The following is a 60948-nucleotide window of genomic DNA, read 5'->3' as shown; positions in this document are numbered from 1 at the left end:
ACAGCATGCCATAAATCAGGAATCAGCTGTCAGCAGTATAGTGCGTCACCTACATTAAGGGATTTCCAAGATGTAAGAAGAATGTAACTACTTGAACCGAAAAGATAAATAATATAAAAGAACATAACACAATGCAAGGAACAGCACAGATACTTAAAAAAGGAACAAGTTTCTCAAATGTGAATTCCAAGGTCAGGTAGCAGCTTTCAGATACTTTTAACCACGCATGAGAAGCCCATCGTCATCACAGTTACATGCATTTGACCCCAGTTAGGTTGAACAAAAGCAGTAAGGACTGGATGAACTAACAAGTGTTTCCACCCTCAGAAAACTCCCTTTTATCATTAGGTTTCCATTCACAGCAGTTGTGAAGTCTTTTTCAATAAAGCAGCATGTAATAGAGATTACCACATGATCCTTATGCAAATATCAGACGTATTCATTATAGTAACAACTACATGATCTTGTCTCTCAGCCATGTGCAATATTTGTCTCTGGTGTGCAAGGACAGCAGCCCTAAGACGTGAGCTTCGAATAGCTGGGGGGAGAAAACCTTCGTCTCAGGTACTTGAGGACGTAGAGGGGAAGACAGCTCACCAGAGTGATGACTGTGACTTTCCACAGGAACGACAAAGTCGCAATGAAGTAAACATCTGTATAAAGAGAAGAGCACAGAGTCAATGAAGATGGGAAGTACATCCTGGGAATAGGTTATAATACCTCAGAATCTTTGCAAAGATAGTTGAAGCATTATTCAAAATAAAGCTGGTATACCCATATGCAAGGGATGCAGAACTAGCCCACTGCAAAGTTATCCTCATTGTGTTCAGTGTTAGCAAAGAGCTTTATGGAAGACGCAGTGACATCTTGTGGTTCCTGCATGAATACTGGAAGAAACCCTATGGATCTGATATTTGTAACTAGACAGCTACTGGGGGAAGCTGGAATTTGTCACCCTTTTCCTTTAGCCAGGGAAAAGGATTAGCTCTATTTCAGGCAACTAAAAAACTCCACCAAGCAACAACTGAAGCCACAGGAGAGAGGCCCCAATGAGGAAGGGCAGCTCCTTCACCCAGTTAAAAGATGAGATCTTTCAAACCAAAAGAGGTTTCAATCTGTAGTCCTAAGTTCAGTTTCCTTATGGAACTAAAGAACACAGCTGATATGTGGTGGAGCTTTGAAAGTACAGGTGACATCCACTGGGCAGCACACACTCTACCGACCAGCTTTACCTCCTCTAGCATTTTGCTGTGAGAAGAAACCATAAAATGCCTGTAAGGAGCATTCAAATAACGCAGCTCACTCAGGTCTGAAATACTGTCATTGTAATTATTTTGGCTTCATAATCAGCCTTTGAGCTCACTCAGCTGCTTACAGTCCTGTTACTATTCAGGTTATAAACTAACTGATTAGAGAAAAGGCATTTAAGCTTACCGATAAACTCATGTAGGAAGACCAGAGAAGCTATGTAGCAGGAGAGACTAAGCAGCTCAGCCACTATCATGAGCCAGTGCCACGTTTGGATCGTCAACGCCACCATCAATAACTCGGTGAGAATCAAGGAAGTGAAGGAAATGGCAACAATATGGACAAATTCAGATTCAAAGAGGAGGAGTGCTCCATACATGATGATGCTGCCTGCAAGGGAATGGAACATTTGGGTATTTTATTCAAACACCAGTTTAAGCTCTAAAGCCCTCTGTAAAACCCTTAGGTCTTGGAAAGGCTGAAACATAGACATGTCTTGAGACTGTTTTTCATGAAACCTGATTAATGTAATGACAACAAATCAGTTACTATTTAGGAGACAGAACTGATGAGAAGACAGGGAAAAGTTACAGCAGAGGTGCTCAGACTTTTATAACAGTCTATCATATTCACAGACACATGGAGATAGGAAATTAATACACGCTTATTTTGGCAGCTGCAGATTTCTAACATCCCAAAACTCTATCTTTCTCGCAGAAAAGCAGTTGGTCACTACTCAGAAGCTAAAAGATATTAAATACTTCTAAAATACTTCTATTGCATTGCCTCAGTGCCCAGATGGAAGCAAGGTGTTGAAAAGCTCAGTGGATACAAGTTAGCCTCTCTTTGCACTACTTTGGCCAAGATTTCTCCCCTTTACACTTCCCCCTAAAAGGAGTACATATTAAAGCACTGTTAATGATGCATTGTTTCGTGCTCCTATTCTGGCTGGCCAGGGAATGCTCACAACGCTCCGCAGAGCCACCTGCGCAAATAACTCATGTTAGCAGCATGAGTAATCCGCACCAACATCCATCACACCAGGCTTGCTTCGGAAGGGAAAACCTGCAAGTGACCAGAGCCTGAGCCACAAAGTTCAAATCCAGCTGTGAACTTTCCAAAGTTTAGGACTGCTCAAGTTTTCGGTCAGGCTCATCTCTGCTAGCAACTAGCCCAATTGTTTGGCCTGCTGTTTTCTAGTTATTTAGCACATCAGAAATGAAGTCACTTTAACCAAATATCGTAACCAGATAGTGGTCTTAGCTCTAGAAGAAATCTTTCCCCTCAATGCATCACCCTCTGGCTTTAGCTTTCCACCGCTTGTGAGTTTTCTATAAATGCCTTGGCTTTGCCATCATATTTATACAGCACCAGAAGACCATTATCCCTGTGTTGCAGGCTTCTACCACATTAGGTTTCAGAAAATACTGCTAACAGAGGTTTCATATTCTTGGATTCACTCCCTACTGAGCATGGTTGTATCCATTAAATCAGTAAGAATTATCTGCTTATTTTGGCACATTTATTCTGACTCTTCTTCATAAAGAAGTTTTGGAAAACAAGAAATATTGTCACAGAATCATATCACCATTTTAGCTTTATAGCTCCATGTTATTCACATGTTTTCCGTAATTCCCTGATTAATACTTATAGGAAGTATTTGGCTTTGACATTACTTGATATAAAAAATGATAAAAGAAATGACCTGCTAGAGCTCTTGCCACTTCTATTACACAGGGTTTAGATAAAAATACACAAAGCTACAGATCCTGTACTTTGCATGCTGACTTGCATGACTTGCTGGTCACAGGCTCTACTCTACCAATGGAGCAATTAAAGCACCCAAAGGAACATGCACAGAATTACAAAGGATGGTCCTAATGGGAGGAGGCACAATGCTTTGAACGTCTACATCGCTGCCTACGATAGGGTTGTCCAGTTGCTGCCAATATTTAGTTTTAGATAATTCCTTCCTTTGGTAATGCTACCAAGATTTTCTGAGACAAAAATATATATTCATTAACCCAAGGATGAATTGCTAAATTCACTTCATGCTTTACTTCACTTCCTGCAATACAAAGAAATCAGATATTCTGTACTCATTAAAACATCTGAAGGCACAAGCAGAAGTTGATTTCTTACCTTGATAGATGCTTATTAAGACCCATATTAAAAAAGTTTTGTATGATAATGGTCGTCCCTGGGGGGGAAAGAAGAAAAAAAAGACAAAGCTCCATTGGGGTTTTCTCTTATGAACATTCATTTACAGATTAACTCAGCAACTGACAAAAGAGAACCAACCAGCCCTGAGGTACTGTGTCTTTACTCTCATTTTTCACAATGGATGAAGGAGGCCTGGGACTATGGAAACTCACTGCTTGCATAGCACAGTACAATCTCGCCCTTACTGCACACACAATTAATTCAATGCCAAGAGTCTCGTGAGTTTAGTCATTGTACTATGAAATATAGGATGTGTGTATACACATATATATGAATATATTAATATTATATTTCTAGACACACACAAATCATCATCATCTTGAAGGCAGATAGGTTTTTTTCTTTAAAAAAAAGCATCTCCAGCCAACACAGCTATACCAGCACAAAACCCCCCTATGTTTAGACCAGGCCTAAGGATGGTTGGAGAATTAGTGGTTTATGACATAAGAGACAACACACAAGTGAAACCAGATGGAGACTTATTCAGGCTGTTGGAAAAACAGGCTTTGCTTTTGAGAGTATCTGTTTAACAAAAATCCTTGAGGGAAAGGATCTGTTGAAGACTCAGTCCACCCCTTCCTTCTGTTAAGAAGGATGTTGCCAGTCTGCATACCCCAGTTATTCACAATGTTTTCCAGGAGAGAAAAGAACAATTAAAGATAACAAAAGGAACCTAAGACAGGATTTACCTTCCTGATATTTCCATGGTAAATATCAAATTAAGTTTTCTTTCTTTAATGAGAAGGACCCAACTTTCACAATAAAGCTACAAAAATGCCACAGCAACCAAACCTTCAGGTCCCTTTAGATCATCCACAAGACAAACTTCTATTCAAAAAACTATGTGATAACCTCCTCCCTCCAAGTGTGCATATCCCTCCTCCCCACCTCCTTTTCTGGCTTCAGGATAGTGCCAAATCCCCAACAATTTCTCTTTCCCCTTTATTTTGGAACAAATCAGTAATATTAAATCCTTAGAATTTCCCACAGAATGGAAATTCTATTTCCCCAGCCGTTTTTAATAAATTGCATTTCATGTAGCATTCAATAACAAACTGCCAGGAAATCTGGTTGTATCTCTTGATTCAAATTTGCCTTTAAAACAATTTTGCTTGAAAACACATGATAAGGTTCCGTATCTATTGGTAATATATTTGACTTTACACATTCAAAGAGTTTCAAATCAAGGTGAAGATCTTGCCTTAAACTGAAACAGACAAACAGAAGTCTCCCGCACCTTAAGAAGATCCTTGTAGAGCTCTGGGTACAACATTGCAACTTCAGATTTAACATCCTTGTCCAGGACTAGAGAAAACACTGGAAACATGGTGTAAATTGTGGAGTACCTGGCAAGAAGGTAGAAGACCAGTAAATTATCTAAGGCGTAGATGCGCAAACAGAAATACAAGCATTCAGAAAGGAAATACAATATTCTTGAAGTGCCAAATGACATACATGTTATAAAAACTTGCAAATGGAGTTTTGCATGTAGGCAAAACCTGCAGGATTTACTTTTTGAATGGCTTTTGATTAGAAACCCTCATACACAGACGATTGGTTCAAGTATTACAACTGGTGTTGATAGAGCCAAGGACAGGCCTGTCCAAACCCCAAAGTTTGCTCTACACTTCAGGCTTGATCCTGTTTGCATCAGGGGAAATGGAGATGAATTTGATGTTTGTTTTTTTAATTATGTACTCAAAAATGTAAAGCCATAGGATTACAAGCGTAATCCCAGTATATCTTAGACAGGAACTCATTCCTCCTCTTGAAAAGTTTGGGTTGTTCTCTGCTTCTGACACTGTGAGGAGTTGGGCACTGGCTCTTATTGCTGTGCAGGCACCAAAGCACAATGACTGCCCCTCTGCTTTTTAGTAGGATCAAGGGAACAGCTCCAGAAGGATGGCTTGCTTCTCACGTTCTGAATGTGACCAACTGTCCTTGCGGAAAGCTTTCTAGAACTGCCGCAGTGGCTTTGCTCAGTGCAGAGGAGTGTTAGGGGGACACGGATCATCTAAATAAATGCATCATCTAAAGCAGTGCTGTGAAACATGCACAGTGGAGATGTGCATGCTCTGCATATTAATTAGCCCAAATCTATTCATTATGCACAGGTTTTCCACACTAGTAGTAAAAAGTGAGCTCTTACCCAATGATGAGAAAGCCTTGATAGAGAGGAACTGAAGCAAAGTAAAATACTGATGAGAAAACAGCCTAGAAAATAAAAGAAATAAGGTTTTCAGGCATTAAGATATTGCAGTAACAGCTTAAAAATATACTCTGTTCAAACTGGAACACACTTGCAGCAGACTCTCCAAATTCCTGAAATGAAGACAGAAGAATGTAATATCAACCCTTTTTATACCTACACAAACCTTGCATGAAAGTGATGTTTAATAGCAAACACTGGAGTGCTGGACTTGGAAAACTTCTTGTAATGTAAGAGTTTCCTCCACAGACCACTGGTTTGATCCAGATGTTGTGAAGAACAGGTGTGTACTTATTTATGCTTGGATAATGCCTTCACAACATAAGAAGAGTGAACACTCACCAATACAAACTACAAGGAGTTCAAGATGACTTCTTTTTTGACAGAAGTTATGGGTTTGTTTTCTGTTCTTGCTTTCAGCTGCAGAGTAAGCTACACTGCCACTTGAGCCTGAACCTTTTGTCTCCATGCATCCCTCTCCAACATGTTTACTCCAGAGAGGGGAGTGGGCAGAATTGGCCTTCTCAAAAATATGAAGTATTTTACTCAAAAAGTATGTAGTATTTTTCAGGAATGTATCAGTACTTTCTGGCATGAAAATGTAACTCCCAAAGAGTAATCTCTGTCCTTCACTGTAACTTTCACTCAAGTCACACAGCTAAGAGCGGAATGTGGCTCATAAACTCTTAGAATCTTTCAACTCTCCCTGCCAACTGGCAAATATGTATTTGTTACACTGAGGCTCTGCACACGAGCAATGTAAATTTTGCTAACAACAAATCTGTTTCTAAGGTTCCCTTTGAAATAGAGAGGAAAAGAATGCTTCCATGCTGCTGCAGTGAACTGCTGAGTACTTGGGAAGGTTAATAAGAGCTTCAGCAGCCTTTGGAGCACAGCTCCCATGAACACTCCACAGCCCACGAGATTGAGCTGTTGGTAACCTCATCAGGGTCTGAGCCAGGTCCTCCTCAGTTGCTTAAATAAGGGCTTCAAATAGTGCAACTGAAGTGAAACCACACCTGAAAATAAGTGCACTTACTCAGCAGAGACCTTGAGAGTATTGCCCTGCTTCACATTTTCAGCATTACTAAACAACAGTGATGACATGCTGTGTGAAAGCCATGCTTTCTAAGGTAGAATACTGTTTTCCCAATACCAGTAACTTTCTTGCATGTTTTCAATCAAACTAATATCCTTAAGTTCTAATCCATGAAAATTTGCAGGAAAATAAATAGTTGCATCCAGAACGAAACACTTTTACACTTTATGAAAGGGTAAAAGGAAAAATCTTTACTTTTTGATTTGGCTTTTTCACCTCTCCACTGGAAAAGTCCTCATGACAGTCCATTTACCTGCATTGTACTGATGCACAGGCTCCTGTGGATGACAAACTGACTGAGAGCTGCAGACCGCTTGTAACTGTTCCTTCCATGCACCATTAGTAAACGACCCAGATGTTTAAACTGAGTGATAGAGAAATCAGCTGCAAGTGATGCCTGTTTTCCTTCCTGTGTACAACAGCAAGTAAAAGCAGAGGGAGATCATTTCATTATTGGAAACAAAGAAATATCATATTGTTTAGTTATTGCTGACACAATTTCCAAGAAAATTTGCAATACATTAGGTGGAGGAGAGTATTATCTCAGCACTTCTGCTTTCCACCATGGCTTATAAGCAGAGAGCAAAAATGAGAATTCCCATTTGAACCCTGGGCTCCAACTCTAAGCAGTCCTCTGGATTATGATTCACAATGTGCATGCTAACGTGACACTCATATCAAGTCAGTACTGAAGGCGAATTTTCAGTCTCAAAAGTTTAATCAATTTTAATGTTTTGGCTCACTCCAAGCAGAGTCTTCCCACTGCCTCCAATCCAGCCTTGTCACTCCAAGCAGCTCTACATGCAGGAACCAGAGCTCTAACCTAGAGTTTGCCTTCTAAACAAACATAAATAGCTTTTAATTGTAAATGTGGAGTAGATGTTATCAGGGTAAATACAACTCTACCATCTGGAGCACCTATGTGTGATTAAGAGCTTCAAAACTAATTATGATGGGCAGACTCCCTGAATTTGGACAAGAATCAAATAACAAACTTGAACTCTGTCAAGCAGTAGTCTCCTTTGCAGCCGAGTTATTTTTCACGATAAGGGTATGGGTCTGATGATTATTCTTGTGGAAACTTCTCATGTTCTTGCACAAATTTCCAAGGATTCATTTAAGAGTTACTTGTGAACTAGCTCCTGAATTGCCATGGGAAGTCTTATTAAACACGAGGTAATCTCACCTTTCCTTCAACTCCAACACCACAGTCAGCCTCCTGAATCATGCTAACATCATTCCCTCCATCACCTGCAGGTCAGACAAATGACATCAGTAGTTAAGCAACAAGGGCAATTTGCAAATCCACTGAAGAGATCTGCACCAGACTGTCATATTAGAAGAAACATTTAACCCTATCAACATAAGCAGGATTTTAAACAACAAAAGCAGGATTGCAAATAGAAATAATAAATTTTGAATTTGACATTTCTTATCTTTGCTGGATGCCTTAGCAGTGCAAGGGTAGCTAGATGACAGCCCCCAGCCCTTATTGGCTGAAAATCAGACTCTTGGTTGCCTATCACCAAGCACTTGCATTGATTTAATTTTTAGGAAGTTTAGTTTTGTTCTTAATAGATCCAGAGGTCTGATCACTTTATCTGTCGTGTAAGTGCACCTACAAGTAAGCACTTACTGTAAGTACCTACAGTGCTGAAATAAAGCTCACACATTAACAATGGTACTTCACCTGGTCAAGTTCAAGCTCTGTTTTGCAAAGGTATCACCCTAAATATTTAGAAGTATTTTCTCATTGAAGTTCTCATATGCAAAACTCCTCTCAACCATCCCACAAAAAACTGTTTCCTAACTCAGCACTTCAGGGTATTATAAGATAACATGGGTCTGTTCACTCAAAAGCAGTAGTAGTAGTAGTAAAGACACCACCCTACATGGTTTCTCCTCCCTAACTAGCCCCTTACCTACTGCACAGGTGAGCTTTCCAGTCCTTTCCTGGAGCAATCGCACAATCTGGGCCTTCTGTGTTGGAGCACATCTGCAGCACACGACAGCAGGGCACTGGCAAGCCAGCTCCATGAACTCATACTCATAGTATTTCAGACACACCTAATTTACAGAGATCAGAAGCGTCACCGATGTTTGTACGAGGAAAGTTTCTTTAAAATAACATAACCCAAATTCAGCCACAGCGATCTGGGGCTGCTCCTGAGCAACCCGAGGTGTTTGGAGCCTACCTCCAAGGAGTCACCAGAAATAACAAGAGCACAGTCGTGCTTCCGGCGGAAGGCATTCAGCTCGAGATGGGCTTCTCCACGGTTAGTCACCTGGGGAAAAAGATGGCAACTGAGGAAGGGTTTGCTTCATTGGGGTGAAAAACCAAACAAACAAGTCTCAGAGGCAGCCAAAGCAATATGGATGGGCAGCACAGGGAATTATTCAGAGCACACAGTCAGGTAAACAGAAAGCTGTGTCAAAAGGATAATAATATTCTGAGTCTACTGCTGGAAAACAGTTGTGATCTCAGCACCCCTCCTGTCCCAGAATTTGGGGTCACAAATAAGTCCTGAGGGGTACGTGGGTGTTACTCACTAGCCTGAATATATGGATGTCCTGTGCCCGTGTCACCAAATGTGCGTTCTTGGCCGTACATGTGGCTGTCTCCAACTTATCCCCTGTCAGCATCCACACCTAAAATGCAAATATTTAATGTCTTAAATACAAAACTTAACAACCACATCTGCAGAACACCTAGAAGTACCACCTGCCAGCTCAGGCATACGAAAGGATTGCTAGAATACATGTAGAATGCATACTATTCTACTAAACACAAAGCCCTATTTTGATACATACAAGAAAAGTCTCACAGATGAAGGAAAGCAAAGCTTTTAAAGAGGTTGAAATGCAGAAGAAGTTACAAACGATGTATAACATTTTTTCCCACCTGCCATATTTCAAGATTCTGCTGATAAACCCACAAAACTCAAGCTAAAGAATGTGTATGCGTGCACTAATGTGTCCCACCCCAGCTATTTCTCATACGCTGAAACAAACGGGCCCTGCTGCAGAAAGATCCCTCGTGGCCCTGCCTGAAATATGGATGATGCAACTGGGGTTAGCTCACTGCTGATGTGTGCGTCTGGAACACACTCAGTTGGTTGGTGCCTTTCTATTTTTTTTTTTTGTTAAATATACACTGCTCCTTTTATTTTGTGCTGGTGAGGGGGGGTGTTAGAAAGCAATGTCAGCAGCTATACCCAGCAGCAGTACCCAGTTATAATCTGACAGGAAATTCTCTCAATAGTGTAAATATACCAGAGTTTTGGGGTTGGATTTTTGTTTTTCCACTGATGTTTTATTCTTTCAAGACACCACCCAAGAATATTTCTCGAATCTTTTAAAAATACATATATTTATACCTAGCACAAAGAGAAAAACAAACCAAACCACACAAAGACTCACTTATTTGTTTAATAATCTGAGGTTGGAAAGAGATTTGATCTTAACAAGATGGTCCCTGTAATGAATTACAAGACCGCCTTCCCTCTTGATTTACTTCTTGCATGCAATACCCTAATGAACATACCATTGCAAGGAGTGCTCTGAAGCGCCGGCCTGGCTGTGTGATGACACAGTCCACACCCTGACACTGACTCCAGCCAAGGTGGAGAGAAAAAAAGCGAAAACAGCTTTGGAATAACTGGCCAGGGCTACGCTGCAGGGGGAAAAAGCCACGGTGCTGCTAAGGAGCTGTCTGATTCCACTCGTCTTACTTCTCTGCTCAAGTCCTTGCTGTTTAGAGGAATGGTTCCAAACAGAAAACACTTTTGGAAGCTTGTCCCAAGCCTTGAATTCCACTTCCTACCTAAATCTCTAACACACAGCTCTGCTTTGGATTCACAGCACGGCTCAAGGTTTTTGCTCCCACTGCTGCTTACAGCAGAGAAACCACAACCAGAACCTTTTACCCACTTTTTTTCACCCAAATCTGAATATTTACTCTATTTATATATTTTTTTAACTGCTTTTTGCAAGTTTGGGCTCTGACTGACAGGTCTTCCTAGATGGGAACTAAGCAGCACCGCCGGTTCCCGCACCGCTGAGCACAGCTCAGGCCATAGCTGCGGGAATCTTACGGACCCAAGACCAGAAAACTAGCAGTCAGCCCGGCCCCCGATTCTCTTGGCTCACACCCCCTCTAGTGGCTACTGAAAAGCTGTAGAGGCACAGCTTCAACCCCCGCACAGGAGCTGGTGCACCAGGGACCCAGCACACCCAAACCAGGCCTGTTTCATACAACATCTGAAACAAACAATTGCCCGAAAGTCTCTGCCTACACACTCAGCTTCTCTGCAGATGGAGCCAGAGCATGTTACGGGAAGATATCCTGTTTTCAGCTGGAACAGAGTTAGTTTTCTTCCTAGTAGCTGGTGCAGTGCTATGTTTTGGCTTTAGTCTAGAATAGTGGTGATAACACATCAATGTTTTAGTTGTTGCTATGTAGCACCTGCCTTGATCAAGGACTTTTCAGTTTCCCATGCTCTGCCAGCGCGGAGCACAAGAAGCCAGAGGGAGCACAGCCAGGACCTGAACTAGCCAAAGGGGTATTCCATACCACAGAACATTATGCACAGCATATAAAGTGGGGGGAGTTAGCCAGGAGGGGCGGATCACTGCTCAGGGACTGGCTGGGCACCGGTCAATGTGTGGTGAGCACATTGCTTGTGTTTTCTCAATTTTCATTTCTCTTTTTTTGTTGTTCCCTATGATTATAATCAGGATTGCTATTGTTATTATTTCTGTTATCACTATATTTTACTTTATTTCAACTATTAAACTGTTCTTATCTCAACCTGTGGGTTTTACATTCCTTTGATTCTCCTCCCCATCCTATCCAGGGAGGGGAAAAGGGGAGAGTGAGCAAGTGGCTGTGTGGTCCTTAGTTACCAGCAGACTTTAAACAACATCAGAAGAAAAGCACAAAAGGTGACATGCTTTCATGTGTTCAGTTAACATTTACCGTTTCCAGCATGTTCTGTTCCCAAAGTGATGCTTAAAATGCATTGGCCAGCCCTACTGCTTCCACTTAGAAATGACACCTGGTGAAACATGCAGCTTGACAGGGCCTCCGCATTGCCATGACTCACTGGCTGTAGGACAGTGCCACATACTCCAGAGGGTCTAAGTGTTCCAGCTAGGAATAACACTATGTTGGACAGACCTTAATGCCAGCGTTCCTCAGTGTCTCCAGAGTGGGTCTGACATCCGTCTGGAGCTGATCCTCCACACCGGTGAGACACAGCAGCTCCATCTCCATTTCCAGGCTCTCGATGACTGTGGCTACCTTCAAGGAGCGGTCATGCACGCTTAGCTTCGCCTGGACGTAGCGTGCCTGAGGACAGAGGAGACACAACCACCCACTCATACAGACAGCTTGCAGGTTACCCAGTTAAGCTCCTGCTGTTAACTCTCATTCAGGGATGGCACCTGTAATGGCTGGTGGACACGAGGCGTGTGTTACAGGATAAGATGGAAATTATTTCAGGAAGTTTCTGTCATTTTGTCCCTGTCCTGGTACAGCAGGGCAGCACAGTGCACATCACATCTGTGTGCACACCAAGGCACAGCAGCTGCTGAAGTGGCATCTACAGAAACCCCGGAAGCAACTCCCTTGTACCACAGGTCTAACCATGGTTTTCACAACTGACACATCTACAAACCATAGCAATGGAGAATCCTAAGCATTTCCACTATCTCCTCTCTGCATTTAACTTAACAGTTCTGCTTCACATTTTGCCTGCCTGGGGTAAGCAACATAGTGCTGTGTGTAGAGACCCACCTAATAAACCTCACGTGTGAAGCCTGTGTTTCCATGAAGCTCGGCTGGGCTATATTGTGGTTGTTTGTAGTTTCCATGGATGTCAGAAGGCAACAATGAAAACTGAAAGCCAACACGTTTCCCCACACAAACACAACTTGTCTAACAAATGATGAAGATTTGCAGAATTTATTACTGCAAAAGATTATAAGGCAGGATTCAGGAACTGTTTTGGAGGGTCCTGGCTGGGATCCAGTTTCATACGTATCACTTAAAAAGCAACTTTGACATTGAAGGATGACAATGTTAGCAGGAGGAGGGAGATGAGAGGCGGCATTATCACCAGAGCTCCGTCAGAATCACTGCAGTGATTGTTTGTTTAAAACCAAAGAAAAGGAAACAAACAAAAACTTACTTCAAAGTCTTGATACTGCTCTTCCGTCAGAGACTTCTTGGCTACAACAAGAACCCTCAGGCCTTCCCGAGCCATGTTACCACACTGGAAAAGAAACATCCCATTGTAGACCGTAAACTCCATCACAAGTAAGATGATTTATGCACAGCATTGCAGAGATGGCAACGTAAGATAGCAAGTTAAGAAAATAACCATCCTATCTGAGCAACCCTAGTGAGTCTCTAGCATCTGATAAAGTGCATGATAAACCTGAGAGGAAAAAAGGAGACCTGCCACAGTTTGCAATCTATCCCAGTGATCCGAAACAAAAAATGTTCTCTCTGCTATACCAGTGTGACAAAACCAACCCCACTGATTTCATTTCCTCCATATGTAAGTAAGTGGACACAAGCCCTTGATTTGTAGACTTCACATCTTTGGCCATCAACTCTTTAAAATAAGACCAAGGTAATACTATTCCTTCAAACACCAGGGTTTGGAGGTGGGGGAGAATCAGTAGTGGAAGGTACTGCTATGAACTCTGCATCAGCATTACTACTAACCTGACAGACGTATCCCAGTATAAAGCTGCCCAGTGTAGTTTTGAAACGAGACTTTTCAGTCTACAATAAATACAAACACAGGATCAAGCCCCGGACAAATGTGGTAACCTTGAGTGGCAATCCGTTCTGAGCAAAATCCATTTTATTTACAGGACTTTCTGCACCAAGTATGTTGAACTTGCCACCTGACTTTTTTCGTTCCTACATATATATTTGGCTGAAGTCTAATTCAATGAACAGCCAAGACATCAGTGACCTTCTGACTCACAGATGTTTTAGCAGTTATGAACACCCTGCCACGCTGACAAACTTTGTCATGCATTGCCCTGGAAGGAGAAAAGCACTCGCATGAGAAACCCTGCATACATCGGGGAGACAGCCCCATACCTCCTCCTCCAGCCAGTCGTTGTACTGCACGATCCCAGCCATCACTACATCAGCTCCCTTCATATAGAATGTGATCTCTCCTGTTGATTCATCCTGCAGATAAGAAACAGAGGAGTCTAAGTTGGGCCACTATTAGCATATTTGGAGTGGCCTCCGCAAGCTAAGTGATGAATTTTTTGCACACCAGTCACAAAAATGCCTGCACTGATTCAGGCTGAAGGTCCATCTGTCTGGGGGCCAAAAGCAGATGCCTATTCAACTGCAGTGTGGTTAATTTAGAGTAGAAATTAATGGTTTAGACAAGGATGATGAGCTTTTTAATCTGCAACGTGACATTTCCACGCAGACACCTCTCAATCCTGATTGTGCGTGCCTTTGGAATAACCTCTGGTCCTCACCTTGAAAATTCATTTCATACTTACCTGAAGCAATAAAACAGATGCATGAAGCTTAACAGAGTAAAACCCACTCTAATTTACCCCCTCTGTTACATTATACAGCATAAGCATAATTAAAGTTTACACTTGCCACAGAAAGGTTAGACTGCTGCCTGCCTTACTCGATACAAGTAATTTGTAGGCTGCAAGCAAAGCATATTTACATTACCACAAATTAAAAAATCCCTTCTAACCAGGCAGATATCTAAGGAGGTCACAGCTATTAGTATTACAAGCTAATGGAAACCTGGCAATTTCCTCAAAGGAGACAAAACAATGAGTAAGGCACAAACTGCTCTGTAAACCAAGACAGCCACCAGGGATAAGAAGAAAATAAACTTAACACAGGAAAAACAAAGAGCCCAGGAAGGTCTGGTAACACACAGCTGCAAATGAAGGGGGGAAAATACTTCAGGAAAAAAAGGTATTAAAGAAAAGCACAGTGGACACTTCTTCTTTCTTACACTATTAATATTCATGGCAATCTCTTCCACTACTAGAGAAAATAGCGGTGAAGGTTCTCATACACCAATAGTTTGAGTTGGTAGGTAAAAGTCTAACACCCTGCGGCAATGGCAAAACAGTTTATAACCATAGCTTAAAAGAAACGCAGCAGCTAATGTGGATAAAAAAGCAAAGATGAGAAGCAAGTGTCTTTGCTAGGGAAATTAGGAGTAGCCAAAGATAACGAAGCTCCTTTCTGAACATTTTTGCCAAGCTCGTAGAGATATTCACAAGGAAGATTCTTATAATTCAGCTTAAGCACAGTTTTCAGTGTCCTCAAACATCCAACAAGAAACCTCCGTATACTGATACCCCCACATCCCCAAAGCAAAATGCGTGTCAGCCTACCAAAACAACCAGAATCCGCTTAAATAAAACAACACTTTTGGCAGTAGCTAAAGGTAAAGGTTTATCTATTAAATTATTTGATTAAAAAGTGTCTACCAACATCTCTGTAGGAAACTGAATAAAGACCCCACTTCCCGTGCTGCAGAACTGGCTTAAGATAGTTTAGATTTTTTGTCCAATATAAATACTGTATCAGCTATCTCCTTGCATTAGTCATTTCCTCTCACCGAGTTCAATAGGAGGTTACTGCGTTCTCATATTATGGTAAAATCACACTATAAATCTACACAGAGATTTGCCAGTTATATTGTTTTGGAGAGGCATCTTTTTCCACCGTGGTCTGACTCTGGCCACGGTTCAAAGGCTTCTTTCAATTCCAGATATGACAATAGCACTATCTTCGCTTTACAACAAAGATCATTCCACATGGGTAAGGGGAAAAAAATGCAAAGAAAAAGAATGGAAAATATTGTGGTCAAAAAAAACCAGGCTTTCTTTCAAGAAGATAAGTCAGTAAACAGGACGGCGAAGAGTGGCTGCTTTGGTAGAAACAAGACTTCTCAGAACTAAAATAATCAGCCACAGAAATGACAGTTGATAACTAGCAAACACAGAGATATTACAAAAATATCCCAAACAAGGCAACATCTGCTACTTGTTTCCAGCATTAACTATGACTTTATTTACTAAAAGTTATACGTTGAAGGAGATCTTTTCATAGGAGCCAGAGCGGACAGGACCAGCAGGAAGATGGATGTCTCTGCCAAGGGTTCAGTAACAGCACTGTAAGGGTGGGCACATGAGTCACTCACTGAAATTCCATACCCAGACTGTACAGGAAGCCTGGCAGGATGATCCCACTGGCTCCTGCCAGCTGAAAAAGATGCAGTTTACAAGAACGAGCAATATCCGTATGGCTGAACAGAAAATACTGCCATGTGAATTCTACTCACTACAGTTCTGAGCGCAGTCTCAGTCAGCAGCTCTCCCTCCCTCTCCTTCCTGGTTGCTCACTTTGCCTGTTGTCTTCTGGATACTTCAAGCTACTTTCCCTCCTTTTATTTCTGTTTTTCAAGTAAGTTTTAAAAGATACAAATTTTTAACCAAGTTTTAAACTGTTTTTTACAGGGTTCTAGAAAATACGCTTTAGAGGTAAACATCTTGCAAGTTGTGGATCAAAACCAAACGGCATGCCTACACATGCATACATGTATACTTAATCAAAGAAAAATTTAACTTGACAACTACCTGTTTGCAAACCCTTTTTTTTTCCTTTTTCTTTTTAATAGAAATGAAAACCCTGCTTAACATAGTGTTTTGGGAGCACACGGGAACATAGCAAAGCCCTAGGCACCCAACATCTGCTACTCACACCCTACTTCTGCATAGGGTACATAGGGAGCTGATCTTAGCGGCTTAGCAGCAACTCAATGGCTGCAAAATAGACACTCAATTAACAAGCACAACAGAGAGGGGCCAGGGCTTCTATTAACAGTATTTACAGTCAAGATCTATGCCTGATGTTGCTCCCACTGACCACAAGTGGGAGTTTTGCCAGTTTTGGTAGCATTAATATTCTAGATACACAAATGCAAAATAGAAATCTTTTTCTTCGTAATGGGGAAGCATGTAGATAATGGATAACTTAAAATGAATAAGCTTCAAATCAAAGGGGGGGTGGAGGAGAAAGTCTCTCTTCCATTTAGATGGGAAATTTCAGAGCATGCACTTCTCTCTTGAGCATATGAACACAACCTAATGACATGCACCCCGGCTTTGATGGTCAGCCCACTTCTTACAACTTTGATAAAACAGCGCCTCATCTGAAGTTTGCACTTTTAATAAGCAGTGTGGAGGGAGACGGTTTAATCCTTCATCTTTTATTGCTAAAGTTTTTATTCTAGGTCTTGAAAAGGTTACCTGAAGCGTCCACATAATTTCCACTATAAAAATAAATAACCTGAAAGATCGACACTTGCTGTATTTAAATGGATACGCACTAGACTTGCTGCAGCTGTCCCACACAGCACGAGACATTTGTGAGAACACTAACACTGCTGGCTATGTACTTTCAAAGGCATTCGGTTGAACTCTAGATTCACAGATTTAACACACTGATTACTTTGCACAAGCTCAGCCTATCAGCCCACTTCAACTAACATTCCTGCCCTTGGGCATGTTTTAATATTCCAAAGCCTGGAACAACTTGAAATACAAATTTGTGCCCCATGCACTGCAGTGTGTTGTGTGATCCAGAACTCAAAAACAGTTCCTTGAACAACAGCAGTTTCACATCCAAAACACTCAGACAGGATAATACAAATACAGCCACTTGCATGAGCTTTAACAATGTTCAATCCACATTAAACGTATCTTGTTCTTCATGGGTTTGTGTAAATAATTGTATACACCTATTACAGTTCCATCTTTATCACCAGATCTCTTGGTAGCAGCAATACTGAAGTTCTCTCGTATTTGTTGCTGAATACAGCCACTGCATTGCTCCATTGGACGTCATCCCTTCAAGATGCTCTTCATTTCTGACAGTGGCTGTGCTCTCCCAGGCCTCCAGAGAAGCTGAGATTTGTGAAGCTACCAAACATCAGCCGATAAAGCAGACTACATTAATCTGCTGTCGATGAGAGCCATGCACGCAATGCTGATCCTGACTACTTCTAACTAAAAGCAAAGGCAAGTCCTCCTCTTATAACTTAAAATACATGAGGCAGAAGATATTTTTACACCCTATTTCTAGACATCCCAAAACAATCATCCGGTTTTACCACAGAGTAAATGAAGGGGGGGAAGGGGGGAAATGGTTACAAACCCACCAATCTTACCTGTTCTTTCCACCCTAACAAACATATAAGAAACTTGCACTTCCCAAGAAATGATACAACAAATTATATCTTGCCCTGGATTACAGGTTTCATATTCATGTTTTAGATTCCTGGTACCACTTAACTACCTGTACTCCCAGTAGAAAATAACAGGGACGTTTTAATTATCTCTAAAAGAAATATCCAGACTGCTTCACCTTATTTGCTTCACAGGCAAATGGAAGTGTCTTACCATAGCTGGGCTTGTTTACCTTGCTAACACAGACTCTCTAGCACTATCTTGAAAACTAATGATGATAACGGACAACTGATCTCAACTGGTTTTAACATCCAGACTTTCTTCTTTCTTTTAAAGCATTTTTTTTCCTGAAAGTCCAACCTTTTATTGTATTTGGATATAGAACCATAAAGTTAACACGTGCAACTTCAACTGGGCACGTATTTAGCGTGCGCATTCCCTGTGGCTGCTGATAAAGGTACTTGCACAAATGCACCCTTTTACCTTTACTCAGCTATTTTCAAACCCTGCTCATGACACTACATTCTCAGCATGGTTGCAAGCTCTGGTATATAGCTCAGAAAACGTTCCCTGCAGCTATAAGTGCTTCCCGCTGCCATGCTGTACTTCCATGGGATTTGAAAGGACTTTCAATGCCTGGCAGAGATCTGGGGAGCACTTCCAAAAAAACCACTAACAATAACTGAAAGTCATTTGTTGTGGCATCAGTCATGATCACCCCCTGATGTACCACCACAACTGCTCTGGAGATGCAGTGTAAGCTGGATCTGTGAACCTGTTCGAGTTCCTGCTCCTGGCTGACCCTGAGGAAGGGAAAGCACTTGTGACCTGGGTCACCTCGCAGCCCCAGTCCATCATATAGTCCCCCCAGCTCTGCCAGCACAACTGTGGCATGGATAGGACAGGTAGGAGCTTTTGGACAGATGAAAAGACAACCCCAGGACACAGACTGAGGCTTCAAAGCCATTCCCGCTTGTCCTCTCCCTACCTGCCCTTTTAAAAAGGCCTTCTCCAGCTTTCTTCTAGGCCCCTTCAGGTACTGGATGGCTGCTATAAGGCCTGGAAGGCTGATGCAAGATCAATACACTAAAGATATTCCAGGGCATTACAGCACTTACTACCCATACGGACAAGGAAAAGGATGTATCACCCAGCAGTGAGATGTCATTAGTTCAAAATAGAGAACTAACCTAGAACCTGAGCTAGAAAAGACTGCAAAGAAGACAGCACAGCTGAGAACAAGTGGTTTACAAGTTTCACACTGTGTTAGCAGGAGATTCAGAGACACGAGAGCTTACCCGAAACCACTTACCCGAACGATGATCCCCATGCGCTTGCTCTCGTAAGTGAAGGGGAAGATCTGGAGGATGGTGAAGTTCAGGATGTGGCCACCCGGTGTCCTCAGCTGCACGGAGGACTGGTCTCTACCCACCAGTGTTAAGCCCACACTCTCCGTCCACTGTACCAGAGCCACCTGAAAGGAGAAGGCCACAGAGAGGGGAGCCAGGCCAAGCCATACCTCCCCTGAGGAGCACCAGAGGGGAAGGGATAGCGGATGGGGGCTGCAGAGAAGCTCATTAGTCATTAATGGCACTACAGAACAGATCAGTTCATACATGCTCCTATATGGCTCTTTCTAGCAGGCTCTTCCTGAGGTTAGAAGCTTACTACCAGTGTTTTTGGGGTTTGGGCAGCCCAGATCCTGCCTGATTCAGCTGACGGACTATCAGCAGGAGGTGGACAGATCCCTGCCTTCGACTACCACATCCCAAAGGACAACCCTTCAACCATGGCAGGAACCACCACCCTTAGCCCAGACCTGGGGTGCTTGGGCACATCATGCACATCTTACAAACACTTCTTGAACTTGCTATTTCCCAGCTTGTTGTCTATGAAATCGAGAATTCAAAACAGTGCATTCATCCTGGATTTACAGCATCAAAGCCAGAAACACTGATGCAGAGCACGTTAACAATTCATATTAAAGAAAAGGCAAACAAAATGAGTTCTGTGTCATACTCTGGTAGTAAAGGTTCATCAACAGCTTTCAACCTCTGCACTGCAAGACAGCTGAAGGCTGGTTCAGACACCTATTGGCAGAGAATCACTTCACCCCAAACATTAAAAACACCCCACCAAAATAAAAACCCCCAAACAGACCCCACAGTGTTCAAGGCACACACCAGAACTAATTGAAATGAACTTATGTGGGTATCATTTTGATTGCAGCTCCTAGAATTTAAGGACCTACAACAATAAATCCATCATAAGCTTTCACTTAGATTACAACCAGTCATGACAGACGACCCAAGCCTTTATTTTGCTTCCCTGACAATTCCACCAGGATCCTCACCTCAGCTGACACATCCATTTAAGATCCAGCCTGCTGAGATATGGGGGTTTAACTCTGGAAGCTGTCTTGGCAGTAACAGATGGGAGCAGCAGCTGACATGAGCCCATATATCACTGGCCTCCAGAAAGGATCAAGGGATACTTTCTCCAAACAGACATGAAATACTGGAAGTATTTTACAGAGACATTTTCAAAAGCATGAGAGTGCTGGGCACATGGTTGCTGCTCACTTGAAGATTTATTATCCCTTGTGCCTTTCAGGTTCTGCCTTTAATGCCTTAAGTGACCACAAATGCCACAGACAAAACCAGAATTTATTTTGGGAAATTATACGTAAAGATACAGATAAAAATGGCAGTATTTATAACAAAGACCTTTAAATCAATTTGAATCAATATTTGGTTTAACATTAGCAAGTTTTTGCAAGCTTATTCACAAAGATTACAACAAATCAAAGGCTCTTTCAAGCTTAGCTTCTCCAAAAGTTTCTTCAAGCCATCCTTGGTGCATTAAGGTGTGCAGACAGATAATCCTCTTAACAGTATCCCAGAGCAGATGGCGCTTGGGTCTCTAATACTCTGGTTAAGAAATAATTATCAGGAATTTTTCACAGCATGAAGTTATGTGATGCGCCGTGTGCGCAGCACTGTTGATTTGCCCATGGTGATAAGCTGCAAATCTCCGGAGACACAAATCTCTGCTCCAGCTCAGCCCGTTAAGGCATCTCCTTTGCTACTTTCTTTCACAGGCACCTCCTCCACTGACAGAGTCTCATTTAAATCCTGTGTCAGGAAGCATTAAAGCCTTGGCAAAAGAACAAATGGATGAGCAGCACGTCAGAGGTGCTACGTCACGGCCACGACATGCTTCAGACTGTGCTGCACTGAAAAACACCAGCCACTACCAATGGCCCTGAGACCACAAAAAGATACATCAGTGGAAAGGGATGAATAATGAAAGACATCCCCCTTTTCCATTCTGCTCCTGAGAAGGCATGGGTCCTGTCAACCTTTAATGGCCCTCCAGGTGAACTGCATTCAGCATCAGAGGAAAAGTGAGGCTGACCCCTTTGAAGATGCCACTTCCCAGCCTCTATAGTGCTTAATGATTAATTACTGGGAGAGAAAGTGATATAATTTTGAAGTGTTCCTATCAGATGTACTAAAAGCATTGAAATTACCATCCCCATTCAACAGGCAGCACAATGGGTCCAGGCTCTGGGAAGTGCTGATGACTCTTCCGCAGGGTCTGGGCACCCCAAGCCAGGGAGCACATTCCAGCTCAGTTGTGAGACAGGAGAGTTTTACTCTGTGCCGTGCAAACAGAACCAGAGGTGCTCTCAGTCACGGCAAAAAGAAACATTCAAAACGCAAAAACACGTTTACAGCTTAAACCAGGGAGATTTAAAAGCAGGCCTGAAACCCCTCAAACACCTTCAAGAGAGCCCACACTCACTGATGAGGGAAAATGAATAAAAGCCCTAACCATACTCCAGGATTCTGCAGCTCCATCCAGGCCAAGTCAGAGATAGATCTGAGCACTACAAAGCAGAGCAGCTACACACTATCCCCCAAACTTTGCTCTTTCTGACAACTGAATTACCCAAGCCACCGCTGGAGTGGATATTGACTAATAAATTTCATTCTAAAGAGACAAATTGATCCTTCTGTGCCATGAGTTGCTCTACAAACGTCCCATTTAGGGTTGCCTAGGCAGACAGACAGCAAGCAGAATCCAATTGATCGGTGCACCCTTTCATGTCCTGGCAGCTGCAGCGGGTTGTCAGGGTTATAGACTGTTTGCCCAGGAATCCCAGGCACTCTTATCTCTGATCAGATTATATCTATTTCATTTCCCCTGTTAGTTACTGTATGGCTACAACTGACAACTGGCTTGCAGAGCCCCAAGGCTGTAACTGATATCTGAATAAAGATACTTCAAGACTTCTAAATGGCAGCGTGCACAGGAAACAAATTTAGGAAATCCTGCTTTCTGTTACAGGAAATGAATCCTATGCCAACTGGTAGAAATTACCCTTGCTGTTAAAGTAAAGAGAATACAAGTTTTTGTACTCATTTCATAAACTGACCTTCCCTGCCATGGCAATATTTTATTGATATAGGATTTCAAAGGCTGGCTTTAACAGGAGTCCAAAGCCATTCCTCTACAGGGAATGCTATTTAACAGCATTGCCCTCTTCTAAAGGACTCAACTTGTGCTGATCCTGCATTTTGTACCATCTAGTATGACATACACAGAGCATGTCTAAACAATATTTGTATATCTAAGACCTACAGACAAGATTTCCTCAGTGCGGCAAAACGTATCTGATTTCTGAACCCACTGTAATTCACCACTTAAGACACCACAAGAAAGGAAAAAAGAATTTAAACAATAAACATGGGTTAGTTATCAAACTATAGTAAAACAAACAAACAATAATCCCTCGGGTATCGGAGACAAATTGCTGCATAAATATTTTAAAGACAGAACAGTATAAAGCAAAAAAGGAAAAGAAAAATAACTGACTTCACTATATACCACTGCATACGTGTAAATAAACAGAGGATCTGGGCAAAAACAGCCAGTAAATGCTTTGGGAAAAAAAAAAAACCAAACCAAAAAGCCCCACTTAAATGGAGATCACAAAAAAATACCATCTGGAAATCATTCAGGACTCATTTCAATCCAAAGGCAGTTGTTTTCTGTAAGCTGTACAGGGGACAGCAACACATTAGAGGAGAAAAGCAGGTAAGCAAAATACTGTCCCAGATTATGTGGTGGGAAAGGACGTACATGCACGCTGCTCACCAGCTCCAAAGCCAGGGAGGAGTAAGCGCTTGTCACTATAGGCACACCAATAGAGGTGTGAAATAATAAAGCAAGGGTGCAGCTTTGTATAGTACACACTGTGTGAAATGAATGAATTGTCTACTTTGGAAGAAACACTACAGGGAGTATTTTGAACGCACGTGAAATGCGGAAGCTAACTCTGTGTGCCAGTCCTTCAGTAATACAGGCGACAACCTCTAAATCCTCACACAGCTGGGCTTCTAATGAATAAATTTATTTCTATGCAAACAATTTCTCACCTCTAAGAATGAGGAAAGCCAGCTTCCTTTCTGATGTCAAAGGTGAAAAGGTTATTACAGGGGGCAAACCTGTTTTATCTGGGGCAACAGACGGAAGAACCCTCCGAATGTAGTCAAATGGATGATAAGATCTCATGCTGCCACTAGGATTCTTATGGGAAGTTTCAAGCTTCAGTCTTTCAAATGGCACAGAGAAAGTGTAATTGTACATATTAACAGAAAACAAATTGTTTTACCTTGGTTGCACTAAAGATGTATCCAAGAAGTACAACCAATACAGGAAACCCTATTTGATTCCTCCTGTCTTCATCACAGAAGGAAACTACACACTAATTAGATTTTCCAAACTTCGCAGAGGGTGGCAAAGAATACTTTAGCCTTAAATCCTGTAGTGAATTTGATCTCTCAAGTATTCAGTAAGAGTCTCCAGTGAGTCTCTGGAGAGCGGTAAAGTCCATCCCTACTGTACATCCCTGCATAGCCCTGCCTGGACTGGGTGCCAGCAGAGAACTGGCAGGGCCCAGCTTTGCCCTGAGACAAACTCATGCACTTTAGCTCACTGTGCACAGTTAACCAGGGCCCTAGGTCTGTCCCATCTGCATGGGAAGGGATGTGTCCTGGATTAGCAGTGCTACCCAGTGTGATTTACAACTCTTCACTTGGTCCAGAAATTTGAACCTCGAAGGTCAGGAACAAGCTGACTTGTGGAAGTGCTCTAACCCCCTTCCACAAGTCATTACCCCCAAATAAGACAAGATTACCTACAATCTAACAAACATCGTCAAAGGGATTCACAGCATTGAACTGCAAAATATAGCCTGGACAAAACGTGCAGAAACACGAGCAAAATTGTGATGCAGAACAGCCAGATCATAGTCATTATGTAGCTCTCTAGCTTCAGGCAGAGGGGCAGATTTGGCTTAAGTGTATCAGCTGAGAGGGCACTCATGGTCTATCAGTTATCAGTGCAATAAATGCATTAAAATATTATCCCCTTCACTAGACAGGAATACTTTCACCAAATAGTTTTTTTTCCCAGCGGCAAGCAAGGTCATATTTATATTTTTATACAGGCAAATGGATACTGACCTCATCAGGACTGGAGGCCTGGTACACCCTGCAGGAGTCCTCATAGTGTCTCTCAGCTTCAGCCTGGTCTGTCACCCCATTGGACTCGTACACTGGCGTCACGTTGTGGCACAGCGCAATTGCCTTCACTGCCTCGTGTACTCGGCTGCTCATGGTTTTACGCACTTTGGTGGCCAAGGTAAGCCCCTTCACGGCAGGTGGGTCCTGAGATTGCTTATAAAAAAGGAAGGTGGAATAAAGTCTTATTGCAGGAAGAAAAGAAGATAATTTAAATTGAGTTTTCACTTCAGTGAAGATCATATATGTATCAGCTGCACAGACTCATGTCTCCAGCAATGAGATGCACTCTTCATACACCTTAACTCAGATAATTGCTGGGAACACAGCCCAGTGTAATGTAACCACTGCTACTGTGTGCCCCAAAAGATGTACCTAAGGTTTTGGAACTGTACCCTGTGGAGATGACCCCTTGCTGCAGATCCAAACACCAACTGGCAAGAGACCAGTCAGAAGACTCGGTGAAACCACGTTTAGCTCCATAAAAGACTGGTGACTCTGAAAATTCAGAGTCAATTGCATTTCATGCACAAGAGAATATAATTGCCAAAACCAGAAAACAGATGACTCGTACGCACCAAAATTAATTACATTCATTTAATTCTTAATACTATTTTTAGTATCAGAATGGGAGTCTTCAGATAATTACACAATTACTAAATTATCCTGGTTGAAGAAGGGACACACAGTGATCTAGTTTCCTGCTCTGTTAACCTTTAGTGTCAAAAGGACAAAAGTTTCACTTCCAGGTCAAAGGCCACAACATGGTAAAAATAAGAGCAAAGAAGAAGAACTACAGTTCAAAATGAATCACCGCCAGCAAATGCCTCTCATTATAGGGAATCTCACTTGGTAATTATAAACGTTTTATGAGACATAACCTTTACCAGTGTAATTCCACATGCTATTTTCCATGCTCTAGTGATTACAACACGTAAGAGCTTAAAATACAATATTGCTGCTTATCAGCACTTTTGCAACAGGCTTTGACCAAATCAAACAACAGCAAACCTTCAGCTGAGGTGCCTTTAAACTGATATAAAGCACTGGCCACATACTGGACTTGTCAGTCACCCAAACGTTCTTGACAAATATTGAATACTTTGGCAAATAATTAACAAGTAGTCAAGTTTCCTCTGGAGATTGAGAGTAAAAAATGAGAGTAAATAGATCTGAAATCTGGTTTTTGTTGTTAAGTACAGTTCAGTCTTTTAAGGATCTCAACACCAAGAGAAGAACCAGATACTAAGGCGGCTGTGAAAACAGAGGGGGAGGGAGAGAGGAATAGCAAGAGGAGTTACAAGTTACCTGAGACACATGACAGTGAAGAAGATAATTACTCAAAGTACCAGGTATTTTATCAACTATCAAATGCTTAGTTAAAAGCACACTGCAGCCCGACAGCCTGCCCAGGGAAGAGGTAAACCACCAAACAGATCACTGAGGTCAAGGAAACCTGCTGTGCATCTTTGCCACCATGAATAAAAGCCAAAAATAAGAATCCCATTTACAGTACATGGTGCCTTTTTCCAGGCAAGAATGCTGGCTTCATGTTTCACTTCGTGGGGGGTACAGAAAGTGTACTTGAGTCTAAAATCTCTAAAGCAAAGCAAAATCAATGTGATGTGAAAAACCCAGTTCACTGCATCGGGTGTGCATCACCAAGGCACAGGCACTTCAAGAACTACTTCTGCAGTTTCTATAGGAATGAAGCTATTCCACAACTCTTGAGAAATCCAAATGCTTCACATATGACATGGGAATAGTAATTCATCACTAATATCTGCAGACTGCATCTCCGGAATCACATTTTACAACAGGAAAAAAAAAATCTAAGAGTAAGTCACAAGATAAATGTTTCTATCTGAAGTTGAGAGAATGGTTATTAACAGAACATGGAAAAAAATGCTTCCATGATTACATCACTAGTGATAATTCTTGCATGTTTTGTAAGTACCACACAGAGAGGCAGCTGGAACATCAGTCACTGACAGTTGAATAGTTTTTTCCTCAAGGTAGTAATATTCTTAAGTAAAACCTCATCCCTTGTTTTACAAAGGAAGTACATGCATCTATATGAAGTTTTGATTGTCCATTGTAACATGCTAACGAATACTATTTGCAGACCCAGACAAGCCACATGGCATTACCTGGTTATCATAAACTGAAATTGAGAACAGAGATGAAGGCTTTGTAGATGCTGGCTCATCTGTGATACTGGAAGAGGAATGCTAGGGAGAGACTTCCCAAAACAGGATTTTCCTGTTCTGTGCTTTACATGTTGACTTTGCTGCCTTCTTTAGACACAGATAGTTCTCAAAGCAGATGTCAGTTATGCACCACAGAAGATCATTAGAGTATTAGTGAAAGAATTCCACTTCTACCATTCTCTTTTTTAACCACTGGGCCTAAAGCAGTGATACTGATACACTGTTCTACTGTTCTCTGTTACTGCTTACCGAGTCCTTCAGACTTTTCCAAAAAGCGTTAGCTAATAAGCAGATCCATGCCATATTAACTCACCATTAGACCAGTGACCTGGAAAACTTGTGAACAATGATTTAAGTAATGCAATTTAATTCTACCTGTGTGTATATACTGAATATGTGGCTCTGCACTTCATCCATGGAGTCCAGGCCGTAAGCTACTGTTCCCAGGTGAAGTCGCTTGAAGACCATCTCGTTCTGTGTAAGAGTTCCTGTAACAGAAACAGCACCAGGTACGGAGTGAGAACCAACACGTCTATTCCACAACAGATGTTCTCATCTTTGCTGCACCCCAAATTCAAGAGAAACTAGGCCAGAAGCTGAATCAGTCACTGCACCAGGCTTTCAGCAAAGGCTGAAGCCACCAAGACAGACAACATTAACAAGCCTGAGGGCTGATTCTCCCTACAAGTAGTGGTGCGCATCACTGGGCCAGTAAATAAGAATGAGATTCACCCCAAAGTTGATGTCAGCAAAGGCTGAAGGCACAATTATGGTTCTGTTGGAACCAAAGACAACTAGAAACAGCTTCAATGGACCAGGATTTTATGTCAGACCAAGCTTTTCATTACAGCTTAGGTCTTGCAGCAGATAGATGGATGGTATGTTTCTGCCTACATGTGTAAACTGTCTTCATCTGGCTTTGAAAGCTAACTCCAAAAAGTTGCTTTTATTCATACCCTGAGCTTTTGGTTTAATAGCATACTTCAAGTGATCTTTGAAGTAGCATAATATTTCTGCCCTATCCTACTTATAATGCATTCAGAACACAAAAAAGTGAATTTTTTTTCAAAGACCGATTAAATCACACTGTCGAAGTGACAGGAAACGCGTATTTCTTCTAGTCCAAAGAAATCTTATATTGTACTCTCTGGCTGACCAAACTCATAACAAAATCCAAACAACAACATGCCATGACTCTAAACCTCAGATGAAATACCTGTTTTGTCTGTAAGCAAATAGGATATCCTCCCCAGCTGCTCAGGAATAGTGCTGGACCTAACCACAGTCCCAGGGATTTTGGAATCTCTGCGGATCACCCAGCTGTAGACAATCTTCCCCATGTCCAGATTCACACGTAAACTATGCAGGAGGAAGAGGGGGAAAAGAAAAAGGAAATGTATTGCTAGTTAAACTTTGGGAAAAGTCATGGTGAACTGCCGCAGGAAAATGAAAGGACACTTTCCCCACGATGAACTTGAACCTAGTGCCAAAGAGGGTGTCTGGAGAATTATACTCAAAGTCAGTGATTGGGTGGCAAATGGGGAGGAGGACTGTGCATTGCTGCAGTGATACTGTAATTCAAAAACAGATGACAGAATTGAGAAGAACAGGTATCATTTGAGTGGAAGATGGACACAGACAAGTAAGGACACCGTGACTGATACACAGACAGCAGGTTAAAAACGGAACTGGAAATGAATTCCCAGACCTACAGTGAAAGTAACAGTCTACTTGTTAATATTGTACAATTGAACACTAAAGTTTTAATCTCCTCTAAAAGGCAATTGGGTCTTATTATGCTACGTGCTGTGTAAATAACACTTTTCCACTTTTTGCTCTGCCCTTATCAAAGTACCAGGTAGCCCAAACACTGAAAGAAGGGGCCTTAAATGACTAATCCACAGACTGAGTCAGTCAGTGAACGGGTGAATATGCTGAAGACATTCAGCAGAAACAACAAAGCAATTCTTATGTTTGATTTCTATTTTTAGGTTTGCTTAGTTGTCAAACACCCCCGGATGGGTTCCTGAGCATCAACTGGTACCCACCCCTGACATTTATGTGCTTGTTCACACCAGAAACATGGAGGAGGACACAAAGCAGGAAGTATTTTGCTGGGTAGAATTAGAGAACGCCTTACCTAATGGGAATGATGTTTGAGAACAGAAGGAGAAATCTTATGATCTGAAGATACCAGCGGCCAGCAAAGTGCTGAAGGGCCACCATGACAAGTGAGACAACCACAAGGGCCCCAAATAGGATCTTGGTAAGACAGTTCACTTCCAAATCAAAAAGACCAATCTAAAGAAATGAGAGAGACATTTCAAGCACACAAATGAGGATGGCAGCTCAATGCAATATTCACAAAGGGAATCAACTACCAAAGAGCCATTCCCCACCGGCCAATGTCTCTTTTAAAACACTACAAACATTTAAATTTACAAGCAATACTGTTGCCAGCTTCTTAAACAGGACTTCCAGCCTTTGAAAGCAAAGCAATGCATAAAGAGGTGCGAGAGGACTCCTGCTGCCAAAACCTGCTGTCTATATAAACATCCCTGCACCTTGTCTTAGCTTTGCTATAATAGAAGAATGCAGCAAAATAAGCTTTCCTATTCTAACTGGGACTATTTCATTATAACCGTATAAAACAATGGTTTCACCAATCTTGAAGTGGTAAGACACATGTATAACAGACCAAAAAAATAAGAAATAGGTTCTGCTATGGTGACTACCTTAAATCACAAACCGGAAGATATGAATCACTATTCCTGTGAAGTTGTCCCTATAGCATGTACATACAGCATTTGGAAAGCTTTCCTTTAAAATATTACAAGTTTCTGCCTCTTTTTATGTATTATAAGACTCTTTTTCCTCACCATACCTTACTTCTTGGGTTTGAAGTATTCATCACACTGCGCAGTTCCCTTCCAGTGTAGAGGACAACTCCTACAACGGTACCTAAACAAAACAGAGCATGCATCAGCACAAGAAAAACAACCTCCATTAGTTTTCACTATAAAAATACTTGTTGGATCCAAAGGCTTGACAGTTAGGAAGGATTTTTAGCAGGTTAATTTCAGAAGCAATAGCAACCAGAAATTAAAAATGGTACCTAAAATATAAAACCTATGAAAACACAGACTTTGAACAGAAGATACCCTACAAGCAGTCAGTTAAGTCTTCAACCACGCTGCCCATGTGGCTGGACTCGATGCAGCATCACAGACTGCACGGAGACAGAAGTCAACTGCTTTGCTCTTTCCACTTTCCCTGACTCTCTTTTGATGTCACTTGTCCTGCTATAAATAGAAGTTGCTAAGGGTGGAGGATTTCTTGGTTTTCCTCCCACCAGCAAGAATCCCACTCAGGTGTGGGTAAGTTTGCCTTACACCAGATAGTGGTTCTTCAAAGTTAAATCAGTGCTCTGGGCTACAGTTCTTTACTGGTGAAGGTTGCCACAATCACAGTAAAATCAATTAATTCCAACAGCTTTCAAAGACAGAATTACCTTATTTAAAAATCTACAATTTACTTAGTATTTGTTTAATTGCTGCTCATACTGAAAGGCGAATCATATCAACTCCTACCTTACTGTAACAGATGGAGCTGCTGGGAGCTTACCAGTGTATTTTAATGCTATGTCCCACAGCTCCTAACCAGCTGAGAGCAACAAAGTTCTTCCTTTTCTCTAAGAAACATAATACAGTTTAGCACCGTAAGTTCTGGGTTTCTACCGACTTCTCTTACGGACTTTGCAAAAAGCCATAAAGAAAAAGCTATCTACCATCAAGAGTTTAAAAGCTGCTATTGTCAAAGTCTGATTCTAGTGTTTTGCTAGAAAATTTTAGGAGTCATTAAAAATGGAGAAAAACACCACCAAAAAAGCATTCCTGCAAATACAGTGCTATTTTATGCTCTGCTATTCCCCTGCTCCCAAAGTTTGAACAAGCTTCAAGTGAATTATTTTTAAATAAGACTGATTCAAAAGAGGTGGTTTCTAATAATACACTGGGAAACATTCCTTTAGAAAAACAAAACAAATCACCGGAGCCAGATGGCAGCTGGTGGTAAGATCATCACAATTCAAATCAGCAGATGGCACGGCTACTCCAAACCAACTGCAAACAGTCAGAGTCAGACCCATTCCTACTAGAGCAGATGGAGAAAGCCACACACCTCTGCTACGTCTTACTAGCAAAGGCTGACCCAGCGAGATGGCACCACCACAAGTTGACAGCTTTCACTTAAAGAAAAATAATATCCATGTTTTCTTCCTAACTGGAATAACCTACAACATGCTATTTATTATTACCATAGGAGAAACAAAACTGAGTATTGTATTGATCAAGTCAGTCAAAATGAGAGGAAAAACCTGCCAGGGCTAGAAAACAGCTTGAAGGCAGACTGGTATGTATATAAAGAATGTTTCTAGTTGTTTTATGGCCACTCAGAACAGACTCAACTGCAGAAAGCATTTGAAATTACGAAAATATTTGCAAGCATTATTCCTATTAACTGAACTCAAAGATGTCTATCTACAAAGAACATTGTTCCTATTCAGAAGGGAGGACTGGATTCCAACAGGAAGTTCATTTGGGTAAAAAGGAGGTTGTTGCATGCCCTTATACAGACACAAAGACCACCCAGGACTTCTACACAGCACTGAAGTAGTGACCAGGTGAGGCAGAGTGTGCACTGTGCCCTCCTTTGGGGACAATTGCCTGCACCCACTTGTATAATACACTCAGCTGAGTGTAAAGTAGAGGAACAGCTTTGACAGCATTTCCCTCTGAATTCAGTTAAGGCTCTTCACTGTAATACGTTCCTATGCTAAACTTGGCCATTGCAGTTTAATATCTGCAACAGTTCAAGAGCTGGTACAAATTAAAGCTTTGATGCAAGAGGCAAGAAAGCACCCCTGGGAAAGGGTGCTGTGGGGAAGGGAGCCATAGAGCACACAGTCACAAGACAAATGGCCTTCCACTTCTCCATCTATTTTGTTCAAAAGCAGGATGAGCTGAGACTCATGCATTAAGCAGCCTGATGGGTATCAAAAACTGCCAGGCTCACTACATGTGTCTGCACTCACAGGGGAGCAAGGTAAGGTACCTAGTGCATGGCAATTATTAATCTATAAATGGAATTTACTTGGTTAAATTTTATTTGGACCTTGATTAAATTGTATTTGGACAACTAGCTTTTCTTACAATCCCTTGCTTACAGCACTGTGACAACACTGTAATACACTTCAAAGAAGAGTCAAAGCAGGATTAGATAGAAACATACAGGAATAAAATTTATTCCCTGTTTTCTGCTTTTAAGAGAGCAAATCAAAACCTTTTCGGTGCATCAGAAACATCTTCTGAAGTTCAAATTCCTTCCTATTATTATTAATCCTATGTACACCCTGGTACTGCTCTGTCAAGTCTCTCTATCCAACAACTTTAATTCCAGAACCATACCACAGAATTTCACTCTCCTCCAGCCACTGCTCTGCAAACTCTGCAACACGCTGGACAGGAGAGGAACAAGGCTTTTACTTTGACAAGTCTCTAACAAAAGGGCATTGATTAATCTCACGCCTTGGGAGCTTACCGTATATATAGGCCAAAATCTGTCAAAGAATTTATTTTTTTTCCCCTTTTTTAAAGTATATAAGACAAACTCAAGTGAAGCACTTACCTGGAAATCTTTCATGTTAGCTTCTGTTACCAGAATCTATTTGACACCAGTTCTGTTACAGATTAGGATGTCAATGTGGAGAGCAATTAAGTGCTATTCTGGTCCTAGATGCTAAAGTGCCCAAAGGCCACTCCAATTCTTTCTCATCTAGGAATGTCCAAGAGGCAATTAGATGTCAGCTCAGCTCCCCAGAGGTGTTAGGACAAGTGGGAAACCTCATTCCAACTGCTAATTTCTCCAACTGACAGAGATTATTATTCCATTACAAAAAGACTTTTAAAAATTGTTAACATATTCCCTTAAAATAGATTTACACATGCCCCCATCTTACCTGATGCAATCACCGTGCTGGCCCACAGAGTGTTTTCTATGCTTAAACTTTCGTTTACTGAAGGGTCACTGTCTTCCTACTCCAGGATAAAAGGAAAAATAACAGATTTGTCAGCAATGCAGAAGATCAGTGTATGACAGAGTCACACAGAGGTGTTTGGAGAGGGCTACCGGGACAGTTGGTAGAGGGTTTCTTGATAGGATGGAGGACTTTGATAAACCCAGGTAAATCTCTGGTTGGGTTAAACAGGACCACTTTCTTGCAGTGGAACAGAAGTATTGGGAAACCAAACCCAACCAACCAAAAAAAAACCCTCCCTCTATTAAGATACCTCTGCCTGCTGAATGATCCCAGGAATCATAAATGAGAAAAGCATTTGTCAGCAGCGCTCCAGGGACTACAGGAAACCATTCCCGCAAGAAAGCACAACTGCTCTTAGGCACCAAAAGATTAATCCTACACAATTTTACCTTTGCATGAGAAAGGCAATTAATGTCTGTGCAGGCTTTTTTTACAAGAACTGCCTCCCCAAGCCACTCAAACTCCCTTCCATGCCAGCACTATCAAACCAGATAAAACTGTGCCACATAAAGAGGAAAAACCTACAATTTTGAACCAAAATACCAGCAAACAACTTCTCTAAAGCTCCAATTTGTTACAAAACGATTTGTCCTCTGAAAGCTCCCCAGGGGAAATCCTTGAATTGAGATGCATTTTAAAACTTTCATAATCCCATCGAGAGGAAGAAAACCCAACCTTTTGCCCCAGGAAGCCAATGCAACTTCCCAGCAAGACAAGAGAGATGTATACTTCACAGCGGCTCTGAGCTGCTGCCCTCTGAAATAGGGGACAGATACATAACTGAGCTCACATAGCTTGCATGCAATTGAGGGCAAAGACCCAACTGATTCAGAATTAAGACTGCTATTGCCTGACCTAGTTAAGATCCTCTGTCTTTTTACAATTAAAGGATTTTAATCCTACAGAGTTCATGGTGGTCCGGATTTCCTTCTGAACAGGCAGCACTAATACATAACTACCAATCTCTGTCAGAGTGCTCAGGTCTAATACCTTCAGAGTAAGATCCTCAATTCCAAAGAGCCTATGACATTGTTTCCAAGTCAAAGCTTCAGTAATTGTATTTTTCTTTCAGATTTGATGGATTTTATGAAGTAAATAAATAAATAAACAACAGACAAAAAAAACCCCAACAAGGAATGGGAATACAGACTTCACTTTCTCCTAAAAAAGCTGGCATCCTGATGGCATTCAATCAGCTTGCATAGCGAACACTGTAGATATGATTTCAAGCATGCCAACAAGACTCACCCTTGTGAAGGTCCCCACGAAGTTATGTATATCAATATTGGGTTCTTCCGCATACACGTAGGATCGGATTTGCAGTAGTTCCTATAAAAGCCATGTTTCAGCAGACAGTAAGGCAACCACATTTTAATAACGTTCAAATGCTTCTACCAACATACTGTGAGCAAGAGTTATTTATCAAGTTAAGATAATCACTAAATCATGTTACTTACTGGAACCCAGCTGTCTAAGAGAACATACAACTGGTGTACCAGCTTCACTGAAGAGTATTTCTTGAACTGATAGACTCCCGAGAGTTATTTAAATGTCAGTGCCCTCATAACAGAAATTTCAGCCCAAATACTCAAGACAGCCTAGGACACTTGTAACTTCATAGCAAAGAAGGTTTGGACTAGTCTTCTAAAGTAATCAAGGAACAGCTGTCACTAGGAACAGTCCTGTGGTGACAAGAAGACGCACCCATTCTTCACAGTGCTTTTCACTGCTGACTCCTACACATGCACAAATTCCACGGAGAGGATGCCTTGCTTCAAAGCCTTTGTATGAAATAACCTTGCACAGATAGAACACCAGTAATGCAGGTACTCCAATTCCCTCTTTCTCTTGTTTTCTTTTTAAAAAACCCAAACAAAACAGTAACACACATCTACTTTAGCAAGAGATTTTGGGGAACAGCATGATTGATGGAGATGCTTATTTCAGATCATACAGTAGGGCTTCCATGGTGACACTACTCCTTTCATAAAGGCAAGCAATGAAAACTTAACAGCCTCTGAAGCCATTCCATGAACTGTGCCTCTGAACATCTTGCTGTGCAAGGAATGAAATGGAGCATCTGACAAGTACCACCACCAAGGATGCCTATTCTACCTTACCTGCAGTAAGTTACTGCAATGGTCTCTGGAGAGGAAAAAGAAAACAGGAGCATCCTACCATTAGCCACCTTATGCTGCAAGGTCATTCTCTAGCTGCCAACCCTGGTGCCTGTCTGCACAGCTCTGCTGTGACATCCATGCAGCACGGAGACACCCAGCTTCACCTTACCTGAAATCTTGCCTGGAGCTTGGGAAGGGCTTGCTCGGCCTTATGTTTGTTGCCAAAGCTAATGTTTAGTGTAGCATGCACTGAGGCCTGTGCAGAACAATGCTGCACTAACCCATTTCTCAAAACAGCCCATTAAGCGAAACACCCAAACGTTTTTCAGGTCAAACAGATACACTTGTTTACCAAGTACAGTGTTTTGTACGAAGGCAGCTTACAGAAGCAGTTGGCAGCCTCTGCGTACAGGTAACAGGCAGCCGTAGTTTCCAGTCTGTCTCACCATCCAGCTGGTCAGTGCGAAGGAAGCAAGACCCTGTGGATTTTCAACACCAGTCAGTGCTCTTTCCAAATCTGTCTCAGATACGTCTATATTAAATGGCTTTGTATCTATGACATCCTTCTTTCTTTGCCAACAGTACCTGATTTCAAGTAATATCTGTTAACAACATTAAGATGCTCTTGCATCACCACATTCATTTCCTTCCACTGGTCCAGAATCCAGTGAGACTCTGCACAGTATCTTTAAGACATTTCAAGCGTTCTCATTAGTCTTTGTGTTTTCCAGTCCTTCTGATCAAACATTTCCTTACCCCACAATTAACAAAACAAACCTGAAGGGCAAGCAAAAATTATTTACATCTAAAATACAAACTGTTATGCAACAGATTCATTTACCCTGCATTGAACCGCCTACATTCTTTGACAAGCAAACAAAACCAGAGTTTGTGCTTGTTGACAAGCGGTGGCCCATAAAACCACTTGAATTCGGTGTCTCTCTAAAATTTTACTATTATCTATTTCTTTCACGTTTCCAGAAGATAATTTTCTCTAAACAACCAGTGAAAGGTTAATGGCTATTTTGACAATTGGTTCCAGATGTTTACCATTCTTCTCTGATGTCCTCAGGAAGATCATGTCAGCAGGGACTCGCTGGTTCTGTTAGGAGAAGAAAAGCCATTATTGTGTACACAGCCCTCCACGCGTGTGCAGCTGCCTTCCACAGCCCCACTGTGACAAGCAAAGGGGATATGGAAGAGAAAGAGGATTTCTTTGTCAAACTGAAGCTTGGTATTCATTTTGTTTCGAACCCTAAAATCACTTCCCTGCAGAATTCCAAATACAGAATAATAACTGGTGCCAGCTCCCACTGACCAGACCAATCAGCTACTAGGTTTACAAAAGGACTAGTGAGTAATTCTAGAAGTATGAAGGCATTTTAAACTAATGCTGGTTTCCTTTCAAGAAGTCCCATGCTAGAAGAAAGCATGTATCTCAAATCTACAGCTACTATTCTCCTCTTCTTTGTACTGAATATTTTCACATTGATGGTTTTCGAGGTCATAGCTGCTTGCACAGAGTGTGAAAACAAAAATCAGTGGCTAAAAAACCCCACACAAACTTGCAGAAAGGAGGAAATATACCTGTACAAGCCACTGTATCTCCCAATACTTATGTTGTTTACACCCAAAGCAAAATCTGGACCTTGCATTGGTATCAAGTGTTTAACCTGTGTCCCACAATCAGAGATAGAACCAGGGAGGCTTTTTGTCTTGATACAGTGTAAGTGGGAAAATTAGGTTATTGGTGCATATCTACAGGTTTGTACTCATTTGTAAAGATGACAAGGCTGTATTGGTGGGGGAGCAGAAACCCTGGAAAGTTATGAAATATTTTAACAAGTGCTCATTACTTGACGTTCTAAGCCTATATAAAACAAATATGACTTCAAAACGTCTCATTTTCTATGGTCTTGCAAAAAAGTACTTCACACAGAAACAATACACATAAAGGCTAACCTTTTCAACAATGATGAGGTCTCCTACTTGTATATTAGAGCTCTTCACCTTCACAGTACCTGCAAAGGAAAAGTATCAGTGCATTAGAGCAGCAGTAGGACAGGGTTTGTGGGTGTTGTGCAGTGCTCCTTACCTCCCTTCCTTCCACCTCATTATTCTGGAGAAAATGGGTAATGTTTCTATTACAAGAATTAAGCAACACTGCCCTGTAAAGACTCACCAAGCCCATAGCTCCCACTGGGTAAAGCACTGGGTCTCAATCTGTGAAAAGGGCTGAAAGCTCTCATCTATGAGCTCCAGATCTCACCCCTGGCTGCAGGAACCCCCGGTCACCCTCTGCCAACCGCTCTGAAACAAGCCCTCATGTTGTACTGCTTAACCCAAGAATTCAAAACCACTTTCAGTGCCAGGCAGAAAATAGAGCAACCATAGGAAAATTACAGTAGGGAAGCATCAACTCCCAACTTCTTTTCCTTAAGTAGCTGAAAATTTAAAGCTCAACACTCAAGCCAAGACCCAGAAGCCATAAGATACAACGGGCCCATCTTAGAGAACAGGCTCATTTCCTTCCGCACCACAGCTCTTGTATCTGGCTCAGCCCTACCACCTCTCCATCGCCTCTCAATGGACACAGCCTGAACAAGCCCTGGAGAGCACAGGTCCTACAGAAAACACGTAAATATTTATTTCTTTGCAGCCGTCAAACATGTCCCAGTTGCTTTAAAACAGGGGATTAATTTAACAATTGGCTGGTAATTGCAAATCATTAGCCAGCTCGAGATTTGGCTTCTCAGAGTAACTAGTGATTTATAATCAGTTAATTTGAACCCTGCCTCTATGTGTCTGCCTGTTATATTTCAACAAAAGCCTCTTTAATCTGCTGCGATTTGAGTGGAAGTGGGGGAGGCACATGGAGCTCACCCCGGCATGGACAACACCCTTACTGTACCTCGAAATTCATGGGCTAACTGGCCAGATAGCAGCTCAGGGGGAAAGGAGAAGGGGGAAGGGAGGGGGAATAGAAATTAGCACAAAGCACAAAGGTCACTAGGATTTTACTACTGGCAGTCCCTTCATTAGCATCCTTCTCAGGATATGCTTCAGTGTTTCTGCTCCAAATTAACAATGAAAGCCATTCTGGGCTCCCAGCAGCCTGCTGCTTTGGTGACACACTGTGTGCTTAACAACATGCTTCATCACTGCTGCTAATAAATGCAGACTTCCTTACATGCTGTAATTATTCCTACAAATTATAAGCAGTCATGGCCCATTTCACAAATATCTCATAGGTCTTCCATGGATTCTAGGTTTTGCCTTGTGAGATTTTTAGTTAGGAAAAAAAGGTAAACAAAATGAATGCTGGGCTAAAGACATCTCTGCCGGGGCAGGAAGCATACCGGGGATTAAGAGTCCATTACGCAGAGGCTTGAAAAGAAAAGCCGCACTCCAAGAGGATCAAAAAAAGCATCCCTGGCAGTCTTCTGTATGGGCTACACAAAGTTAGGTACTATGACACTAAAAGGGTCTGACAGATAACATCTCTTCCTCCCCTTTTAATACGGTTATTCACAAAACAACAAAAAGTGCTTTTGAATATTCTCCTGTGCAAAGAAGGGAAAAAGCCCCCATGTGCTCTCCCCACACAGGAACAGCAATTCCTAAACCACTGTGCAAAAAAGCTCTTGGAAGGAGAGGTGGATTTGTTTAACCATGTTTTATGTATTTCTCTTAAAGAGAAAGGATTTATTTGGTGACTGTCAGTATAGGAAGCACTATCTGCAGGGTTCAGGAATAGAAACTTATTTTTGTAGTACTTTCCTTAATGATGTAAATTAATGCTGGAAAAGAAAAACTAACACCTGGGCAAAGCTACAACATGATGATTTCCTATCATTACACACATAAAAGGCTTTTTGGATCATTATTCCTAAAGCAATTATCATCTGCTTTTAAATATTTCCAATTTGAGAAAAATCAAAGCAGCTGGAGCAGATTTGTCTTGCTCAATAACCCTCCCAACCTCAGCTGTTTTAAGGCAAAAGAAAGAGAGGACCTTTCTAACCAATGCACATTTTTATAACTCCTGCATAAATGAGATGCCCTATTTGGGTAGCAAAGCTAATTTTGCTTTTCCAGCCATACTCCTGGCCTCTCATGGATGACATCTCTGCAGTGTGTACCACAGGTCCTGCTAAGAAGGCGCGGGACCAGATGTTTCCTTTGACTCAGGACTCCCATAAAGCAACTTACTCGAATTAGTTTTATTTTGATCTTGGGAATTCTGTAATTCCTTGTTCTTTCTGGGGAGAAACTCCCTCCTAAACATTAGATGTTCCCATGCACGTTTAAGAAATTAGCTAATAACACAACTGCTTCATTTCCCACTGCTGCTCTGCTAATTAAGTATTTTTGGAGTAATAAATTACTGCTTTTATAAATGCACCTAAAGAGCTTCCTCTAAATACACACAGGTTTATTTAGCACTTACGATGCTTCCAGTTTATATTTTCTGAAGTTAATCAGAATACAAGTTGGTAATTGAAACAGTTTTAAAAGGCAACTAGTCTTGATCTCTTATTTGGAAAAAACCCTCTGTTCTTCAAATGGGACTGGTATTTGCTTCATTCTTTCCTGTATCCTGACAGTGAAAACAAAAAAAGTAAACATAACAGAACGCAAACAGTTTGTTCCAACTTAAGCCTTTGAAATGATTACAAAATCTGCAGTGTGATGGACGTACCATAAAGCAGATTATTTAAATACAGCTAGAAGAAATGCCTTTTTCCACCATGTGAACACTTAAGATTTCACAAGAGCTCTGCAGAGCTTCACTAAGGTACAGATCAAAACACTAACTGGAATTAAAGATGAAGCCAGAGGTTTGTTAAAACAAATTAAAAGCATCTCTAAGAACAAAAAAGGTTGTTTGGACGTGCTGCACCAAACTTCTGGCTTTTGCAGCCTTATGCTGTATAAACTGTAGAGCAGGACTCAGAGGGTTTGGGAAAATATTGTTTTTATATGGCTGGTAAATGCCAATGATCTGTATCTTAAGTAGCACCCCTCAGTAGGAGGCCTCTTCCCACTTCTTTCTGTGGAGTTCCTTTCTATTATGCAGTGTTACCCGGGGAGGGGGGGCTGCGAGAGAAGAAAAACAAACCAGGAATTTGCAAGCACGGTTCTAGCTTTCTATCAAGCAGAAAGTCAGCACACAGACTTCTGCACACAAGGAGGCTTGTGGGTTTATGAATAGGGGATTGAAATCTGATTATTTTTTATTACAATCCAAACAACTGTCCTGTAAATGGAGAACTTTCCATTTTAAAAAAATGCCTTCCAGAAGTCTGCTGGTTTCATCATTTTGGAACATCAAAGGATCATATCGCTAGAAAAAGAGGCTCAGGGTGGAGGCTTTTTGATGTTACATGAAATAAAGGAACACAAAAAATACAACCGTGTCTACTCAGCCTCATGCTACCTTCCAAAAAGAATAGTCCCCAGAATTTAGCAACTGTATGAGAAGATGTGACCCAAAGAGGATTCTTCCTTTTTCTCTACAAAGCAAGCAGCTTAGTGAATCTTAAAAAGCTTAACCAGAAGAGTGCATGAAAAAAGTTTCATGCACAGGAGCAAAACTGCAAATCCAAACTACCCACCAGAGGTGGGGACCAGGTTGGAGGGAGTGCTGGAGCTGTCGTGCTCCTGATTGGAGGCAGGAGCTGTACCCAGCCACTCCAGCCCTGCCTCTGCTCAGGGCAAGGAATTGCACACAAAGGGGACAAGAGGATCCCGGTTTGGGAAAGCACTTAAATCTCTGCTTACTTCTATCCCTATTCAAAACTGCATATAAGCAAGTGCTTAAGTCTGCCTGACTTCATTCAGACCTAAGTATGTATTTACATCTGTGAGGCTGCACTGGGAGGCCAGGGTTAGAGATGGGAGAAGCTATTCTCCATTCACCTTAACTGCAGCTTAGTGCAAATACTCAGGAGAAAGAAAAAATAGCTTGGAGAAAGTGCTCCATTAGATCCATTATAGCCAATCTTCAAGACACCAGTGCTCAGTGTCAAGCCTCACCTAATCTCCCCCTCCCAAAGCACTGGCTTTAGAGGTGAAACTATTGTGAAGTTTGAAAAAAATACATATAGCAACACTTCAGATGGATTTTGTGCATCTGTAGCCTTCTGCCCCTGCTCAGTACAAGGCTATGCCAATATCCTGAAGCATGAACTGTGCTATTTAACAAACAAAGAAAAAAGCCTGTAAAAGTCCAAGGCAAAACCTGGAGTTTTATCAGTCACACTGAAAACTAATGGTTACGATGAGCTGTTCTCAACTCATTCTGATATTTGCTGCTTTTGCTTCTGACCTGATGAAGGGCTTCCTTCAAAGCTTGCCTACTTTCCCTAACTGTATTAATAGGTACGATGAACCAAAGCCAACACTCTTCCATCCCCCAGCCGTGGTGGCCGCACAAGGTACTTCCCTGCTTCTAGGTTTTAATCAGTGGAAAAGCAGATGCTCAAGTCTCCTGAAAAGTTTGAATACTGAGGTTCAGAGAAAGGCACAAAATTACTTTTCTCCCCAAACCTCAAGACAATGAATCACAAATAATTTTCTGTGGTTTTCCTAATCAAAACTATACTGCTGGGGAGTCTCGCTCCTGTTTCTGCACCAAATTCATATTAAATAAAGTGGCTTAAGATTTTCGGCTAGTGCCCAGCTGCCAATCCTCCTTGGTTTCTTTCAGAAAATTAGAAAAGTTAAAGGACTGGGGGCAGGGAAATCATTCATGGGAAACGTAATAGCAATATGAAAAGAACTAAAGGAGAGGTCAGGCCCCTTATAGATCATTGAATAGAATCCAGAAGGCAACTCTTTTATATCTTTAAATAGATCTAGTACACTCCTCTCGGATGAAGCTTTTGTTGGTTGCCAAGCATTTTAAGTGTTGTCGTAAGAACACGTTATTAAAAGGGGATTTAATATTCAGAAACTCAAACTCCCTAGTTTGGAGTTGCCTCATAATTCCCAGCATGTGAAATACATACAGCCTTAAGCAATTATGTTTTAAAAGCAGCCTTATTCCTAAAAGTGTAAGTGTTGAAAGCAGCATATTTTTACTACACCCAGTTCACTGCATCTTAATTCAGGGCTATAAACTTTCGTAACAAAGAAACTGGAAATGAAAAAAGAAGTTGCTCAACTTCAGTTCATTCCCTTGTTAAAGACAAAGCCCTGGCCTCACCATCATTGTCATGGTATTAGGAATAACTCCATAGCAAGGCAGCATTCTATTTTTCAAATGAGAATTTAAATGTCTTTGTTAGGTACGGCAAAGCTATAAACAATGGCCAGAGCCAGGGATCAGACACAGCTGAGGTGCAGCCTGGGCTCACTCACAAGTGAAGTCTCGAATTCCTCACAGTTTGAAGAAGGGGCAATATTGAGGAACTCACTAATATTGAGGAACTACACCAACTGCTGCTAACAGAAGCATGAAAGATGTGGTAACATATCACACAGTCTCTTTTAGCAAAGGACTTGCATGATGTAAGTCCCTGTCTGGTTCAACACAGAAAAAAACTATGAAACTCAACAGGTACTGCACGTTCAATAAGCGATGGAACATGTCCCTACATCAAGCGATTCACTTTAACACATGCACTCACAAGCTCCTTCAGTACACAGAGTACTTAATTATGACTTGCGGTACCTGTGCTCAAAGGGTCCCCAGTCTTAAGACACTAGAACACAGGCTACCTTCACCCTCATTACTTGGATCTCCCTCCGCATGACCATCGCCTGACAGTTTCACAGACATAGTTTAATTCTTCTAGTAAACTGCTTTTGGAAATTATCTGCCTGTGTGGATCCTCCTCCCTTTTTTAAGCACACATTTGTTGTTTCCATTAAAGATTATGAATTGGTACCTTTTACCAACAGGGCGAGCAAGAAAAAACACACACTGGGGAAGACAGATACACTTACCAAAACCAGAAGAAAACAAACAAGCAGAACCCAAACATCGTATCACATCTACTATAGCTCCATTCTTGTTTTCTTCCTACTATGCTGATTGCTTTATTTGCCTATCCCTCCCTTCATCTATGCAACTATACAGAGTGCTTCTCTCACGTCACAGCTTTGCAGGAAGGAAAACACATTTCCCTTCTGGAAACATCCACCTCCACAACCTAGAGCAATTCAGATCCAGTTTCATTTTCTTTGGTGGTTCCAATCACCAAGAAGGGACAATAACTGGGATGATGTTTTGGCCTACACTAGAGTTAGGAGAAAGCAGGGTTTAGAACTATCCCATCAACAGCTTGGAAGTTCACCCCTGCCTGGTGCTAGCTGCAGTGACCTCCCAGCCCACAGCGCAGTATCTGCGCATGTAAATGCATGGGGCTGTCCTCTCTTCATGCCTTGAAGCTGCCAGGATGATGCTCTCCAGTTATTTGAAGCAATTAACGCACACCCGCCTCACATTAGCTGCTCATCTCCCTAGGAAACCCTCAGCAAAGCTCAGCATCCACCACACCCTGGCAAAGAGCCATCCATGAGAAGCCACCCGGCCCCCCGACGGTGCAGGAGCAGCAGCGTGGCCGCAAAGCCACGTGCCTGCGAGCCCATAACCCCCTCCCCATTCCTTGAACTCTGCTTCTCCAACTGTCAGCAGCATTTGATTGAGTTGCAACCCCCGGTGCTGCCGCGGCCGCGCCGGGATGCAGCGGGCACGCTGGAGCCGCCGAGCCGACCTCTCGCTGTGAGCTTGCTGTAGATCTGCGAGTTCACTTCCTTGTCGCGCATGTAACATCTGATCTCCTCCGCGGCCTCTCGGATGACGGTAACAGCAAGCACAAAGCCCTAAAAGGAGCACGGAGAGGGGAACAGAATGCATGAAAAGGTCAGGAAAAGAAATCACATCTGCCTCTAATAAGAGCAGTATTTATCAGTACCAATGCCAGCAATCTGCATTTCCTTATTCTATCTTCTCTCACTAAATCATTATAGTGATGTTATGTGCTGCTGAGTGGATCTCCCAATAACAAACTAACAACAGACCTGTTGTTTAAAAAACCCTGCGGTTGTTTCTCAGCATTACCACGATGCTCTGTCAGTACCTCCTCAAAAAAATCTTTGTAAAGTTTATCTTAAGAGTGTAAATAACACCCACCGCACTTCACAGGTGAGTAACCAAGACGGAGAGAGGTTACACAAAAGTGCAGTGTAACACAGGATCCCTAAAACCTCAATCCACCACAGAGCCATCCAAGTTAGCTCACCAAACCTGGGAGATTTCTTTATATAGGAACCTAGAGGCACACTTTTTTATAAATACAGATATAATGCATGTGTATTCATGTGTGTGTGTACATACACTCAACCTACACAAATAAGCACCCTAAATATATTAATGTGAACTACTCATAGTCTAATTACACATTTGCCTAATTAGGGTTTCAGTCCTACTTTTCTGTGGATGTGAGAAGTCATTTCATTCCTCCTGTCACGAGCAAAATGCCCATGTCACATCCTTCACTATATATAAAAAAGTAACTAAATGAATGCACAATTCTTCATGGGGCTAGTACTACAAAGCCAATTTTTCATTAGGCACTATTCAGCTCAGGCTCACTGAACGGTTAAAACACTCTTCATTCATTGCAGAAGAAAAATGAACTTTTTACAACCTGTATGCTTGAAAATTGCAACCATGTACTGACTGTTAATAAGAAACTTCTTTACTTTAAGAAGGGGGCAGCGTGATGTTAGAAACTGGGGGTTACATGAAAACCACATGAAAATACCTGTAAATACCCACCTATCCAAACAGGAGACTTTGCCAGTGGGTTGTAATTTCCAGCTTTAAGTAACTTCATTTTTAGAAAGAACAGCTACGCACACGCCTCCAAAAACTGTGTGAATGAGCTCTTAGGCTGGGCCTTGCTGTGGAGCATTGCTAACACTAAATAACGATCCAAATGCTCAAATATTTTAAACAGAGAAAAATGCTGATGAATGACCTAAGAACTACTAAGACGGAAGGAGAGCAGTTTCCTTTATTATTAAAACACTGAGGTACACTTCACCTGCCAGCTCTCACAACCCTATAATAAACCCAAAGAGTCCCTAATTCTAGTGGTATGATCTAGATTAATTAGTATCAGTATTTAAATGCAATGTAGTAGTCTTCTGCACTATTTAAAAATGAAGACACAAGAAGAAACCCAAGGATGGGCAATCATTTTCTTAAAAAATGCCTGTATTCAATCCTCTATTTACAAACATTGAAAGTAATAAGCCATTAATGCAGCATTTTCAGAGAAGCATTTCACCCCCCAACATTCAGGACCACAACCATCTGTTTTGCACAACTGTGGAAGATATCTTACCCACAATCAACAGATCAAGAAAAGAATGGGCATTTCAATTTACAAGTGGCATTTGTGCCTTTAGCTAGAAGTTCCTATCTGCTTTCCAAAATAAAACCCAAAAGCATCAGTTATTTTCAACTCATGTTTCAGCTGTTTGAAGAGTCTTCAAATAATCACCCCAAAATATTCCCACATGTGCTGACTCACTGTGCCATCTCATATATCATTCCATCCCCAACACTCACATTAGCAGCCAGTAATGAACAAAGACCTTTCTTCTCCTGCTTTCTGGCAGCTCATATGCCACATTCTAATTGCTCACCTGGCAAAGACAAGTCTCAACTGCCTATAGAAAACCCAGAGATCCACTGTGTGCATGTATACTTTATTTACAGGACAGGATCTTATGAAACTACCAATAGTCATACAGCAAATGCAGCACGACACACATTTGAGGGAGAATTCAGTGCAATCCAGCCTTTAACACAACCAGAATTTTAGCAGCAATATCCTAAAGCTTTCCCCTTTGCTTCTTTCTGAATTTTAGCAGGAATTTCACTGTTCTGAAAGTATAAAAGGCAGGAAAATAAGTTTGCTTTGCCACTCCTGAGTTGTCTCAATAGAGCCACAAATTTTTACCACCACCATTTCTCAAATCAGTGCATAAGTAATGTCTTGGAAGAGCCCTGTGCCTTTTATTTAGATCAGATTTCAGTTGGGTTTATGTCATTTCTTTAAAGTAAAAAGGATGCCTGTCCTGGGAGATTTTCAAACTCAGATGAGTTAAACCAAACTAAGTTTAAAGACAGCCCCACTTTGAGCAGACAGTTGGAACAGAGGTCCCTCTGAACCAAAATTATTCTACAGTACTATGAGCTGAAGTGCAGCAGAGCAGCTTTTCACATAGAAAAAGAAATAATAGTTTTACTGTGATAAAATAAAAAATATAAGTACATATATTAAGCATTTAAGCAGTTTAACTGGCTCACACAGTGCATTTTGCAGATTTAAGAAGCCCATTCTATGCAACTATTCCCCTTTCTGCACTGGAGTTTCTGCTTCAAAACTAATTATTACTGATTTCCTTTCATTACAGGTGAAACACATGGCTATCAAAAGAAAAGGGCAAGTAGTTTTCAGGAAGGAAAGAGTATCTGCACCTTGAGCCAATGTAAAGACATCTCCGTATATTGATTTTTATACGTGGGAGGTTTGTGGTGGTGGGCTTCTCAGTTGTTTCATTTGTTTTTTACAATGTAGTTAAACTATGAAGCAGTCTGTTGACCTATCCCATGGCCGCAGGTCAAACTGTTTGACAGGGGAGCATAATTTGCCATCGTGGCACATATGGCCATTCATTACGGTCACTTTTGAAAGGTGCCCTTCGGTCCTTTGCTGCTGTTGCCAGGCTGGTCCGGGCTCCCATAAGCATGGATCACCCAAGGAGGGTGCAATGCCCCATACAGACCCACCATGAGCACATCCTTGGTTCAGATGCAGCTGTGAACAACACACACATTGCCAGGGAAAGATATTTGCTCCAGTCTCCATTTGTTTTCTCATGTTATTCACAAAGCCCTGCTGGCCTTGCAGCCACTGCACCCAGTGATGAGAGCTCTGTGCCCATTAACATCTCACAAATGAGCAAGTTGGGGGCAGAGTCCTCTCACATCCCTGTCAAACCTCTACAAAATAAAGCTTAAGTCCAAAACAGGCACCTACAATACAACATACACAGTGTAAGCCTGAAGAAGTAAGCTAACAAAATTAGTTATGGTGCAAACTTACACCCTACAGAAAGGGCAACACAAGAATTGTGTCAAACACAAACTTTCTTGAGTAAATAAGCCATAAATGACCTACCAGAGGAACCCAGTATGTGTAAAGTGCACCAAGCCTCATTTCAACGACAAATTGAGAGCAGGCCAAAAGCAAGAAATAAAGGTTGAAGAAGTATTTGAACTGGTTGAACAACACCTAAGAATAAAAAAGGGAAGAGAGTAATGAAGCTCAAAAGTTATGAATATTAAACTAACAATCAAAAACATTTTTGCACGCTACTTTAGTGTCTAACTAACTTAGGGCAGTCTTAAAGCAGTCCAGGACAGATCCATGTCTGGTTTGCTGCTGCCCTAAGGCAGCCTTTGCAGGAGGCCCACCAAGCACAACCCAAAACAGCTCCAGGTTCTGCATCTGTCTACTGTAAAACCACTGAAATTAGGGAAAGCTTTGGAGTGGGATAAGGAAAAACAGCTTTCCTCACACTTACCCCAGGGAGAAATGTAAAGAAGTTGTACTTTTGATTGTTGATAACATTGCGAGGGTATCTCTGGTCTCTCTTCTCTGGATGGCCAAGCCAAACTGTACGAGGCCTCGGGTCTCTCCTTCCACAGCATCTTAAGCACTGACAACACCTATAGAAGGAACATTAATTAATGAGTTACTTTTTAACATAATTCTCTGATACACACACCCCCCCAGACCCTTGCCACCAGCCAGCAGAACAGCTGAGCATCACTTCTCTTTGTCACTCACCACTTCTGGTGAGACTAGAGCTTGACTTTCTACCAAATACAGCCACTGGAGACCTGCCTTGCAGCCTACTGAGCTGCAAGCAAACACCTCATATGGGGTTGGAGCCATTACTACATCTTTGCTTTCAAGAAACCAAGGTATGGAGAAGCATGGACCAAGTCACTGCCGACTGCTGGGAGAGCTTCTACCTCCTGCGAATAAAAGAGCTCCAGGAGGCAAGGAGTATGGGGTACAGGCAGAAAGGTCCCCCCCCCCTTGCACTGATCCTGGATTGCAGGCTTTATGCTGGAAAGCTCCCATTAAAAAAGGAGTTGAAGTGCTTTCTAGTCTTCTGTTTCCTTGTTGAAACGCCCTCAAACAAAAGGGGGCTTTCCATTTACAAACTGAACTTAAACAGGAACGTATACTTGTAAAATGATCTCATATGTCTTAAAGAAAACATGAGATGGAGACAGAGATGCTTCTTCCCTGCAACCCCTGCTTCATAGAAATTTACACCTTTTTAGCAGAAGAGTTTAATATTTGAATATTTGCACTTTAAAACAGTCTTGCCAAGGAATAATAATGTATAATCCTCTAAAAATTAAACCTTACAAGGAATCTGAAAATGGATGCAAAATGATTACAGATTTTATTTTTACACAGTATTACAGTCATTAGCGGCATTTATGTTAATAGCAAATTTTGTGTTATCTACTAATGAATAACACATTCTCATTGATCAAGGACATGCAGATCCAGCCACACAGTCTTGGTTTCTTAGTTTAGCTGTAGTCATTTATATTTTCAGCTCTTGAGATGACCGTCCTGCTGCAGCACCACCACAGAGTTCAGGCAGCCCCAACCAATGCCTGGACCCAGTGCCACAAACCCAGGCTACCAGAGAAGTGGACACAGGAATATAAGTTCATCCTATTTTCAACCAGACTAGTCCAGTATAACCCCTGCTCTCTTTCTTCCCGTGTTTTTGTCTACTTTGTCACCAGTATCTTTGTTCCTGCTCTTAAATATTGCCATGACACAATTATTCAGTTCAACAATCACCTTTTATATCTTGTAATGCCAGTTTCCCAAAAACCCCTTCAAAATAGAATAGGAACACATTGGTATACTGATCATTTACTTTTTCAGCTCAGTCTTACATTAAAGCCATTTATTTAGCATCATTTCTGGCCTTTCCTAAAAGTTACACGTGCATTCAGGAAAGCCAAACCAAGTTCACCAAAACTGATATGGTCACTGAAGGATTTTCTCTTCTCTCTGGGGAGATATTTAGCATCTAAGATATGAGATGTGAGCTAAGCTAGCTGTGAGCGCCTGTTCAAACCACCAGCACACGACACCTCACACCAAAGGTCCTTTCTGCAGCCCCAGCACACTCAGTGCCTCCACCTGTCCCCAGTGAAGGAGACAACCAGAGTCAATAAATAAATCCCAGCAATAGCATGTGGTGCCTGTATTTGAAAATATCCAAGTTAAAACTCTCTTCTGGCACACAGCTGGGTGTCATACTTAACTAAACTGTATCCCCTGCTTTGGGAACCACTGCATGGCCTACAAACTTCAGGCTAGAGGTTGTTTTTCTCCACCAAAAGACACTAGGATGAGGTGACGGGAAACATTCTGTAGAAGAACATGAAGGATTAACATTCAATTCGTTAAGTAATGGTAACACCTGAGAACCAGACTTTCCACAGACTGCCTGCCACCAGCTCAGGGGACCTCATGGGGCCTTCAACCCGGCTGATACAGCTAGCAAAAACTCAGCTCTCACACAAGATTTAGTGAATACAACTGTGTACTGCTCAATGTAACAAATACTGACATGAGGCAATGAATCAAACAGAGCATGGTTACTTTGCAGGAGATGCAAGGACTTATCAACAATCCCTCTTGTACCTTGAAAAAGCCTCTCTACTCAAGATTGCAGCACTGTACCCTTCCAAAGCCCAAAAGGGTTATTTTTCTCTTGTCACTGCTTCTTACCAAAAGCCAATCTCTTTCCAACCCCCTTGTTCCTTTAAAAACACACCTACTGAATTTCATTGACATTTGGGAAAGCCAGTGTCAGCTAGATTGATAACCAAAAGCTTCAGAGCTCTTACACGCATCTTTCCAGAAACCACTGTTGAGATCTGTTCTTCAATCACAGCATTCGGCCACAGGAGTTCAATTAAATACAGAGCTAACCAAAAGCAGTAACTATTTAAGGATGGATTTGGCATTTGGCCCTTGAAGTAACCATCTTAACTGAATATACATGCAGCATGTTAAACAGTTTACAACTCACTACACAGAAGGTGGTTTCCTACAAAGAGACCAGGTTTTATGTTTCATGCCCCACTGGATGCAAATAAACAGAAAGAAGAGGTTTTAGTTAAGTCAGTTCCTTCTGTACAGGAGAGGAATAGAAATCAACTTTGCTTCCAGAAGTAAAGGTGTCACCATGTGATTCAGTGCTCCATGAGCTGACACAGACGTTAACTTCACAAGGCTGACTTGTAAGATAATTTCTCATAAGCTTTTAAAACTAGATATAAAGGGATTTTTGCATAATCAAATTACTTCAACATTATTGTATTTCATGAAGAGTGACAGATAAACCCTGAAAAAGTGGATTTTCTCCAGCCTGTACTCAAAACCAACCTAAACCACAAGCATAGAGATGCCACCCAAACACAGGAGAGGTTTCCTTGCTCAAGGAAGCTTTGAGACTGAAATGCTGACAAGACAGCAGAGCGCTACATCGCACCCACACATTGGTACTGAAGGAATATGAAATCACAAGTTTTGGATGGTGCTGAACAGTCTCTTACCAGCTCTAGTTAAACCCTCCATTCTAAACCCAGAGTACATAAAATCCCCCAATTTCAATAACCATCCTACCTCTTTCACCTACATGCATTTATCACTGGCCACACAGAGGTCAGCTTTACCAAAGCCCCTGCAGTTGTCAACTTTGACTTGCAAACTGTTCATGTGCTGAAGAGGAGAAAACGATGAGAATGCAGGAAAATCTGACAGAAATAAACAGTGGGTAATGTGAACAGTTCAAAACACTGATACCTCTGAACACCTACAGCAAATTACCGGAATAAAATAACTGGAGATGCTTTACTGTTCAGTATATTCAAGAAGTATCTGACATCCTACAGACCTGCAGCACCGCTACTGCCATCTCTGCTTACCTCTACACAGACACTGCCTGTTATTCTGCACTTGTAATATTTCTAAGGCAAGGGATTTCCATCTTTGACTATTCCCATAATTATGGGATAGTAATAGTAGTATTAGTATTATAGTAATATTAGTAATAGTAGTAATAGAAGCATAAGTACCCTAAATGAAACCCACTCCAAAAACTTACACTTGCCCCTGAAACTATCGATTTCTGTCAAAAATCAAAACTTTTTTTGTTAAGAAAAACTAACTCATGGATCTGTCTTCCCCACACAGCTGTGTGTAATACCCAGATCTGAAAGGCAGTTACCAACATGAGATATCCAGTAAAGTTAGTGCAAACCACTCATATTTATAAACTCTACTACAGAAGCATATTTTAGTAGCTCGATACATTTTAATCCAGTTTTCTTCTGTGTTTGCAGATGACGACCTAAGGCAGTCACTTTCATCCCAAATATTTTTAATGGAAAATAGGGAAAATGGTAGTATTTGGAACACAACTGAAATTAGATATGCTCTATAAAAAAAATTATTTTTTCCTTTTTTTCCATGATAGAGAAAACCACACAAGATTAGCCTTGAGTCCATGTTTAAATGACTGTGAATTCAGAATGACCTCTATGATAAGGCTCTAAACAAGAGGCTTTGCCCAAGGGAGCAAACTTGGTGTCCACATACCCCATTTCATCATCACAACATGCTTCCCAGTTACAGAAAGAGTCAGGCAGTCCTTGTAATGAGACATCTGAAACCAGTTACCTTTGTTTATTTTTTAGGTTGGGCCTCTTCTAGGGATTGTACTCAACAGCAGAAATACCTACCCACCTATATCATAATATTTACAATAGGATAAGGCTCAAAGAGGGCACTACTACAATTTAATATATTTTTACTTGTGCTGGCAGGTATTTTTTTCTTACACAAAGTAACATACACTATCACACTCCAAAGAACTTTCCAAATATGTGCTCAGATCTTCAAACCAGTGCCTAAATCTCTAAAGCAGATTTCTAGACATTTTAATAAGCTCAATGACTTACCAGTGCTTTTTCTTCATGAATGTGTAAGAAAATGGCAAATGAACCCCTCAAAATCAGAATGTTTTACCTTAGGAAGAATGTGCTCTGCCCATCTGTTTACATACAATTATACTGCTTTTAGTATTTTCCTAATTACTATGAATTCACTAGTCTGTGAATGCTAACGCCTAGCTCTGCAAAATTGCTTACACTTGTGTGGTTCTAAATGAGAGGGCAGATCCCAATACTGACAGCACCGACAAAGGCAGGGAAGTAGAAGGTAATTGCACAGAAGTCAAATTACCCCAAATTCAGCACATGTTCCAAGCCCCGACCTCTTGCAGTGTTCCCAAAGATACTTGTTGCTGTGAGGATTTTAATTTACAACTGCTGTGTTACTCTAAGGTTTGAGAATCGATCTAAAAATAATGCAGATGCAAGTATAAGCAAGAAGGGACAAGGGAGAATCTGCTGTGAGAAAATAACAGTTCTGTGAAATTCCTGCCTGGCTGGAGTCACAGTTTTCGCAACCTCCTGAAATAAAGGGAAAGCAAACTGAAAGCTTAATTAGGCAAACATAAGAAAAACTTCCTGCTCAGCAAGTTTTTGAAGGTGATTGTCTGTAGTATCAATGCTCTAATAAAGAATATGCACCATTTCTACTAAGAACTCTCCCACATAGCAGGAGGTTTCTATGCAACATAAAGGAATCCATTAAAAAAAACCCAAAGTCAACCAATGAACACAATACTACAACCAGCAACAACAGAGTCACAGTTAAAGGGTTGCAACTGCAACACTAACTGGGGAGGTTTATCAGTGCTCAGGAATCCCATTACATCATTGCTGGAGCCTTCTCCAGAGCCTGCGGTGCTTAGCAAGGAACTTGTGTGCCAGTGGCTGGAACTCAGTAAATGATGATGTTTATCCTATGTATATTCAAAGAACCCCAGGGAGTTTTATCTTATGATGGCACCTAGTCAACCCCAGTGCTGGCATTTAACTCCTACCTATCCTGTGACCTGGTTTTTCCCTCTTGTCCCACAAACCACACAGCACGCTGCCTGTGCTTTGCTGGGTTGGCACAGAACAGAAGCCCACGGTCCAAACCCTAGGCTAGCGACAGTGTTATCTCTGCCCATGCTTATTGAAGCAAGCTAGAAAATGAGGTTTTGGTAAGAACACAGACATTTCCCAAGCACAGAACCACGTGCTCATTCATATGGTTATCACCAACCCCAAAGATACTCAATTGCCATAATTTTTTATGATTTTTATTTTTTTTCAAACTTTTCAATGATGTTTTAAACTTCATTAAGGAAGAATACATTATTAAACTCCTCAGTTCTGCTTTAAAATCCTATCTATGACACCTGTGACCCTTACAAAGCACTTTACACAAATGGGAGTGGCTGCAATGGCAGATCCTGTTTTCCCACTAATGGCAGGTTTCATTGATCTACCCGGGGCACATTCAGACAGCACAGCTTCACTACCTGAACCCTTTCTGCCTTATGTGTCCGGACGTTGCAACGTGAGTAAACACTGGTCTCTACAGCCGCTTTTATTACTGCACCAGGTTGTGTTGGCACAACACATGGTATGACACAGGGAAAGCCCAGTGCTCACCTGCACTGCATGGCTGCTGTGCGCTCACAGGAGCCAAAGAAAAGCTCCCAAAGGTGCCAAGGACTTGTACTGCAGGGAGAATCAGCCATGCGTAGGGTATGAAGTCCTGGGCTGTGCCGCTAAATATCTGACTTGGGGTGCCCACTGCTGAGAGGACAAAACACAACTTGTACCAAGAGCAAAATGTAAAGAAGGGGCAGAAAGGTGGGCGGTGAACCTAACAAGGAACATTTCAGACAGCCTCCTTTTCCCTTTCTCCTCTGGAATCCTAACCTCGAAAAAAACCCCAAACATTCTGACAAATCCATTCAGTTGGGTACCAGAAATAAAGAACTCTGAGCGCATACAGAAAGTACACAAATGTGTTTTCAGATTAGTCTGGTGCTCATTAAATAAAAAGTCCTTTTGTGACTGGGGCTATCAGCTTTTGCCAGTTAACTCACTTCTTCCTTCCCAGAAGAATTTTACAGGCATTGCATAGTTCTGTGATTCTACTGTTTCTTTGGATATCATCCCTATTTGGGTATCAAGCTTAAAGACCTGGATGAGAAGGCTGCGTGGAGACCTCATAGCAGCCTTCCAGTATCTGAAGGGGGCCTACAAGGATGCTGGGGATGGACTCTTCATCAGGGACTGTAGTGACAGGACAAGGGGTAACGGGTTCAAACTGAAACAGGGGAAGTTTAGATTGGATCTAAGGAAGAAGTTCTTTACTGAGAGGGTGGTGAGGCACTGGAATGGGTTGCCCAGGGAGGCTGTGAATGCTCCATCCTTGGCGGTGCTCAAGGCCAGGTTGGATGAGGCCTTGGGTGGTATGGTTTGGTGTGAGGTGTCCCTGCCCATGGCAGGGGGGTTGGAACTGGATGATCTTAAGGTCCTTTCCAACCTTAACTATTCTATGATTCTGTGAGGAGGGAAGGGGCTGCTCATGCCATCACATTACTCCAAAGTTTTCTGCTCAGGGCAAAGTCAGCATCACTGGCTGAAGTTGGCTGTTTCTGGCAGAAGAGGACTATTGCTGTTATTAGGAATAATACTTTCCATCAGGAATCAGAAGACTACATCCTTGAAAAGGAAAGAAAACTCATGTAAAAAAAACCAGCTAAGCGTTTACATTGCTGCTTAGAGATGCTGACAAAATTAGCATGCACTTTTCAGGAATGGGAATCACAAAGTTACCGAAATGTCAGCAGTTCTCCATAAAAGTTTAGGAGGAATACACATTCCTAAACATTTCTCCTCTGTTTTGCAACTGAAGCACTGAAGAACAATATTGCAACAGCCCCTCAAGTACAGTAAACTAGTAAGTCACTGTATACCATGAACTTCTTAAAATTACTGTCCTACAGAAAGAACATGAAAGCTATATGAAAGCAGCTTATATGGAGAAGCCTTTACAACACTTATTCCCATTTTAAATCATTACATGGCAAAAATAATAAAAAAGCCCAACTCACAAATCCCAAGATAAAGTCGCAACCACTCAAATGCATCTCTTTCAATGTGAACTGCATCCGAAGCTTTGAGTCCTGTAAGTGACATGGCCCTTAAACCTGCACAGGGATCTAAATGAACAGGAGGTGCTGAAGAGGTCTACTGTCTATTTCACTTGGGATTGTATTTGTTTACAAAAACACATTCTTAGTGATGATGTAAGAAAAGTAATGGGACAGACTGACTGTCAGATGCTAGATTAACAGGAATTGCAAAGAAGCAGGTTTTATTTATAAATGCAGCACATTTGATGGAGAAGTATTTGAAAGAGCAAATTAAAAATGCTCTCATAAGCAAAACTAATGTAAAAAAAAAAAGTGTCATATTGGTCTAGTAGGGAGTAGTATTTGTCAAATTAGTGCTAAAGTTCATCTACATATTTCAGGGGGGGTCAGAACTAGACGATCTTAAGGTCCTTTCCAACCCTAAACACTCTCTGATTCTATCACTCCTACAACAAGCACTCTTCTCCAATGCTGTTTCCACGTTTCTCAAAGGCTGTGCTGTTAAGTTCTTGGCACCTTCAATACACAAACCAACCTTTCACATTTCATTATTTTAAATGCATATAAAGAATTTTCCAGTCATTAAAAACCAGAGCCATACACAACCACATAGCCTTATTCTGCACCTCCACTTGATCCCAACATCCCCATTTCAGACCTGGGGTGAGCACTGCTGTTCCTGCAGCCCACCCCTGCCCATCCACCAAGAACCGTGGTACAAACCAGCTTGTCTGTGGGAAACCAGCCCAGCTCCACACGTGCGGAGGCACACCCACACGCAGGAGCAACCATCTCTCTCTGTTGACTTTGAAATGGCATTTGCCATTTACATAGACCCAGAATACACTCACACATACAAGGGGCTGGCCAAACTGTTACTGTAAAGCTCCTCCTTCCCTGTCTCATTCTCCATTCTTCCCCCCACATTTCTGGATCAAGGCCTTTTTCCATCGCAGAGGCAGCATGAGCACAGCAGTTTGCTGGTTTCAAAAAGAATGCCTCGCAGGACTGTGGACTGAGACATAAGCTATTTAGGGAAAAACTTGTGTCATGCACTAAACAGAGCACTTGAGGTGCTTCAGGAGCTTGCAGCTCCCTCGCTGGCAGAGCTCAGCCCCTGGGAAGCTCAGACTCACATGCCATCCCACAAGCAGTCCTGTTGCAGTTAATGCTATCCTTCCCTCCTCACTGGCACATACCTCATAGTGGTTTTCAGAGTGCTGCAAAGTATTTGGAAAGATATGGCTGAATTCAAGGCACCCAGCTGCAGAATTCTGAGCTTAGCCTTTGATTGCAACAAGGAAGATCCACATTAAAGTTATGCTCAGGAACAGATAACCATGTCCCCCGCTGGTTTATTAAGCACATGGTTTCTCTTTGACATAGATTGCAGCTATCTGTACCATCATTCATCTCTGCAACGAGACTGTGTGAGTTCCTCTCTGGCTTCTCTTCAAAGCACAGTACAGGCTGAGGCTGTAACGAAAGCCCTGCTTGGACACCTGCCCTATGTGAGAATCAGGTATTTCTTACTTTTTTGTTAACATACAAGAAGATTTCTATGAAGTCATTCTGAACATGAACAGAAATCTGTTTGCCACTCCAGAAGACAACACTGACAAAAAAAGTCTGTCTGAGAACTTGCCCCCACTGCAGAAATTGCAGTCAGGGCTATGCTAAGGTGAAGCCCTTCAAGGCTTGCTTATCCCTGGATTTTCATATGTATCAAGGAAAGCAACTTAGAAGGCTTCTGTTTGGGTTTTTCTCAGCATAAACAGAAGAAATAAGGTCTTGATTATGGCTTAGGATTCCCAGGAGACCATCCTGGATGGGACACCAGGGACCCTGACTGACTTGCTAGTCAGTTTCTTCTTTGGTTTATCATACTGGTTTGGGTTTACTTGGCTTCAATGCTTTACTAGCCACACTATGCTTCAATCAACTAACACACCACAGGCTGGCTACTTATCAGTAAAACAGAAATTCCAAACAGATGATGAAGTCCAATCCGCAGAGTTACTGAACCAAACGGAAACCTCAAATCCACATTATTCAGACTGCCACTGAGAAAATTCCTAGGCAATCTTCCTTCACAACTTCATCCTGCCAGAATTTCTTGCTAACACTGGAAACATCATCTTTGTGCCTGCTAATCAGCTAGGGTCCCCAGTCAATGAAGCATAGCTGAGGTTAGAAGAGGGCAATTTCTGTTAGACACTACTAACCACTTGTAGTACCCAAGAGTACCCAAGTACTTGGTGGAGATGGGAGAACTTTAAGAAAAGCAATCATTCACAACGCTTTGAGAAATTTCTCAGGCCTCCATCTCTTCCTGATCCCTTTCAATCACATCACTAAATTTAACGCCATGATGGCTGCACCTTGTGGAACTTGCCCAATGATGCATGTGACAGAGACGCTGGGGAATTACTTGGTGCACCACAAACACCTCCCAACTCTGTATCAGCTAGCATGGATATTGCTACATCAAGTATAAGAAACAATGCTGTTAATAAGAAATATTTCTAATAATGAATAAATTATGTAGAACAATTTCAGTTAGAGGAATCAGAAACTATCAAACAAACACATAATAAACAAGTATCAATCTCATCTTGCTCTAACAGTCAGGCTTCCCTTTGGTATTTTGATTTATTTTACTAATATCAATCACCACATTTTAAAAACCAAACCAAATTACCCAGGGACAAGTGAAGCACTGCAATAACTGACAGCCAGGTAACCCTGTACACCCCACTGTGTACAAACCAACCTGCCTGCATAGAGGTGCAATTTCCTACAAAATAGTAAGAAATCATTTAATTTTTTCTTATTTAACTGCCTGCACGAGAATACCAATATAAATACACATAACCACCTTCTTCAGGACCACATCCCACGCTCGGGATATAGCAACACCACACACCAAGGATACTGTATTGCTTTAACTGCTACAGTTCGACAGACACCTTTGTTACAGATCTACCATTTCTGGTCCAAGGCAGCGAAGGCCGAGCGCTCGCTCCAACACCAGCGGGGATGCGGGACCAGACTGCGTGCAGGGGCGAGCCGGGCCGCCTGCGACTCCCCGCTCGGCGCTTGCTGTCCTGCCCCGCCGGCCCGGCCCGGCCGCGCTGGCTGCTGCCCAGGCACCGCTTTGTCTGGAGGGCTCCGATGGAGCAGGCGATGAGGACAGCGGCCGATTCTTCCCCATGTAAGGGGCTGACAACCGGCCCCGATGGCTGGCCCCGCTCTGCCCAGCCCCGGCGGCAGCAACGCCCAGCAGGATCCTGCCCTCCACCCGGGCGTGCCACGGCAATGGCGTCAGGAACAACCTGTCAGCGCCTGCCTGCCCCCCCGCACTCCTCCTCCTCTCCCCAGCCTCGGAGGCGGCCGCGCAGCGCAGGGAGACACGGCTCCCGCCCGCCCGCCCTCCGCTGAGCCCCGCGCATCCCGCAAAGACCCCCGAGAGCGCGGCCCCCGCCGCCGCCCCGAGGCAGGAGGGAGCGGGGTTCGCACCGCCCGTCCCCCGCAACACAGGCGGCGGCCATAAAGAGGAGCGAGGCCCCAGGCCCGCGGTCAGCGCTCCTCGGAGCGGCTCACCCGCTCCGGTGCTTGCTGTCCATCCGCTTCTTCTGCCGGACCGGCTGCAGCGGGATGTTGTCGGTCATGGCCGCGGCTGCCGGGGCGGAGCGGGGAGGGATGCGCTTTCCAGCAGCGCCTCGGCCCGGCCCGCCGCCGTCTGGCGGCTCCGCCGAGGGGGCCGGGCTCGGCGCCGCCGGGTCCCAGCACGCAGGTGCCGCCCCACCGCGCTCCGCCCCCGGTCCGGTTCGCTTCTGGTCCCCGGTCGCAGTCCGCATCTCCCGGCTCCACCTGCCTCACCCAGAGAACACAACCCTACGAGGTCCAGCACCTGCTCTGTCTTTAAGTCCGCATCCGCCGCCCGTCCCTGGCTCCATCCTGCCCCTTCCCCTCGGTGCCCCGTCTCAATTTCCCACCCGGGTCGCGCCTGGGTTTCACCTCAGGCGAGCGGCCACGCCGCATCCCGCGTGTCCTCAGTCTTTTGCAGCCAGCACAGAGGTGCAAATTCACCCCTCTTCTTTATAGCATTCTTCAACCTACGTTACAGGGCTGTGCTTTATGGTGCTAATGCCTGCACCCTTCTTGCATGGTGACCTTCATCCGCTCCTGGTGATGTGCGTTTCTGGATCCTAATTCAGATTTCCTCTGCAAATTTAGGTGCAAATTGCTACAGCATTTCTGCTCAGTTTATGACTTCAAGCTCTTCTTTACAATCACAGTAGCTAAGTCTTCATTAAAACGAAGTATGCAGATTAGATTCAAAAAGGCACTGGGCTATGGAAGCTGAAACACATGCTTGGCTGATGATCTTTGTATTTTACCAGGCAGTGTTCCTGAATGCTACCACAGTCTGTCCCATGAGTTGCTTTGTATTTCTGTCCCACCTAAACTCTGCTCAGTGTGGTTTTGACACCTGTTCTGTCTCCTCCATTCATTCATCTTGCTGCACTCCAGCTCCTCTACTTCCACTCCATTTTCCTCTTGCCATCTCCATATCTTCATGTTCTTCTTTTCCATAAATGAGAAAGTAAAGGAATCCTTTAAGAAAAGGAACCTGGCTCACCTCCAGCCCATTTATACTGTTGACTTTATTCTTCATTCAAACAGGGAAAACAACATGCCCAGCAGTAAAGATGTATTTCATAGGCAGAAATAGAACCAGGTACTGCAATTGTCCTATTCAAATGAATTATGCTTTCCTAGTGATGCTACCATGAAAAGAAGACAAATACTGATATAACACAGCCTTCTCAAAATGTGGAATGTTAAACTGCATCTGGAAAACTGCAAGTAGGAAAGTCTAACAGGATTAATGGTATCTAGTCAGCCACCAGAAGCTGTGCTGATAGCCTGGTGAAAGCATGCTTAAAGTCAATGGAGAAAACCACCAAGTGATAGAAAAAATGTCAGTAACAAGGGAAAAAATGCTTCAGATTGTGTAAGTAAGTGAGGCAATGGCCCTGTGTCAGAGTCACAGCTGGCTGATGGGGATCCAGCCCCCACCCCTTTCAAATCACTTCCTCCCATTCACCACTCCTCTCTAACGCTTTCCGCCCTGTGTGCCTGTGCTCTAAATCAGCCCTGCAGAAGGACTGCTTTTACAAAAACCATCTGGCTGGGAGGGGTCCTTTATTTATTTATTACAGTCAAACCCCATTAGACGCTGGATGCCGAGTGTAGCCTGCGAGCAGCAGGCAGCACCAGCCAGAGTGCTGCAGCCTCAGCTTGACAGGGGCTTGGACCAGGGGCTTCTTCAGCTGGATTTGCCTCAAGGAGAATCATAACATTATGCTGGCCATTTTCTGTAAACAAAGCCAGTGCCTGCACTGTGCTCTGGGCTGTTGTGAGCAGGTGCCCATGGGTGCTGACAAGGCTACTGTTTTAGTAAAAGTGCCTCTACCTGCCCCTCTAGAGCCTTAGCCATGGGCACTGCTCATCTCAGTTTGCTCGCACTACCTGTGTAGCCACACCAGTGAGGGCAAACCTGTTGTAGGCTGTCATTCATGCCAGCATAGCTTCTTCCTGTTTGAAACCACCAAAATTTACACTGGTACACCTACACAGATGGAGGAAATGCCCAGTGCAGATAAAGAT

The 60948-nt window shown here is 42.3% G+C and overlaps 1 protein-coding gene across 1 annotated transcript; it reads right to left on the bottom strand.

The window, feature by feature from the left end:
* Nucleotides 1-516: 516 nt before the first annotated feature.
* Nucleotides 517-58944, bottom strand: ATP9A (ATPase phospholipid transporting 9A (putative); the record flags this gene model as incomplete). The annotated part of the gene is made up of 28 exons (XM_080627989.1): nucleotides 58876-58944; nucleotides 47677-47821; nucleotides 47271-47384; nucleotides 43788-43896; nucleotides 37027-37085; nucleotides 36115-36166; nucleotides 35449-35543; nucleotides 34193-34273; nucleotides 32864-32939; nucleotides 29732-29808; nucleotides 28988-29148; nucleotides 28064-28206; nucleotides 27223-27335; nucleotides 24581-24793; nucleotides 19360-19521; nucleotides 13900-13992; nucleotides 12971-13054; nucleotides 11959-12129; nucleotides 9330-9428; nucleotides 8975-9064; nucleotides 8702-8846; nucleotides 7966-8030; nucleotides 7033-7188; nucleotides 5621-5685; nucleotides 4709-4817; nucleotides 3391-3448; nucleotides 1435-1638; nucleotides 517-653 (listed from the first exon to the last, which is right to left on the bottom strand). Exons 1-28 carry the CDS (start codon nucleotides 58941-58943, stop codon nucleotides 517-519), a joined length of 3144 nt encoding a protein of 1047 aa, XP_080484115.1. The 5' UTR covers nucleotide 58944.
* Nucleotides 58945-60948: the final 2004 nt, after the last annotated feature.

The sequence above is a fragment of the Psittacula echo genome (genome assembly GCF_963264785.1).
Source record: "Psittacula echo genome assembly, chromosome: 12".
Taxonomy (NCBI): Eukaryota; Metazoa; Chordata; class Aves; order Psittaciformes; family Psittacidae; genus Psittacula; species Psittacula echo.
The sequence above is the reverse complement of the archived record's forward strand: the minus strand, read 5'-3'. Positions and strand labels throughout refer to the sequence as shown.